Source organism: Hermetia illucens, chromosome 2 (genome assembly GCF_905115235.1).
Source record: "Hermetia illucens chromosome 2, iHerIll2.2.curated.20191125, whole genome shotgun sequence".
Lineage (NCBI taxonomy): Eukaryota > Metazoa > Arthropoda > Insecta > Diptera > Stratiomyidae > Hermetia > Hermetia illucens.
The window spans coordinates 66,054,387-66,110,890 of NC_051850.1; the positions used below are offsets into that span (position 1 = coordinate 66,054,387).

At 43.1% G+C, this 56,504-nt stretch overlaps 1 protein-coding gene across 1 annotated transcript; it reads left to right on the forward strand.

Annotated features, from left to right (window-relative positions):
* The first annotated feature begins 17,834 nt into the window (after positions 1-17,834).
* Positions 17,835-44,905, forward strand: LOC119650172 (putative mediator of RNA polymerase II transcription subunit 12). Its single transcript, XM_038052725.1, has 3 exons — positions 17,835-18,101; positions 35,151-35,392; positions 43,428-44,905. Exons 1-3 carry the CDS (start codon positions 18,068-18,070, stop codon positions 44,745-44,747), a joined length of 1,596 nt encoding a protein of 531 aa, XP_037908653.1. The 5' UTR covers positions 17,835-18,067; the 3' UTR covers positions 44,748-44,905.
* Positions 44,906-56,504: the final 11,599 nt, after the last annotated feature.

The window sequence follows — 56,504 nt, forward strand, 5'->3', positions numbered from 1 at the left end:
TGGCAGTGGTATAAAGCATAACTTTGGGAAGTTTGAAAGAAATCTAACTTTTATGAACAAAGTTACAGAAGATGGAAATTGCGCATATTATGTAAGTTCCATACCTTCTAAAACGTGTATGACGTTGCAGGGAAACAGTTCGTTTAATGAAACTTGGGGTTGCGCTTAATTTAGATAGATATATTTGTACATTGAACCAGCGATATTCAATATACCTACTGTATGTGTACATATGTATGCTTTTTTGCACTAAGTAAATCAGAAATATGTGTACAATCAATTTATATACGTGCATATATAAATATAGTATTCGATAATAGTCAATGTTTTTTTGTTTAGCGTGAGCATCATATGTATGTATGTTTTGTAGTTAGAAAAAAATATTAAGTGATATTTTGAGTTTTTAGCCATATACGAATGGAAAAATATGTGTAGAAAGCTTCTCATATAAGCTTTATACCTAGCACTGAAAGAACATTCAGGGCACCTGCGCTATGGGAAAACCGAAGGAGCAGCGGTCCTCGGACGATCTTAACTCTTCGACACAAAAGGCAGCATAGAGGGCTCGGCTGGCAACGGCTAGGCCTTCATTTGCAGCCAATGCTATCGAAACCGATGGATGGGTCCTATATGACGACTCTAATCCATCCGGCTACGATACTGAGCAGTACGAACAGCTTAGGAAGCTTTGCTTTGAGTCGGTAGGTGCATACCGTGAAATCTTATGGCTGAACTTTGCCGACGAAGACAGAAACGGGTGGCTCAGGCAGTACTGCTCCTCCCTTAACGATGTGTGGGAGCGTGCGCGACTAACCTTGAAAAGGGTCTCTGAGCTTCCATCGATCAAAAAGTGCTTCCTCTGGCTTCCAGAAGGAGCGCGGAATGGTGCTGGGATTCTGGAACAACTTGATGTGCAGAACAATCGCAACACGGTTGCTAGTCATCAAAACAGGGGAGAGAGCCGATAGGCAGGGAACTTTTCTCACTATCGCCGTTCTCGAACCCGATGTTAAGAAGCTTCGGGAAAAATCGGGCTGCCGGCTCTACTCACGTTACAAGTGTCGGCTCCTAAAACCATTGAAAGGGACGTGAAGCCCTCGGCATCTTCATCTGAAACGCGGATGAGGTGCCACATTTCCCAAATAAATTTGCAACATTGTAAAGCGGCGACTGCACTTATCAGTCGTCGGATCAATTATATGTAATACCTCATACAAGAACCGTGGGTTGTTGGTGGGGTAGTCAAGGGCCTAAACTTCCAACAAGCTGACCTGTTGTATGCCAATGGAAGTGATGCCTAGGGCCACAAGAGTCGCATTTTTGTTGTCCCTTAAGAAGTGGGACATGAAAGCCCTAGTAGGACTTTTAAGGGGATACTGCTCCTTAAACTACCAAATGAAAAAGATTGGGGTAGTAGTTTCGGCTATGTGCAGTCAATGTGAAGAGGAGGAGGGGACGACCCTGCACTTTTTATGCAACTGCTCGGCATCCTCAGATCTCAGATCGGTGATGACGTTGCACTCGTGGAGCATTTTTTTTGGCTGCATAACAATTGTGAGCATATACTCGATCATTTCGTCGGTTGAATTTTTCCTCGATGGTAAACATTTTTTCATCAGAAAATACAATTTTTCGATATCTTTTACCGGGAAATCGTTGCAGAAGAGCAGCACACCGAGTTCGCCGTATTTCCTTCAGTTTTGGCGTTAACATATGGCTAGCGCACAACCGGTACGCACCGACACCGAGATCTTCTCGTAAAAGACAACTCATGCTTCGGGTTAAAACACCCATTTCTGCCAACATTCATTTTTGTTTGCTGAGAGGATTGTGACGAACACGCTCACGCACAGCATGCATGACATTCGGGCGACGTGCGGGGCGCGGGCGCCCTTCTCGCGGGCTATCAACCACATCAGTTGTTTCGCGGTATGGAGCTAATGTCCTAAAAACGAATTGTTCGTTTAACGGCAGCTTTTTTAACAAACTATGAATCTTTTCGGCGTATTCCCACATATGTGCAACGCAATAATCGCAATTCTTTTTTCCTAGTTACCGAATTTCATCGTGTTGTCGTTCACGCGCTACTGACCTTCGGAACCTGAAAGTCTGACGAAAGTGGGGTATGGTTAGGTGCTCTCCGTGCGCAGTGTTATCAGTTTCGGCAGTCTAACATTTTTCGCTATACGCATCGACGCTATCCTATGTACATATTTATGCTTTCGTGCACGGAGTAAAGTGGAAATGCGTGAAAATGCCTTCGATCAATTTGTTGAACTAGGATTAGCACAATATTGATGTTTTTGATGAGTATTTAATGTAGTTATTTTTCCGATGCTTGTAGTTCTTCTAATTAAAAATAAAACTAGGTAGCTTTCTCCTTAAGTACAGAGGAAGAGAGTAAGTAGCTCTCGAAATACGTATTTACTAACTATTAAAATATATTGTAGTAGGAGAAAGCTACCTAGTTTTATTTTTATTGACTATTTAATGAATTTAGCAATTAATGAAGGAATATTTTGCATTTTTTTCTATGTACGAATGAAAACCGTCCATAGGGAGGTCCTCACATAAGATGAACACAAACTTTTATACCCGAACCGCCCAGGTTCCGGTATTCCGGCTTATTATTTATTGTTTCTTAATTTCAATCAACAGAGTTAAAGTCTATTTTTTAAACCATATACCATATTACATTCGAAGAATATTGTGCAAAATTTTCAAGAAGAAATATTGATAAATAAGGTAATGGCACCTACTCCGAAAAAGCAGAATTGAGATGCCCCTCATAACCCGGTGCTGAATTGTCTGAAATCAAAAAAAATCAAAGTTCTTTCATCATGATCCCCCAAGTAATGCTGAGAGGGTTTTTCGAAATTAGAATTTTTCATGCTTTGGGAACACTTTGAAGTAAAAACTGTGATTTTTGGGAAAAAATTGACTAAATTACTGTTAGTAATAATAAGAGTACCCGTCGCAGCCGACCCCAAGCCCGGTTCTGAAAAGAGAAGGAAGGGATAGCTTCAGGCTGAATGGGCACAACAGGGTCTAAGGGGGTAGCTGAGGAAAGTGCAGGAACTTTGCAGTCTTGCAGATTACTCATTAAGAAAGCTATCACCACACTTGACAATTAGGTATAAAATGCAAATCCATCTAATAAGAAGAAGGACAAACTTAAGGTCCGACAGGAGTAACCGGCGAGAGTCGTCTGACTTGGTGACTAGATCAGGCTCTCGTAATGGACAGCACGGGATCGAAACCGCTAATCGTGGGGCGCAATTCGCGCACGTAAGTACAGTTTGCGGTAATGAAAGCGAGAGAAAATCGGAGTTGGCTTTGCGGGCTACCCGCCTAGCATACTGAGCATGTTAAGTGGATCACCACCGAAGGCACCGGCATGCCGCTACGCCTGACATGAATTTTAAGGATGTTACCGAAGAAGAAGTTCGACGAGTCATAAACAGCTCGAAGAACTAGAGAGGCCCTGGCCTGGATCGGGTGCAAAAGTTGTGATATAAGAAATTCGCCGGTATATACAGTCGATTGGCACATATCATAAATTAGGTCATGAGTCGGTTGAAGAATTTTCGCCCTTGTGGGGGGGGGGGGGGGGGCGTTGCGTACCTCATCTCTAAAAAGGACACGGCGCAGGTTTCCGTAGACACAAGACCGATTATTTGCTTACCACCCCTCTACAAATTCATAATGTCCATTATTAGTGAAAGAGTTAAGGCGCACCTCGAGACATTCTATCCGAGGAGCAGAAGGGGTGAACTGGTTGCAAAGAACAACTCATTATCGACTCGGTAGTTGAAGGGCAAGCAACTAGAAGCCAAAGACTGACTCGAAGATGAGCTTCTTCGAGCAAATCAAAGCAGCAGCGGACAGCGCTGCAGCTAGAGTCGCGGCCTTGAGTCGGCTAATGGCGAATATTGGGGGCTCTATATTTACTCGAAGACGTCTCCTTATGGGACCAATGCAGTCGGTTCTGCTCTATGGCGTGGAGGTATGGGCTGATGCCCTTGAAAAAGAGGTGCATCGCAAGCGCCTTGCTCAAGTGCAGAGGCGGGAGTGCCGTCTCCGAACCGGCTGTGATGTTGATCGCGGGAGTGATCCCCGTTGCCCTCTTTGCCAAAGAACGCAAAAGGCATCTACCGCCGTAAGGGCGTGAACTTAAGAGAGGTGGTTGCCCATGAAGAGCGTCAACACAAAATGAGCCAATACCTGCGCGGCTCATCGACAATTTAGGCCCGTTGTTGAAGCGAACGTACGGTGAGATTGATTACTGCCTTACCAAACTTCTAAGTGGGCATGGTGGTTTTCTCCTGATTGTATGTTCTGCAATGGCGTGACGGGCGACGCTGAACACACCTTTTTCCCTTGCAGGAGATGGAACGGATTTCGTCAACAGCTTTATCCAGACAAAGGGGAGCTCTTCCAGACAACATTGTTATAGAAATGCTGAAGAGCGCTGGCAGCTGGAATCGTATTGCGCATTATGTTCGGGCTCTTCTTATTGCGGAGAAGATTGAGCTCGACCGGTGGTGGGATCAGACGGTAAGGGGTTCCCTGAACTGACAACTCCCTTCCTCCCCGCCCCTCCCGTTGGTGAGGGGAATTCCCTGACTTGAAGGTGCCCAAAGTCGGGAGAGCGGGAGGGCTAGCCCGAAGTAATGTATCAAACGGTTCCAGGCGAGTTCTCTGATGACAGCGATGTCTTTAGTTGGTAGTCCAACAGCGTACTGTTGCGGGAGTTCAACACTCTGTGCGTAAACGCATTCACCTAAGCTACTGTAAAAGAACTCCCTCCCTTTGCAACCAAAGCTAATTTGATACCCCACATGGCAATATCCAGTCAGAGAAATTCATCGTTCAGCAAGGTAATTCCTCGCATGCGTAGAAACTCACGGTTTCAGCCTTTCCATCGTATTTTGGGTCAATAGGTAGACCGATTTCAATAAGGTTTTGTTTCCAAAGGTACGTGTTACAATTATTATCAGCCCATATCATGCGTTTTAAGAGAGTGCTTCACTGTTATTTGAGCTTATTTTGCTATATACTGTTAATTTTAAGTTTATAGTTGTATATTAAAATATTTTTAAAATTTTCTGCGAACCCCCTTAAGTTCATCCTAGAGCCGTAAAATTTTCGTTAACATATGCTTTGATACAGAGTAGCCTAATGGAGAGTTTGGTGGAAATCGTACTATTATTAAAAAAATTACCTCTCTTGCGGTTAAAGTTTCCCCTTTTGCGTCAAATTGGTACTCCCTAAGAGATAAAATGTCAGTACCATATCGAATTGAATATCGGGTTCAACGTGGATATACATGAGCTATAAATGAAACCATCGTGTACGCGAATATTATTGCATGAAAGATCAACAAAACCTTTCATACTTGAAGCGCCGAGCTCCGGGCTTGTTTCTACTATGATGAACATACAACATCGATTAATTCTTTGTTCTGACATTCCGAATAAATCAAGTGAAAGAATTTGGGTGTTTTGAAGACGTTCATTACTTTATTTCCCTGGAGTCGGGATGGAAATGGGATGATCACATGCCCAAAGGAAAGCATGAAACAAGATGTTAGACATGCAATGGAGCTAACTTGTCAAAGGAAGGACAGCTGAAGACCAACATAAACGCGACCAAAACATATTCCGAGAACCGGTTTTTCCAAGTGAAAAATTGTCGCTACGCTAGACTTTTTCAATATATTAGATAAAATTTATAATAGACACAGATATTTTCTGAACACTTTGCACCTCTCACATCCCTCACAGCGATGAGTGGCTGGTATTCAACTTGGTAGTAAACCATTCATGGGTGCTTTGCCGGCACTACGCTTTGATACAGTTCCACGCACCGGTGAGTGTTTTTCACTGAACCTGTTAAACTAATCAGATCTGAAAAACTTTACAATATTTATAAAAACAACGATGACTCTAAAGCTTTTCGAGACGCCTCAAGAAGAATAAACGAAAGAAATTCTTCATTTCAGATATTTTGGAGGATATTAGTCCTTCATTTTTAAAGAATGTTTATTGCACGTTTTCTTCTACCTTGCTCCTGTCCCCGCCACTGGGTTTCATAGCGCTGTTCCTTTTGATCAGCCTTCATTTGGTCCAGAAGTTGCATACAAAAACTCCATTGTATATTTACATTTGTAGTTTTCACATCGACTGCTCTTGAAACCCAACAAAGACCAGCTATTGCTTCAGAACGACCTACAAAAACCGATTTAGATTCACTACCATATCTTGTTTTGCTTCTTCTACAGGTGAAAAAGATTCGGCGTTCTGCAGCTCCTGTAGAGTGCTATTTCACATATTCGGGTTTTATTAGTTCAATGTCCATTTTTGACCATAGGACTCATTGCCTTCCCATCAATTTTATTATGTCCCAGGGAATGTAACCATGATAAAGACTCAGCTCGTCCTTTTGATTAATAAACTATTCCTAGTTGTAGCTTTTCCGTCCATGATTGGTCCACAAAGATCAGCACTTTCTTCAGGATGGCATCTGGCATCAACTCCTTTCCTAAAATATCAGATATTTCCTCGTCTTGAATACTAGCTACCCCCGCGTTCCAGTCTCGATGAGAAACGATCGGCATTGGTCTTCTGCCTGTCTATCCACCAGTTTGGCTGTCATACGAAATTTATTTTAACTTCTTTTGAATAAATTGCCTTACCCAGGAATACCTACATCTGAGACATACTATAGCGCTCAATAGTGTGCTCGCTTTGCGTGACCCTAAGCTTCTCACGTTCTTGTAGTAAATGCGATGCTGGGCTCTAAAGCGGCCAATGTTTAAGATATTTCTCACCGACAGCTTGGCTCCATTGATGCTATGCACGACCAGTGGAAGCTGCGTTGGGGATAAGGTACCACGGCTTACTCAGCAGCGAGACGTAACCTCTTATCGTCTTACGGAAAGCATATAATAAGAAAAGACTTGAGGAGATCTTTGGAATTTCTTTTTACAACCGAATCCAAACCACCGTCGTTTAATGGGTGGACGGATTTTTTGTGAAAATGAAAGGTTTTGATCTGTAACTGTACCGTGCGTAACAAGCGCCATTAATACCGGTCGTTTGAAAAGAACTTAATTACTCAATGCGAGATTGTTTTTAAGAGAATGAAGCAAATTTCAGGTATCAGCATATGCTAGGTTTACGTAATTCATTCAGAAAATAAAACTTGGCAATCAAGTTTTAGCAGGTGATTAACTTCCGCTAATCCGGGGTCATTTTGTTTTAATGGATGGTTATTTTTTCGCCTGAGAAGTATCTCGTATGCATGAGGGTAGCAATGGTTGTTGAGATTCAATAGGAGTAAGTGATTCAAATGGTAATTGTGCTGAGCAGATAAGTTGAAGTCCGACCTTAGAAATTTCGTAGCAGATCGACTCAAGATCCAAATTGAGTATTCAATGCAGCAACGCATTGCTTTCTACTGCAAAATTCCAGTAGTTTCAGTGCTGGTTTTTCTTGGAGCGAAAAGGTTAAATAAATAAGCGCGGTAATACGTATGCTTATTATTCTCATTTACTTTTTAAATTGTAGCAGTCCAAGACGATTTCCTTAGAAATTTTAAGTTCGTTCGCGAAAATTGGACATGCTTTCCGCATATGTTACTTTTAATAGTCATTTCTTATTTTAATTTCTATTTTGATTATTTTGGGGGTGAATTGGAAAGCACGGGCAACAATAAATTAGTTATCCGTTCGCTGGCACTTTCACCTTCCAGTGAATTGGCTATTGGCATTTAACATGCCTGTGCTGAACAGGAAAAAGCAAGCCACAATTTTTGGCTTCAATGTTCCTTCGAAATTTCCCATGGTTATCATCTGAGCGACGATGTGATGTTCATGGTTCATAGTCAGTCGAAATTTAACTAATTTCATAATAACTTGCTGCACGAATCTACAAACCACTAAAGATAAACTTAGAGTGATAAGAAGGACTAAAGCTGATGAATATTTCATTGATATTGTTCCTGTTTCATTTAGACGTACACTTGAGCATTAATCCCCACCCCTTGACTAGATGACAGCTTGGAGCTTTCAAGTTACACTAACAGTCAATTTCTGTTTACTACTCCCATAACGTAACACAGAAACAATGTTGGCGTGGAACAACCTCAACTTGATGTTAGCGTTGAGAGAGCTGCATTTTCATATTTTAGTCAAAACAGTGAATGGGTATTCAGCCCTTTTAATGCATCCAGCGGCATCGGCAAAAACAACCGGTCTTCTTCTTCAGGCTTCTCTCCATTCAGAAATGGGGTCGGCTTGTCATCATCGATTGCTTGGTATGCCTGATTTGAATGGAGTCGCGAGGCATCCCCAATCACCATCTAGCGTATCAAGGCGGATAGCCTTTTGGTTATTCACCATCGACTTCGATGTTCAGACCTATCTTGGCAAGTAAGTTTCCATAAGCGCGAGTTAATGTACCTACCATCCAAGACCCCTCTCTCGCAATTTTTCCACAATCGGTGTGACCTTTTGATAGTCGGCCAATACTTAACACCATAGAGGGCGACAGAGTGAAGAACACGGTAAATTTTGAATTTGAGACGTTCGTTAACATGTCCATCACAAAGGATACCAGTTGCAGAATGCCAATTCATCTAAGTTACGCTGATTCGTGCAGCAATTATAGAACACAGTTCATCATTGGCAAATAACATTAATCCCAGATATTTAAATCACTCAGTTCTAGGCAGGTTGCTGTCACTGACACTGTCCGTTTCATATCGGTAGGTCATCAAAAATTATGTTTTGTTGAAATTCAGCCTGAGGCCGTGTTGTACGAGGCAATCACTAGCTTTTGGAGAAGTTGCTCAAAGATAACTTTGCTATCAGACACCAGGAAGGCATGGAATGGGTGGTGAATATAACAAAAAATCCATAATAAGAACAAAGAGGAGTGTCGAGACGGGGTTTCCCTGATGAGCAACGACAAAGACGCGGAGCAATTTTGATATACCTACCACTGCACGTCAATAATTCCGTAGTTCTTGACAAACCCAGCTTGACATATTGTTGTTAACCGTATTTGTTGTCGAGATTGCGTTCAAAAATTTTCATGGCATATGGTAGCAATCGACTTAGATTTGAATTTGAACATTCTGCTGAACTGTCTCTCTTTTTCCATATTGAGACGATAGTGCTTTCTCGCCAGTCAGATAGTGTTCTATTTCCTCGATAACCCGAATCAAGAACTCACTGCGCCGCAATGTTGGATCCCAGCTCTTCGCTTTCCAGAACCCAGCTGCGATGCCGTCAAACCATGTTGCTTTCCTCAAATTCATTCATTTGATTGCTTCCCCGACTTTAGTGGCGCTTACAGAGAACAGGTAAAATTATGATAAAAGTCGGTAATGCATGTGGAAGTGGAATATGAGCGAATTCATCTGGTGAAATGCTCCAAGTATTCCCGTCATCTGTCCTCCGCGGCTCATCGGTCGGTGAGCGAAATACCGTTCTTGTAAATAATGCAACAGAATTGTCCGATATGTTTGTGTTAGCTTTTGGCTAAGCGATTCGGCTCGGTTGGTCCCCCCGCCGTCCCAGATATCTAATATATTGTAGAGATCTCTGTAGTTGTTAGCTCAGGTAACACCAATCGCTTTCCTTGTTTCTCGCATTCTTACAAATTTCGAATCAGTCATTATTTTATTGATGAAGAACTTATGAAAGAATCATTTCTTTTGATGGATCTTCATTTCCACAGCGTAGTCCGGGTAGCTGAGTGGTTAGAACAGAAGCCATCTAATTGATGGCAGTGGGGTTTGTATCGTGATTGGACGTCGGATACCAGTCGACTCAGCTGTGAATGAGTACCTGAGTCAATCAGGGTAATAATCTCAGTCGAGCGCAATGCTGACCACATTGCCTCCTGTAGGATACTGTAATCCTGTAGTGTACCGTTGCGGTGGCGTTCGTTGATGTACATATACGTGTAATGTATATGCATGTATTTTGCCAGAATATTCGCTTTAGCGTAATACAACTGACAACTTTGACCTGCCATAACTTTGTTATTACTATAATAGCCTGATTTCCACCAAACTTGGTAGGATCATGCTTTATATTACAGCCTCTATTAATGTAATTTTATGAATCTATGATGAACTTAAGGGGTTTGACTAACAGTTCCTAGAAAATATTGTAATATATTATTATTAACTTTATTTGAACAGATATGGGTATGAAGGGTATATCGGAGTCGTGATTTTTTTTTAAATTTTACGTTTGGGCAGGTTCTGAGAATGGATCCGTGAAAGAAATGATTACTTTTTGGCCCCCATCCTCCCCCTTTTGCATTAAATGTCCGAACTGAGGCCAGCTTTGAAAAGTACTGAGCGAGACCTTGATATCCCACACTATATTCCTGACCATATTCCGTGGAAACCAATTTTAAACCCTCCTTTTGCATGTATGGGAACCCCTCCCCCTTAACTTCTATGTAGAATGATGTAACTCACTACATACGTGGACGTCCACAGTTTGTAAATTTTCACCAAATTTCGTGCGTGTGACGGACAGAGAGACGGACTGACAAACAGTAAGCCAATTTAATAAGGTTTTGTTTTTCTTGGCCAGAAATTGACCAGCAACTTGCGTTGTCTACTGATTCTTCCCAACTGTTTGGGCTTTGAGTTAGAGGGAAATGTAATAAGTAGAACTCACCACCCCCACTGGACCTAATTTCTTCCCGAGAACTCACCACCATCTCGATACACTATCGTAACACAAGGCTGGCCCAACCAGAGCTTTATATATACTTATGTATATTGTCAATATTTTTTCCAGTGTATATTTTATTCTTCTAAAATTAGCAATACGATGTAAAATTGTTTGTTTGCAAGCATGATGTGCTTGTTGGTTTGATTTGTGATCGTATAGTGTTGCGTTTTGCCTAACTGATGTTTTTCTTCTAGTATGTGAAGCTTCTTTTCTTGTATTCGTTGATTTTTAGGTCAACTTCCTTCGCGATTTCAAGCTTTACCAGGTTCTCCTTTGTACTCTCATTCAATCGTGCGAGGATATTTACTTCGTCAGTACAGGCGACTATTTACTATCATTTATATAGTAGCTTACCATTTAGGCCCATTAGTATCTTTCAAATTATATACTCGAGAGCGATGTCGACTAATGTTAGAACAAGCCCAGTTTTAATTCGGAGGCTGTGCCATTCTTTTATATGGTTTTGTATTTTTATTTAGGCGCTAGATCGACCTTTGCCAATGTGATGAATCTAATCTGTTCAACTGGAATTTCAAAATCGTATTGTGCCAGCACTTCTCCAATATCTACTTCACTGAGAATGTCAAATCAATCGTTGACTTTTCACGTTAAAATCCGCCCAGATATTCCCTAAAGATATTTTTTAAGAAAACTTTTCAAGAAATTCGATCATTTTTGACTGCCCTTTGTAACATGTACGCGATGATAACTCTCTATAGTTCGCACATTTCATGTCATTTATTTTATTTTATATTTTTAGATTTGTCAGACCGAACAACCTTTGGGAGCTCATGAAACTTAGTCATAATCTCCATACTCCTTACTTTGGGTAGTTTGCAACTTTCATCCAGACCGCGTACAATGTTGTTTCTGAACATTTCAAGTGTATCCTTGATTTTTAAAGTGTAAGTAGTGTGATCCTGTACAGCCTCTGCCCTTTCAATGTATGTTGTGCGCTTGATGAGCCCCTTTGAATATTGGACCCAGCAGTCTGCTCTGCTCTATGTTTCCAACAAGATTTTGAGCAGGGCCCCTAAAAAATATGCGTTCATTTTTCCGTAGAGATTGTCATTGGTACGTCTTATCTACTTACTTCGCTCGGGTCTTCTTGTTCGCTTCTGATATTCTTTATTGACGTATTTTTTCCTCGAAGTTCTGCTGGCACTCTTCATCAAACTATTCACTCAGTTTCAAGCGATAGTCATGTCCGGTGATTTTTTCTGCAACCGTTTTAATCGGTCTTTCGGCTGGCTTCATTGTCAATTCAATCATCTTCGTGATGTTGGTTCAAAGTTTGCACGGTTTTTCCTTGTAACTCTCAAATATGTTGATGCGATTTCTTCATTCTAAATTTTCAATAACGAACCCGAAAACAACGGTTGATGTGCTACTCCCATCATTTGCTATCCGACATCAATACTTTGCAGATATAATATTGGTTAGCCTGTGGTATGAGCATGCTAGATTAAGTTAATTTCTCAACGATGATCAGTGTGGTTGAACCGTCCCTTCTAGTGAGGGTCCCTGTTCTTGTGTATCCTGCGGTGACGAATCTAAATCGGCGAGATTGCTATCTTTCTGCTAGAAGCGAAATCTCGTTAGTTATATCGTAGAAGTTGTCCAGTACAATCTCAGATTGTTCGAGTGCAATGACACAAATACTGATTCAAAGCGGCAAAGGAATCCACTTTAAGGTTTTGAGTGAAGCAAAACTTACAATTGATTCGATGTCTGTCGGTCTATTTGTCACGCAAGATTAACTCGGAAACGGCTGAACCAATGATGACAAAATTTGGTGAGAACATGTCGTCTGTGAACCCTTTTACATGCAAGGAGGATATATTCATGAGGTATCAAATGAAAAGGCTTTTAATATTCGGCCAAACATCGGGAATTGAGGGCTCAAAATCTGTACTCCAGAAAGTGTCACAGGTCTCGCTCTCACAACCTATTCAGCTGAAAAATCTGAAAAAAATGTTTAACCGTGCGCATTCATGTTGGCCTCAAAATAAATCCCATTTCGATATCTGTACAAGTAGAATTAACAGCAGAATACTTCCATAGTTAAAAATTTGCCCCTTGAGTTCAGAAGTTCAAAATTTGGCAGCATTATTATTATTTAGGACGAAATTTTGGAAAGCTTGTAGGCAATCCAACTGTTACTAACAAAGTTAGAGAAGGTCGAATTTCTATATTCCACGTGAATTTATTACACCCCAAGACGTGTATGACGTTATCATCATATAAAGTGAACTCACATGAATGCGAGCGCATTTTAGTGTTCGTTTTTTGGATCTTTTTAGTTATTTTTACCTCAGAATGCGCCAATCGGAAATTTTGCAAGCGAAATGGAAGCGCTTCCCATCTATATCGAAAAGTGCTTGCATTCAATTCTTCTCTGAAGTGAAATTGATGTACTTCCCTTCCATATCCAAATATACTTCTCAGGAAGCAATTATTTAGTGGCGCATAAAGGGAACGCTTTCCGGCAATGACACGCAATAATAACAAGTATATGAAGTGGAAACGGAAAAGTAGCGCTCCGTGCTACTCTGGAAGTATTGTAGTTGCACTTCTGGAGCGTTTTTTTTCCTGTTGGGGAATTACTGAAAACAGACTTATGCATATGAATGTACTAACAAAGTTTTCCCTCTTTCTCTCGGCAAGATGAACATCGTGGTGCATATGGCTTCCTCATGCTGACTTCTTGGTAAAACTTCTGCGTCTGGTGCGGTTGCTCCTTGTGCCTTTTAAGTTCAGGACTTGTTGGTTCTCCCAGGTTTCCTTTTTCCGTCTGTGAAGTCGCTTCTCCGCTCGACGGAGTTCACGATAAGCCTCTGCGCGTACCCACATTCTTTGAGAGTACAACATTACTCGGTATGCGGTCTTATTCCGTTCCGTTGCTACCTTACATTCATCGTCGAACTAGCCGCTCCGACTTAACTTGCGCCAGAGGCCAAGTATGACTGTGGTCGTATCAATGATAAAGCTCTTCAGGTGGTTGTGAAGATCATTTGTTGATACTTCATCTCCAGGGCATTCGTTAGCTGCGGTTATTGCGGCATCTATTTCCTGTTATAGGTGTTACGGATGGCTGTGTTGTGAATGACTTCAGAACTCACTCTCACCTGATTGTCGGAGGGGATTGAAGGTGGTGTTGTAATTCGAGCTCGGAGCACAATGCCAACGAGATAGCGATCCGAGTCTATTTTGGCCCCTTATATGTTTTGAAATTTATCAAGGCTGAGAGGTGGCGGCGGATCAGCACATGGTCAATTTGGTTGAAAGTGGTCCCATCTGGAGATGCTTGTGAACCGCATTCCGTGCAAACCGGGTACATCCAGCAACCACTTCGTGCGATACTGCTAACTGAATAATCCACAGTCCGTTATCATTGGTATCCCTATGTAAGCCAGAATACGGTCTCCGTCCCTACTTGACTATTGAAATCTCCAAGTATGATTTTGATATCATACTTGGGACATACCGGGTCCGCTCAACTGCCTCGGAGAAGGTACCCTCCTCCGACCCTGCAGTCTTCTCTGTAAGGGGCGTGAACGTTAAGTTTACCTCGCAGAGTTCATAACCCTTCTTATATTTTCAAAGCCGATAAGAGCAGGTTTCATTTATTGGCTACTCCGAGCACATGGTTTACTGGATGGCCACTATAATATATGGTGTAGTGACTCTTTTCCAGGAAACCGGTCCTTATTCAGGGCATTTCTTGCAACGCTCTTACATCAGCCCTTTATTGGGACAGGGTATCGGCTAACTGCTTGGTAACTCCATCTCTACACAGGGAGCACACGTTCCATGAGAAAATGCGCGAATCTTTGTTCCATTGTCGTTGCCGGGTTCGTAGTTGTAAAGTCCATCTGCTCCGAGGCTCTATCTGTGGCTCCGTAACATCGAGTTTCCATGTAGGGTTATCAACTTTACCCAACTCCCAATCTGGAGGAGCAGTTGATACTATTTTCTCCGTTTTTAGGGGCGGTAGGCTCGCCTTCATCCTCCTCCGTCTGCAGTTTTCCATTAAGAAAGAACTCCCAGCGATCACCACGTGGAGATAGAAATAGGGTTTGGTAGTAGAACTGTTGGTGTTAGTTCGGGAGACATTTCACAGGTTTTATGCTCCATCGTGGGTACCAATCCACCTTTCGGCCTGGGACGTATTCTACCTTTTGACCGCTAGTCGTGAATGCTTATATGTTGATAAACTGCGGTGACAATGCGAGAGTTACACTTTGGGGCAGCTCTGAGCCCCGCCGTGACTGACACAGCGATATTGATTTGTACGGAGTGCAGGCTCAGTATTCATACCAGTGGATGCAAGGCTTTCTTAAATCTCTACCACAACTGAACAATATGGGCAGCTTGACTCCATAAGGAGCTTTGTTCGCGATATCGGCACAGCTATCATAAAAATCTCGCAAGTGGGCCAACTTAAAAAAACCGGTCCAAGACATGCTTTCAGAAGGTTATCTAGGTCCCGGTCGGACCTTCCATGCTCATGTCCTTCAACGGCCCATTAGCGGCGTCGACAGTATCCACTTTATAATTCCCATTTCTCAGTGCCTCTATACATACGCCATTTACACAGAGTAGAAAAGGTTGGCTTTTCATCTGAGGTTCCTCTTTCTTTATCACCACCCACTCTTCCATGGAGATTCTGAAATTTTGAAGACGGAATCTTGCCATGTAGCTTTATGCCCTCCCAGACGTCACTGATCTTAGCGATGCACGAACCTTAAAAATTGTTGGAGAATTGTTCTTTGCATGCTATGACATTGAATCCACGGACCACCTGGGAGGAATCAAAGCAGGGGATGCACACAACCTATTCTCTCTTGCCCTCCAGGATATGTTCGGTTACCAGTTGCTTCAGCCAGACCTCAACGCTGGTCTTCACTTTTGGGGCCAGTTTGTTGCTAGGAAAATTATCACCTGTGTCGGGATAGCTGATTGATTAGAGCACAAGACTGTCATACGAAAGGTCGCGGTTCAAATCTCACTGGTGGCAGTAGAATTTGTATCGTGATTTGACGTCGGATACCAGTCGACTCAGCTGTGAATGAGTACCTGAGTCAAATCACGGTAATAATCTCGGGCGAGCGCAGTGCTGACCATATTGCCTCCTACAGTGTACTGTAGTGTACCGTTACGGTCTTGAATGAAGTGCTCCAGCACACTTCAAGTCCCTTATCCAACATAGATTGTTGCGCCAACGATTATTATTATTATCATTATTAAAATTATCACTTGGCAGCGTCCCCAGTAAGTGACCCTGGATCACGTCGCTGCAGCCGTTGCTGCTTTGTGTCCGCGTCCTTAAGCATTCTGCTATTCTTTTTTTGTTGTTTCACTTCATTCTGAAATCGATATCGCCATCCCACTCGTTGATAGAAACGGCCCTCTTATTCCTTGCAATGTTGCTCAGAATTTCGATAGCCAACATTCTTGATGGCCTTGAGCCTGGGAGACCCTCACCGTCGATGGTTCGGTTTGCGAGTACTATAGCTGGTTATCGCTGCACCTAATTCGACGAAAGTGATTTCCAAACTTGAAACCCCTGGTTCGTCTGCCGCCCCGTTTCCGAAAGTGCCTGCTCGTTTCAAAATATCAATGCTATGGTTGGAACTGACTGCACTGCCCTCGATGACTACTATCTCCTAGCTGGAGGCCACTAGCTAGTCCTCCGATGATGCGCCTAGCATCCAGTTTGGTTTTGCAAAGTTCGAATCAATGGTGTCACATAAGTAATACGGGAAAAATATCCACCCTAGCTAGCCTGGTTATCAGGGTCAGAGCTTTACTTAAAATTGAAGGCGACCAAGGTATTCAGAGTCCACATACTAAAATTCAAACTCACCTTTGCCCAAAAACCCTGGCATATGCTGTTTCACCTTGGCTTGGAGTCCTGCTACCACCTTTTCTAGTGCAGGGAAGATGGTCTCCGGGTTGCTGCTTCGGTTCATCCCCGCCAGATCCGGATGCCCCCAAAATATTACCAGTAGACAAGTGGATCTTTGTCAATTAGATGAAAGTACTCCCAGCCCAGTTCTACACACTCTTTCCAGTGACCACTACAAGGAGGTCATGTGGACTTAACGTAGAACTCAATCAGACTAGGCCGCAAATTCTAGATATCTTTTCTCATCCGAACTCTAGCATCGAAGAAAATGACAATATGCATATTTGCAAGAAAATCAAAATTTGCATAATGCTAAACGAAAAATCCGAATTTTAATTTATCACTTTGCTAAAACGTTCGTTCGCTGCAGCTTGGAGATTATATCTTCTGTGTATTGCTCCTTTAAATAAATAAATAAATAAATAAGAGGCCTCCTTAAATAAACAATAATTTTAGAAATTGGAAAATGAAAACTGAATTTGAATATTGTGGTCTTATAATGGTCAAACATGACAACAAATATAAATCATGAAATTAACGCAAAGAAATTTAGTAATGTTGCGAGCCCAAATTTTATAGGAATAATTCATTATCTCAAGCAGAAGTTGAGAACAGCAAAGTTATTCACGCCCATTACACCATGTTAATTAGAAGCTAGCGAATTCCCATTCGGCACCAACCTTACAATAGCCCATAATCTAGAAAAGAATCACCTAAAATGATACGCTGGGACACTTGAGTGTTTGCCAAATCCATTTTGTTTATTCTACTGCATTGTTAAAAATTTCTCAATTGTTTTCTGCAGAACGTTTACCTCACCGTAAAAATAAAAGCAGCCCGCAACCGCAGGAGTTTTAAACTTAACATCGTTAATAACAATCGGTGCAAACACTCAATTTCTAAGCCACTTAAACTCTGCGGCAACTCACCGCCTCATCTTTCAAATCAACCTGCCCAGCGTAACCACAACCTCAACCTCCAGCATATCAGTCAGCAGCCGCGAAGGTAAATCTGGTTGGGGCTTTGTTGGTGGCGTCAAGTGGGAATCCGAATCACATCTAATCCGTAAGATGCACACAGTCCGCCACGATCCCGGGAAACCTTTCTCTTTCCGCAAAACCGCATCTGTGGCGAATTTTTATAAATGCCAGCGCGGATTCGATTTTAGCGGATTTGAGCTCGAAGCCTCTAGTATGGCGGTTTAACGGTTAACAGTGCAACGGTCATGAACACGCGAAATCGAAAGTGATAATCTCTGCCAAGTCGTTTAATCCTGATTCGGACGAGAGACCGAACAATCTAGTGAAGCCGCGTATCCGCTGAGTGACCTCAGAGCTAATTGCATTAAGTGCTGGACAATTTTCACCGCTAGCAGGAAGTCCTAAGAGTTAGCCATGCCTTCCGTTCTGTGGGTGCAACTCTTCATCGGTGAGTGACAAAGTGGATTTTAAGGTTTATGGATATTTTGGTGAGATTCGAACAACAATAGGAGCAACGTCACGGTTCCCATGGTGGCCCAATGCTAGCCGAGCAACAATGCATCCGAAAGTTTCGAAGGCCCATTAGACTCGTTAGGTCAGTGGGATGCCAATCAGTGAAGTGAACACCATTGACAATTGCGTAAAAGATTTGATAATGTACCAAAATACCGTGCATTACATAAATGAGATAGTTGCCTCATTACAACTTTAATGTGGCTGCGATTGTTATTGACCAATATGGAAGGAAGAATTATCTTCAATTAACTGCTGTTAACGAGCCGAAGATATTTCAGCTCGAATTCTGTTGCAAACAACTGCGGTGGTACGCGAACAGAAAAGTAGTGCAATTACTTAACTTGGACTCAATGCAGAGTACATATCTCGGATTGTGCATTTAACGCCAAAGATTCTTTGAATGAACTTTGGACGACACATTCGGAATTCGAGAAATTGTATGCCATTCTCATGTTACTGTCTGTCCAGTCTTAAGTGTGCACTAGTTCAGTACTGAGGCATTGCAGAGGGAGCAAATCTTCCGAACTAGAAAATGCGACGACAATTTCAGTATGACTTTCTGCAAAACTTGAATTGTTAAAGTGTCTGCATGGCAAAGGTGCGTGAGGAAAATATATATAGCAGCCAATCCAGCACAAAACATTTTAGCACCTGCAGCTAAAGGAGGAGAATGTCTTACAAATAAAGAAGACCTAATCCATTATTCATTAAAAGTATTTGTCAATAGGCCAAGTGGATGCTCGAAAAGAAGTTTTATCTAATAGTGCACTGGGCAAAATTCAACCAAAAATAAATGTACACATTTTGAATGCGGGTAAAATTCTTTTCTATCTATGAAGGGAAACTAGAAATGTTCACTGGAATGATTCAGGATGATGATGGTAGTTCATTATAGCAAACTGGTCTATCATGCAACTTTAAGGACTTCACTCACATTTGTTAAAAGTCTTAAAATTATCGTTAGAAGCTCTCAATCTCTTTTCCCGCCCAAACAAATCGAGAGGCAACCAAGTAAAGATGTACCGAAGGGAACATCCAAAAGTCCACATCACATCGGTGATGCCTTCTATTGCAACATGTATGCCGCCATTTAAAAATGTATTGCTGTATCTCCGATTGTCTCACATACTTTCGACAGTGCGCGGTGTTTGTAAACTACAAAGAGATAGGTGGCAAGCTCCAGACAGTACAAACTACAGATCGGAACTCGCTAAACGAAACTGTTGCCGGGCAGGACTCTTCAGCCTATACCACAAATTGCAAGAATGATACCTTTTTCCATCTCCATGCATAGTCCGGCCGTTAGATCCAGAATTTTCGGCGTTTTATGTAGGTCTCGCAAAACTAATTCCGTCGCTAAAATCACATTTGGGACTACTTAAACCTGTAATATCCAGGTCTGCGGATCGACGAAAAGCATGTAACTCCAGATTTTTTAGCTCCACTGCGATTGGTCACAATGGTGATTTCTCACAGTAGTTTGACTCAATCATTTTCCAAAATTTCTCTGTGGAATCATCATCATCAAACGAGCAACATCCGGTGTCCGATCTGGGCCTTAATAAGAAACTCCAGATATCCCAGTTTTGCACCGAGGTCCACCAATTCGATATCCCTCCAAGCTGTCTGGCGTTCTGGCCTACGCCATCACTCCATCTGAAGAAGAGTCTACAACGGCTTGTCTCTGTGAAATACCCTTAAATATAATAAGGATGGTAGTTTGACACTAACTCATAATGAAACTCAATTGGTTTTGAAGGGAAATTTTGCAAGCGGAGCCATGACAATGAGTGCTGCTGTTCAATATCCTGCAAACAGATGTTATGTGATGATTTCCTCTACACAATTGCATAACTTATAACTGAAGTTCGTAATTGAGAAATCACGAAGAATGTATTGTTTACAGTTATTTGTTCAGAGAGAATCATCTCGAATAAGAATAAGGAATGTTTCTATCTCGTAAAACAGTAACCATTAGTGAACCATTTGTCAATACCTGGCAATAACAAACTTTTGGATGTGTTCTCCGTAAATGAATTTCTCTCTCTATTTGTCGATCCTTGTTGTATTGAAGTTACATTCGACAGGGCATCCTTTTCTACTTTTCAAATTCAAAGGAGACAGTTTGTCATTTGCCATGACTGTGTACTAATGTATTTAACTAGAGGACTGCTTTTATAGACAAATTCACGAAGAGATGGCACTTAATTATAGTGCAATTTTTCTTCCCCAATGACGTGGGCTAGTAATACCCAACTTTTGAGCAGCCCTATTTGCATGCTATTTCTCTTTCCTGTCTATTGACAGACTCTAACATATTGTTACTCCGCCATATCAAACTGCGAATTTATAGTAGGACGGGAATAGCAAAGGTGATTGCCATTATTTTATTATATTTGTCTCGAATAGCTCAATATTCAGGAAAAGACGCAGATAACGCACTATTTTCCCTAACGACTTAGATTAATTGACAAAACAGATGTTTCATTCGAGACTGGAGGGAGTTCTAAGGCCGCATTCGGTTGATGACGGGCCGGACCAATTAGGAAGAAACTTTCTTCTACTTTTGTGGTCCATATACCACTTTTTTAGCTAAATACCCAAATCTTCAAAAGGATGACTGGCGGTTACGTCTAGAGCAGAGCCACTCACCAGACGCTGCCTTTGTCTAGTTTGGTACTGCATGTAAGGCGGTTTTTACTTGGATATAATTCGAAGTCATGACGTGTTTACGATTATATAGAAAGGAACGTTTACCACCTGCAGCCACTGCCACTGTCCTGGACGAAACCGTCAGACATCCTCTGGAAAACACGTGTCATTGCTTGCAAGATGTCAATGTATTTGTATATGTCCTCTGAATCCACACCTTCAATGTAGATGTCACCAGTTGCATCTCAATATCATTACTAAACTGGATGGTAATGTCCGGCAAGCAGCGAATTTGGTTCTCGTCTGGTATTCAATTTGGTGTCATCAATAAACACTAAATGGCTCAATGAAAATTTCATCAACGCGCCTTGTTTGATTCAACGCAAAATAAGACCACTGGGGATTAGAAAACCACCTTGATAGATTCTAGCCTTGATTGGTATCTCTTCTAATGTATATGAAGATATCGACAGTTTTGTGCTCCCATTCCTCGGCACGAATTGACTTTGTGCAATTATAACACTTGTAGTAGGCACAAATATGATATTTTATCAAATGCGGATTTATAATCCATGTAGGCTATAGATGTACCTCGTTTTTAATAGACAGGTTCCTTTACAAATACTGGAGCCTGCACCTTCTTTGCTCCTCAGCTCTCTATTTGTAAGCATTAAGACATTTTGAGATACTCGCGCGAAGAATTAAAGTTGGAAAGACAAGTAATTGGTAGGCATTTTGAAGAGCAAGAGGCAGCCTGTGTTCTTTGCAGATGAGATAACTTATCTTTGAAAAATGATCGACGCAAGCTGATCTGATTAATATAATTTGCTAATACTCTGTGAGTCATTTTAAAGAGCCTTAACTATAAATTATGTAATTCTTCAACTCCTGACGCCTTCGAGTTACCCGCCTTTACAAAGGCTATTTCAATGCCAGTTTCAGTGATGTCAAAAGTAGTCATTTTAGGTACGAAATAGCTAACTGGCGCATGCATGTTTGTAGTCTTCTTGATGTGGAGCAATGTTACTTCTAAATAGCAGGGACGGGATTGGCTCGGTTCACTTTTCCAGAAGTCAACTGCTTGAAAATTGATCTCCCAGCCCGAATTGGTGAAACTTTTATGAAATTCCCTTAAATTTGAAGAACAAAGTGTTATCTGTCCTCCGTTGAAAATTCTTTTGATACCTGTAGGAGCAATAAAAACATGCCAAAATTTCTCCGTTGAATACCTCGAGAATTTCAGTGACGGGCATATCTTTTCACAGATGGTAGTTTTCAATGTTGTTTCCTTTGGTGATGAATTTGCAAGACGTACTTGTGTGACACTGCACACTTTTCGACGATTCTAAACTTTTATCATGGTAATAGGCACGGATGTTCAATTGATTCATCCAAAATATACAACGTCTAGGCCTCCTTGGTGGTTGACGCCATCGTTAAGTTCTTCGTTTGTAATAGTACCAGGCGAGCGAACTCCTATAATACGACGAAAAGGCAGGTGCTCACAAGAACTTGGAGGCTTTGAGTGACAGTGGGGTCACTTTCCATGTACTACTCCTATATAGCAATCATCTTGGTGTTGAGATAATGGTATATCCAGATTTTAGACAAGGCACTGAGTATAAATCCACCGTTGTTAATGCATCGAGCAACATCCAGTTCGGTGCACCATCGGTAAAAACCACAGTCCCTAGATATGCAAATTATTCGATGCCTCCGATGCTCTGCCCATTAATGCAGATAGGGAGGGTAGGATGACCAGTAAGACTGAAAATCTTGGTTTTGTCGATCTTTATCTTCAGTCCAATTCTACCTGCTCTTTTTCCACATCTAAAGACATTTCACTAAGGTCCATGAACCGATGAGCGAGCAAACGTATGCCATCTGCGTAGTTGATGCGGTTGAGGAAAGATGTCATAATCTATTAAGTTCGTCCACGTTCTCCGAACAAGGAAGCTTGAAAACCTCACCGATAGCAAGAAGAAATAAAGTCGGTGACTCCCCTTTGGAGTTCAAATTCCTCTGAGATTTTGCTTCAGTGCAGTTGATGACATTTTGCGACATCATATGTCGCTCTGATAAAAGCTATTAATTTCTCCAGAATGCCTCTCCTACGTAGAACACGCCAGATACACTCCCTGTTCACGCTGTCGATGAAGAAGAAAATCCAGGAAACCAGTCAACTCTCTGCCGATCAAGCTTTCAATGTATCCTTTGATGCGTTCCAGGATTAATTCAGTCATTCTTTGCGACGGTAGGGAGCTCGCTGATACTCCTCCAATAGTCACATTCACAAGAGATGCCCTTGTTTGCAGTTTTTGAGTTTTTCTCAGAGCATTTCATTACTCACAGCTACCATTCAATTGTTCATCAATCGGTTATGAATTCAATTTCATCACCTGAATGATCATCACCTACTCTAAACTAGAATCTACTCGTCAGAAACAAGTTTGAGACCGATCCCTGATAACCTCATATAAAATAGTAGTCATTCTTTCTTTCTCCAAAAGTACCTCAAATTTTGTCGGTGCGAAACACGCGCCAACAAGTTTTTTTGTATAAACTTTCCCATTTTGAATTCAAATGAAATATTAATTCGTTAAAGGAAAATGTAAATTAAATATTTACATAATTGTATAATTTTTCAATGCCTTTGCGGTAGCACATAGTGGCAGTATTGAATCGAATCATCGAAGTTAGGCTGCTTTGCTATTCGATTGCCGACACCACTGCTAAGTAATCTGAACTTTTGTAAATTTCGATACATATGGTTGCCTCTTCTACAACTCCCCTCACATATGCTTGATTAGATTCAAATCAGATAAACGACTATTTCTAAATGCGCATCCCATTTGACTCCAACAAATACGATTGCATTTTTCAATTTGACTTCTAGCATACGGAAACATTGCTTAAGTAACAAATACTCTGAGGCAATTATGGCAATTCACAGTAGCCAGTGGACCAATTTCCTCGCTGGTTTTGAAATGAACTCCTTCGGCAGTGATATGTAAGTCCAAACGTGACTTGGCCTCATTTAAATCCGGATAATGGGGGCTTAAATCCTCAGACATGATGAAATTTGCAAACTTATCGTTGCACTTTTCTTGTCAGTTTTGCTTAAGCGGAGACTTATTGAAGCATCCGATCCATGTCACTGAACTAATGCCAGCCCCAGGGAAGTATCGTCGCAATGAGAATGGTGAGCTGGTATCTTAATCGATTTTGTCCCCTTGCTCAACAAAAAAGGGATCTCTTAAGGTTAACACCACTGGGAACGACACGGCAGATTTGTTAACAGGCATTCGAAACGACACGAAACTGACTAACCTCCACTGGGAACGAAATGACACAACACGACAGAATATTGCTTGGTATATTTATAAGATATAGGTATTGAAACACTATTATTAAGTTATGCCTGGCAAATGACTCTGTCTGCTCAGACATCAGCCAGACAAATATATGTATCTGCGATATCTGTCTGTCTGATATCTTAAACAGCCAAACGCATTTGTCTAACCAGAGCACAGATGTTTTTCCGATACAGAAGTTTGCCTGAAACCGGCATTTATCCGAGACAAATATCCGAGATATTTGTATGATAAGCCAAGCCTCTCCGTCTGTGATACATTTGTAAGGGCTCTCTCTCTACATTTGTAGAGGCAGCCAAGACCAAAGACATCTGCATACCGAATCTTTAGTCAGTACTGCCTGTATGGTTTACCTTGGATCATCGTTAAGCTACCTCTTAAACCAACGGTTGATCTTAAACGGTAGTTGACACTCAGTGGCATCCAATTCTTAATATTGTTTTCACTAAACTGCTAACTGCTACATGAGCAACGTTGGTTTGTCTAAATACCTCAAAGGCAGTTTTGTTTATCAGCTTGGCATTAATGTTTCTTGCGTTCTTGAGCCATCCGAACACTCACCATATATCATTCCTGCTTTCGAAATTACGACAAATCCCAAATAGCGCTAAGTAGCGGTCGGAATACCGTAAGGTGGACGCTGCGAGTATAAAGATGTTGCATTAATCTTCTGTGACGAACTTTCTATGTACGTTTTTCCATTCGTATCTACCTAGAAATTCAAAGTATTCCCGCTCCAATGACACTTTGGGCAGAACAGGGGAGGAGGAATGCGGGCGTCTCGGGAAGTCATAGGCGGAACTGAAGGGCGTTTCAGGTAACCGGAAGCGATGGCGCGTAGATGTGGTTGACGCGCTGCACTCCACTAAAGGGTGAAGGACAACCATATATATAAACAAACATATATTGTCTGTTACCGAATACTGATACATATAAATATATGTATATACGTAACATACGCATCCAACTTGATGTGAATATTGAATATTTCCGATTTACTCCGCACTAAAAACTTTACATACTTCTCCTTGTTTAGCCTTTGTCCAGTTCAGAAGCTGAACCAGCTTGTCTTAAGCGGTTGCGCCATTTTGTTCTGTTCGGCCCGATTTGAATGCAGCCGCGAGGCTTTCAGACCACCATCCAGCTGGCCTTTTGGTTTTTTCCTATCGTCTTCGATATTCAGACCAATCTTGGCAAGTCAATCCTCTTTGGCACGTATTTTGTGACCATACCATCGAAGAGGTCTCTCTCACAATTTTTCCACGATCGGTGCAGCCCCACATCGGTCGCGTCGATCTTTTTTCCGAACATAATTATCGGGTGTTATGCCACTTTCATCATCATTAACGCGTGACGTCGTTCACTGTCTTTTATAGTTGGGCAACACTCAGAACCATGGAGGGCGACTGGGCGAACAATACTGCGATAAATGTTTGCTTTAAGCCGTTCACTAACAAGTCAATCACAAAGAACCCTATTTATGGAATGTCGCTTCATCCAAGTTGCGCATATGCGTGAAGCAATTTGATACCGCAGTTTACCATTGGCGCTCAGTTCTGGGTAGCTCACTACTACTAACAATGAAATTGCCTGATTCATTAGCATCGGTTGTCGAAAACTCAGTTTTATTCAAAGTCAATTTGAGACCGTGTTGCATGATGTAATTATTTTTGTACATTTTGCCCGAGATCAGCTTTGCTATTAGACTCTAGAAAAGTTCCATCTTTGTAAAGCAGTGTGTAGAGCGTCCAGATATGTCCCGTATGACAGTGTCCAAAGAGGAAGAACTCCGGCAGACACACGAAGTGGTTTTGATATGCCCGACACACTTCGAATTTTACTTTTCAGGTCGTGGTAGAACAATTGAATCCAGGGCACGAGTTCTTCTGGTACTAGATGTTGCGCAGAGCGTACCAGATGAGTTCGTGTGCACATGATCAAACGCCTTCTATAGGTCGAGAAACGCAATGTAATGAAGACGATGCTTTTCACGGTGTTTCTTCGTGAATGAACGCGCAGCGTGTATTGCGTCAGTAGTTTCGCAGCTTTTGACAAATTTGGCTTAATTCACGGTTATTTGAACGATACGAATACAGAACTGTGATACTTTCTTGCCAGTCAGATGATGTTCTACCTTCCTGAATAATCTGATTTCCAGAGCTGAGATGCGATGTCATCAGGTCCTGTTACTTTCCCCAATTTCATTCGTTTTATTGCTTCCTCGACTTCAGTGACACTAGCAGGTGGAAGTGGAGGATGATTTTCACGGACCTTCATTTGAACATCGTCATTTCAAAGCGATATATCTCGGTTAATGAACCGCTTGCCTCGCTTAACGATCCCGAGGGTTAGATACGCCAATTTATGGATCATGTCTTTAACCTATGTAATTAGACGACTCGGCAACTTCATAATGGTTGGTAATTGTATAATTGAGATCATTTCTTTTTTTTCTCTCGAAATCTCCACCATTTAATGTGCCGAGGGCCAATGCATTCCTCACGCGGTTTTATCGGTGGGTGAATTCACAAGAAGGCAATCAATGTCCGATGTTGAAGTGCGATTGTCTCATATAGAACGGCTTCAATGACTAGTGATGGTAATAAATTGTTGGCATCTTATGAGGATATAGCCGATTTGCGTTTTACTGTTCCCATAAAAAACAAGTAGGAAGATGAGACAACCATGTGTTGAACCATGTATTCACTAATACAATGTGATGAGTGTCCGCAAAATCGACCATACGCTCGTCACCCTCATTGTCTGCTGCAAACCCATTTCGCCAAAGCACCTTCTACCGTCTGCATTTTCACCCATATGACCATTAAATTTGCCCGCAGTGACAATATAGTCGTCAGCAGGCACGTCACAGGTTTTTGTATCGGGAAGTTGCCAGAAGACATCTTTTTCAGTATCGGTTAGACCCATTTGGGGTATGTATGCAGTGAAGAAATGAATCATGCGATCATTGGGATTCTTTAATGGCTTCACGGAAACCATTATAAATGGCAATGCCCACACCATATTGAGTGTGTGGGCTGCCCAAATAGAGAAATTCGTGCCACTTATACCACGTCCGCATTCTCTTCACTTGTACTATTTATCTGAGGTGAACACTACCCGACGGAGATACATATATCCATCTGAATTGCACACTGCCCAAAAATTCCAGCAATAAATACTGATGTACAAAGAACTAAAAAAAGTTAAAAAAGGAAAACTAAGATGTGCCTATGAGACCCGCCGTTCATATGGGCCCACTTTATATAATGTCCTCAGGGATCGTCAACGATCCTTCATGGGTCGTTTACGATACGGGGAGTGGCGTCCCCGAGGTGCCCGAGCAAGTAGTTCTGACCCCCTAGCTGGCATAATACTTGCGTCCTAGGTAGTAGCCTCGAGAAAGTTTCTCGGTGAAGAGCGAACTGCTAATGACCGATACACGCTGGGACACACTGGGAGTCCCCGGAGCCGTCGACAACTCCCTGTCGACGTCGATGGGGTGATGTGAGCCTAGCTCTGCCAAGGTGGTAGTTGTGGCGTGTATCAGGAGCCAGCCCCTTCGGGACCCTGGTCGGGTAGTGTGCATTGAACCGGTGTTAGTAGACCGCGTTGCCCCGAGCGAGCGCTGATCCGTCCGTGAATTCCGGGATCAGCTAAGCGTAGGTCAGGCCTCAGGGAACTGGGGTAGGGGCTGTGTCCCCGAGGGTATACCCGTTCCTGACTATTGCGGCCCGCTCCCTTGCACACGATGCGCTGGTAAACAACTCAAATGGAGAAAAAAAAACGAACAGAACGAGGAGATAGTGGAAATGGAGAGTGAGCTGACTGCGTTTATTCGCAGCACGAAAATGCGCCGTTCGCCCCAGCGCCCAGCGAAGGACGCAACAAGGGCTGAAATACCCGACGAGACATCGGGACGCGCAGACGGAGAGAAAGGCTCGGAAAGTGATGCAGCACCTGCAACACAGATAGGAGGAACCCAGACCATACAGCACAGTGCTGTAATTGGGGAAAGAGGCACAGTGGAAACTGCCGAAACTAATAAAATGGTTTCGAATATAAGCCGAGTGGGAGGACTGTCGATTACTCTGGCACAAGCGGAAGAGGAAAGACTTATTAAAAAATGCACAGCAATTGTGAAGCACATGCGATCTTCGACGTTCCTTCAGAAAAACGTCGGTAAGGGAGTGAAAAACGGGCTAATGGAACTGGAAGAGCTCCTGGACAGGATTTCATATTATAGGCGAACATGGAAAGTAAGACAAAATCCGCAGGAAGCAGAAACAACCGCGCTTCCCGAGGAGAACACCACGAGTACCAAACGGATCGCTGACAGCCCATTGCAGAGTGAACTTGGTAAAAAACGAAAGGAGGAAGGGACATCTGAAGGAGACTTCACTCAGGTACTCTCCAGGGCTGGAAAGAAGAAGGCGAAGAGGATCAAAAGACAACAACACGTCGCGCCATCAGAAAAACCTCTGCCTAAAACTAAAGCGGACACGAAGGATGGAGTGTCAAAAGAAAAGGTGGGGAGACGAAGGAGGACTAGACCGCCAGCTTTGCTTATTAAGCCGACGGAAGGCAAGACTTTTGCGGAAGTCCTCAGCGAAATCCGTTACAAAATCAAACCCGAAGACAACGGAGCGGAGGTGTCTTCCATACGTAAAACGAAGGGTGGTGGAGTCTTAGTCGAACTAGGCCCGAAGACTATAAATAAAGTCACGTTCTGTGAAGCAGTCAAGGGGCTTCTAGGAGAAAAAGCTTTGGTTTCTAGCCTGGAACCCACGTGTGCTTTAGAAATACGAGACCTTGACTGTCTCACGGAAAAGAACGAGGTAGAAGAGGCCATCAAACGCGAATGCCCGGAGGTAACCAATGTCCGGATTGGTATCACCTCCGCAAACTCACGAGGCCAAAAACTCGCTGTGGTGGAAGTTGCCGAGCACTACGCGAGGAAGCTTCTAAACAGCGGGAAAATAAGAATTGGTTGGGTAGTGTGTAGGATACGAATTCGGGCCGCCCCAACCAAATGTTACAGATGTTTGGATTATGGGCACACATCTGCAAACTGTCGGGGACCTGACAGAAGGGCAACATGCCGTAAATGCGGTCAGGCAGGCCATAAAGCGAACAGCTGCAATGAAAAGGAAAGCTGCGTTCTATGCAAGGACCGTGGCGCGACTGATGAGAGCATTGCGCACACTGCGGGATCGGGGCGGTGTCCAGTTTTCAGAGCAGAACTGGAAAGAGCTAGGATACGGTCAACATGATTCGCATCCTACAAATCAATATGCACCGGAGTGCAACCGCTCACGAGTTGCTAGCGCAGTTCGCTGCGGAGACCAAAGCTGATTTAGTACTCATCAGTGAGCAGTACCGAAACAAGGGCCCAGTTTCATGGCACCCAGACATATCAGGTACCGCTGCCATCTGGGTTCGGGACGGCACCCTCCTGGGGGTTCTTGCCCAAGGCCGAGGGGACGGCTTTGTTTGGATTCGGTGTTCAGGGATAACGTTTTTTAGTGTCTATCTTACGCCGAATGAGACGATGCCGGACTTTCGTCGGAGGCTTGAGGCATTGGAGGACGCTATCTTAAGCACGGATGGGCGGATCCTGGTCGGAGGTGACTTCAATGCTAGGGCACTTGAATGGGGCATGCCTCACACAGATTCCAGAGGGAAACGAATTTTGGAAATGGCGGCGAGAACAGGACTGGTAGTTCTAAACACCGGATCCACCCCAACGTTCCGGCGCCCGGGCTGCGAAGGAAGCATTCCAGACGTAACCTTCGCATCGGAATCACTGGTGTCGCTGGTGGACGGGTGGCGAGTTCTGGAAGAGTTTTCGGCCAGTGACCACCAATACATTGCTTTTGAAGTGGTGGACACAAACTCTCGGTGTGCGCCACCCCAGCGATCTTTCTGTGTATGGAACGTCGCGAAGGTGAACACCGGGAAGTTTGTCGAAACTCTGGGAACGGGTGGGGCCACGCTGAAGGGTACTCCTGGGGGCGGTGGCGCCGCTGCTGACACTGTCGTAAATTCAGTTATGAACCTGATAACGACGGTCTGCGGAGCCTCCATGCCCAGGAAGACATCGAGGCGCGGCAAACCTTCCATGTATTGGTGGACAGTGGAAATCGCAGAGCTCCGGAAGGAATGTCACAGGCTCCGCCGCTTAACACAACGTCTAGGCGACCGGGAAGAGGCATGTACCATAATGATGGAGTACAAATCAGCCAAAAGGAGACTCCGCAGCGCAATAAACAAGAGCAAAGCTCGCTGCTGGCAAGATCTGATCGACGAGGTGAACGGGGATCCGTGGGGACTCGGTTACAAACTTGTAACCCGAAAAATCGGGGCTCTGCGGAAACCCTGTTCACTTAAGGCCGAGCAGATGGACCGCATTGTGAGGGCACTCTTCCCTGCACACCCCGTATGGGATGGTGACGTCGGCGCGGAGAGCGCAGAGGACTGTCCACTTTTCTCTGTAAAAGAGTTGGAACAGGCAGTCCTCTCTATGAAAAACAAGAAGGCGCCAGGACCCGATGGTATTCCAGCAGAGGTGTACAAACTGGTATTCCAACACCGGCCAGGCCTACTGCTCGGTGCATTCAACGCTTGCCTGAAAGAGGGCATTTTCCCTGCTCGTTGGAAAGTTGCGAGGCTTGCGCTGATCCCTAAAGGCAAAGGCGATCCCGAACTGCCGTCTTCATACCGCCCGCTATGTATGCTTGATACTGCTGGGAAAGTGCTCGAAAAGCTCATCAGAAGTAGACTCGCTGAAGCGATACGCGCTGCCGGAGATTTATCTCCCCGGCAGTTTGGTTTTAGGGCAGGGAGATCGACAATTGATGCTGTCATGCAGGTCGTGGACGCCGTTCAACGAGCAGAGGCACATAGCCGCCGAACTCGACGGGTGGTGCTCCTCGTAACGCTTGACGTCAGAAACGCCTTCAATTCCGTAAGATGGAAAGACATTCTAGGCACACTAGACAATACCTTCAACGTGCCGAACTATCTCTTACGGATTTTGAGGGACTATCTGAGGAATCGCTCCCTGCTCTATGAAACACTAGAGGGTCAAAGGTGGATGGAGGTCACGTCGGGGGTAGCACAGGGATCCATCCTAGGGCCGGACCTCTGGAACGCTACCTATGACAGTCTGCTTAAACTCGACATGCCAGAAGAATCGCGCCTGGTCGGCTACGCAGATGATGTCGCAGCGCTTGTTGCTGGACGCACTGTCGAACAGGCGCAAAGCAGACTCGGCATATTGATGCGACGGGTAAGCGGATGGATGACTACTCATGGTTTCAACCTTGCACTGGAAAAAACCGAAGTAGTCATCCTGACTAAGAAGAGAATTCCGACCCTGTGTCCCATATCGTTCGGCGAGTCGATAATCGAGTCAAAATCAGCGGTAAAGTACCTCGGGTTGACTCTTGACTCAAAGATGAGCTTTTCTGAGCAAATCCAAGCAGCAGCGAACAAGGCTGCGGTTGGAGTTTCGGCGTTAAGTAGGCTAATGGCAAACATTGGGGGTCCTACGTCTAGTAGGCGACGTCTCCTGATGAGCTCAACGCAGTCTGCCCTGCTCTACGGCGCAGAGGTATGGGCTGGCGCTCTTAACAAGGAGGTATATCGTAGACGCCTCGCGCAAGTACAGAGACGGGGAGCTTTACGAGTGGCGTCTGCGTACCGCACAGTCTCTGAACCGGCCGTGATGGTGATCGCGGGAGTTATCCCCGTTGCCCTTCTTGCTAGGGAGCGTCAGGCCATATACAAGCGCAAGGGAGATGAGCCAAGGGAGGTGGTTGCTCGCGAAGAACGGCAACACACTCTAGACGAGTGGCAGCTCTCTTGGCAAAATGAAACTAGAGGCAGATGGACTGCGCGGCTCATCGGCAACCTAGGTGCGTGGCTGAATCGGAAGCATGGTGAGACTGACTATTTCCTTACCCAATTTTTAAGTGGGCATGGAAGTTTTCAGTCTTACCTGCACAAGATTGGAAAGGCGCATTCTCCGGACTGTGTGTTTTGCAATGGAGTTGTGGACGATGCCCACCACACTTTTTTTTCTTGTGGAAGGTGGGATGGGGTTCGTCAGCAGCTCTATTTAAACACAGGGGATCTCTCTCCAGACAACATTGTGGAAGAGATGCTGAGGACTGCTGACAGCTGGAACCGTGTTGCCCATTACGTTCGGGCCCTTCTCGTTGCTAAGAAGATAGAACTCGACCGGTGGAGGAGCCGGATGGCAGGGAGTTCCTTGAACTGACAGTTCCCTTCCTCCTCTCCCCTCCCGTTGGTGAAAGGAATTCCCTGATTTGGAGGCTCCGCAAGGCGGGAGAGATCGGGGGCTGGCCCGAAGTAATGTGACAAACGGTTCCAGGCTAGCTCTCTGACGATGGGGAGGTGTTTAGTTGGTAGTCCGACGATGTACCGAATCGGGAGTCCAACACTGTGTGCGTAAATGCATTCACCTACCCTACCCAAAAAAAAAAAAAAAAAAAAAAAAAAAAAATATAATGATGGCGTCACAAATGTCTTTATGCAACAAACTCAAATGGTTGAATGCAATAAATTCAAATGAAATATAAAATTTTGACCTTCCATAACTTTGTTAGCAATAGTCGAAGTTCCTCCAAAGTTGGGTGCAATATTATCACTTATTCTAATGCAAAATTTTTGAGTCTTCGGGTAAATTTCTAAAACACGGTAATATGCCATTATTAACATAACTTGAGCAGATATTTTAATGGGATTAAGCCTAGATTTGATATAGATGCACCATTGTGTTTTTCCAAATTTTTTTCAGTTGGATGATACTGTTATTAACATTTTAATTTTAACAAATTTAATTAAAATACTTTATTGGAATTATAATTTAATTGATTTATGACAACTAATACAGACTAGACATCTTTTTTTGTCAGTCATTCTCTTTTTTTTTAAATATGACATTTTCCGTCACCTACATGGCACTCTGCTCTTCACTTCTGTCGCCAGGTCTAAACGAAATAAATTTCGAATGCCGCGAATCCTGCCGCGCCACAATACTGGAAACGAGATCTGCTATAATTTTTGAGGCACATATTTTGAGCCCTCACTCCCCTGTATCAGAAAAAGATCAGTTTCGGAGAGTACTAATCGAGCCCTTTCAGTTGATACCCCAATGACAGTGTTTTTGAAAAAAAAATTACACCCGCGTTCCGCATGTATGTTGCTCTCCATAAACGCAACGTAAAAGGATATCACTCGCTGCATGTGAAGGGTTGCGCAGACTACATGTTGTCTGAAATAATAAAAAACTTGTTGTTTCTTTTTCGTTGGTGTGGATATTCATTCTTGCTTCCCTTCATCAGTCCTGACAAGTTGTTAGTACTGATGAAGGGAACAAGTGGTTCCCGAAATATCGGCATTTGCAAGAATAAATATTCACAACAACGAAAAAGAAACAACAAGTTTTTTATTATTTCAGATAATTAATGGTCGAAAACACCGCATAATTACACTCAGATGTTGTCACCAAATTTTTAAAGACAATAGCTTCAGTTACTTGCGAATAAATGGCTATGATAAGGAGCATGATGCTTCCCCTTTGATGGCAGTCGCACTATTACTAACAGAGTTATAATAGGTCAAAATTGTTGCTTCAGTAGCATTTCAGTAGCACCCAAAAGTGGATATTCTGACTAAATTAATGCATATACATGACGTGCTAGTGGAGGGAGATGCTTTTTTAAAATAAATACACAAAACCTTTCATACTTGAAGCGCTTCCGGTTTCCCAACTTGCTTGTTATTTGAAAACGCGATTAAGGAGGCAACTAACATCCCCATACTATTGCCAATATAATGTTCCCATGAGGCCCCATGTAAACATCTAAGCCCCAGCCAGGCTATCCTAAACGACGCCATTAATGGGGAAGCCTAGTCAGGATTTTATTTTGGGAACTACGTTACTGAATAGGCTTTCACGTTAATATTCTAACCTGGTCACCGTGAACATTGTCGGCTTGCTGAATTTTCTATCATAGCGTCATCTGAAGAAAACTATTTCCACCCCATCTAGGGTATTTTGGCAAACGTCGTGAAAGAGGCAGCTCTAGTAAGGGCCCTGCAAATGCTAAAATAATTTTTTGCCTCTAAAAAGAGCTACCTACCTAAAAAGAGTAGCAGAACTAGTTAGGATTATGAAAGCCAATTAGACTTTTATAGCTTTCATAGAATAGCCGCGTATGCACTCTGATCCTGGTCCTTCGCTTCTCAACCTAGTGTGAATGTGGCTAAAAAAAGTAAATTAATCCGCAGCTTGCAATTCCCTACCTTTCCTTCCGTTTGTACGAGAATTTATATCAAGTTCGATTCCAATTTAGAATATAATAGCGCATCTTACGAAATGGATAGCATTATTTTTCTAGCCGTATAATTAGAACCAATTATGTATGCCTGTAATTACAATGCAAAAAATAAGATTTCTCAAAATAATTGCAGTTTGGAAGTAAATGAACTCGTTTTTATAAAAAAGCAGTTTTAATGAAAATGAAAATATTTGCAGAAACAATAAGTGAATACAGTAACCATACACACAACTTACAATATACCTGGGCGCAAACAAATCTACATGTCGTGTCTTTTATACATTTTAGCATTTAATTGTGTTTAGTTTTCAACTTTACATTGTTCGCTCACATGGCATTGTACTTACAAATGAACATTTGCATATGCTTTCCAAAAACTATTCATTTTTCACTAACACTTTGCTGTGCAGACCTCGGAGCCATACTGAGGTGCACAAGCAAATGCAAGGGATTTCTGGGAATTCATCAAAGATGAACCTCACACTTAGCTCCTAATATAACCAAATTTTGAAATGTGTAATTTTTTTGAAAGTTACAGCATTTTAATCCAGTTATATAAACTAAGCTCCTTTTTTCCACTTCCAGGCATTTTCGTCATCACTTCCGCTGAGAATGTGGCTCGGGAGGCGAAGGAAAAGCGACAAATCCATCAAACTGGGGTCGCATCGCAACACAATCAAGATGTCCATCGGCAATTGGATGCAATCTATGGATCAGCCAGTCCTTACTTAGTAAGAGCTGCCGCACCTAAAGTACAGCGCTCCCAACCCCAAGTTCACTACCAGCCCCAGCAACAATTGCAGGAGATTCAATTGGATCAGGCGCAGGTATGCCACCAAATATTTTATCTTGAACATACCGAAAACCTCATTTACTTAAGTAGAGTTTCTAACGAAATGTCAAAGTCATCAAATTATATCAGCAGCACGTATCTGCACCAAATAAAGAGCTGACATGCAACATGAGCACAATTTGCAGACCATGTTGGGCCTGTTCTGAGGCTCCTCTTGCGGAGTCTACCGCCGCCGGCAAGTAGGTCTTGCAACTGCATATCGTGACTTTGCTCTCACGATCCCACAAGACCGATATTACGTAAGATGCAAAGACGGTGGACTTTTTTGTATCTGCTTCCAACCAATTCTTCATCTTTGTGTGCTTCTTTGCCACAGTGACCCTTTCTAGTTGCTTCACAATGTCGAGACTAGCGACAGTAGAATTAATTCGTTACTCAACAGCGCATTTAAGTTATCAATTCCTGCATATATGCATATTTGCATTGTCACACCACGAGAACGTGAGTTGTAATTTTAGGATGTTTTCGTTGCAATAATACAATAATTAGTCGGAACAATGGTAGAGCTTGCCCAACAACGTACTTTTGCAGCACCGTGGTATGTGATCAGGAAGAAATACAGTAGCTGTTATGGATGCTGCTGCAGTGACCACAGCATCTCTTAATGTGTCTATTGCGTTGATCAACTTCCTGCAAATTTAACTGGCATGGAAGGTTCAGCAGAAACATATGTAATTTAACCACTTTCCTTGAGAAACAGAAATGCGAATGTAATTTGCACACATGAACACAGGCGTCTTCATAAATTGAGATAATTATCTCCAGTCATAATTCATTGTATAATCGAGCATCGTGCTATCATATATATGTATAAATCTTTTACCACGGACGAATTAGTGGTAACGAAGCAGGCACTTGTGTTAAGTAATATGCCCATGATTTACGAATATTGATAACATTAAGAAGCGAAAATGTGTTGAATATAAATTAAAAACCGAATAACCAAAATTATTACTTCATTATTAGAAAATAAATAACTAAACCTATATTTATCAAAATGGCAGCAATTGCTTGTTTTTATCCCGGCAATTGAACAGCATTTGTTAAACCATCTGGGGTTTTATTTCCTTCTAGTCACCGGATACCCAAAGTGGTTCCACCATTTCCATTCCATTCTTATATTCCTGAACGATTTTTGAGGTGATAAAAGGACTGTTCATCACGGCAGCTTGACTATCTCTGCAGATGGCGATGTACCTGCCCTTTAATTGCTCATCAGTCACCTAAGTCGCTATTTTTAGGATCGCATACGATTCAGCCTGACAGACGATTGTATATTGTCCCAAAAGAAGATGAGCTCCCTCTCCAGGACCCTGTTCTGTTTTTCATCACTGGTATAGTAGATGCATTTTTACAATTCGCCCCAAGTTTTCTCTACATTTCAGGATACCTTTATATCGTCTACCTAACTGATGTTCGAGTATCAGAAGAAATTTGCAGTTAGGCAGACTTACTGTGACAAATCTTCTGGTTCATCTTTGATCCACCTTGCATCTGTCATTTTCATATATATTCTGTATCCATGCCAAGTGATTTGCTCAATGGATGGCAGCTCTTGCTTTTTCACTGGCAACCACCTCTGTCACAGTGCTCTAGTTCTTTTGCAACATTTTGCGCGTTAAAAGGTTTACAAAAACCGCCAATTTTTTCCCTCCCACTTCTACTCCTCCGTCTTCCGGACTATGCACTTCCAAGAGAACCTACATTGATTTAACTCTTGAATTCGTGAACGCTTCATCCGGTTGGCTGAATTATCCCTTTTAAAGACTCTACATAGCCTTGAAGTATCTCTTTCCCCTTCCAATTCCTCACTGCATGTTCTAAAAGAGTCTCGTTTCGGACTTTTTACTAGCCTCGTTGGGAGTTTCTGAAGGTTAACCTGCCTTCATCCTTTAGAGGCAAGTCAGCAGGTTGATTCCCTGAGTTCTCGTTTGCTAAGTATGTACGATTTACAGTTTCCAATTGAGCTTTTATCGCCAAACGAATCCTTAATCCTCCATGAAGCACTTCACTGCAAAGGAGCTTATCGAACTTTGTCTGTTTTCCTAGGATTCCGTCTTTGTATTACAGTCTATTCGCCCCCATTGATCACACTAAATTCTAAATAAGAATGCTCTGTCAATGAAAGTTCGTTTAGCACCCGCCAATCTCTAATCAACTTTAACAATTTTGAAGTAAAAATTGTTACAACAATTGCTTCACCTCTCCTTGACCCGACAAACGTTGGAGTACTGCCTACGTTCGCATTCATGAGACCAATTGAAGCTAAGTAATAGCTTCTCTCCTCTGAGATTGCATTTGGTATTTGCTCATGATTGAATGATCCCATCATAACCTTTTAAGAGTTCAAGACTGTTTCTTACCATCCGCCTTGTATGGGCCTGGACACAGAATTGTCTAAGCGTGGTTGTTCTAACAAATGGTATCAAGACAAGGGCTCTTAGTTTTATATTTTTTTCATGGTAGAAGGTCCTAACTCTTTTACTGATCCAATACCACTGATTTTATTAAACCGAGTCCATCGCTCTTGCACCAGAAAGATATATATAAAGATATATTTTACTGCCAGTAGAAAAGAAAAGGTTTTGGTATGCTACAAGTTAATTTGATTAGCATTTATTTCTGTAGACACTCTTATGTGTACAGCAGAACCGCTGCTAACTGAGGAGTTCAATGCTGATCTCACCAAAGTTACTAGTTTGCCCCCATGTTTTGCCAAAGTTCCGCCTGCTACCGTCCGGTTTCTGTTGAAATTGACACTTGCTTATAACTAAGGAGCTTCGCCGTCTTTCTCAGTGCTCTATGCTTTTGTCAGCTGAAGGCTTCCACAGGTTCATGGTGTTCAGCATGCATAGATCTGTGTCGACAAACCGGTAATTAGACAATTGCCGACTAAAATTTCCTCCTGCCGTGCCTTCTTTTCCATTTCGTAGGAGGATACAACTGATATGTCGGCCATTTTGGGGTTCCAATTTTTCCTATTAGAAAGTTACTGTGTTCTCCTTCCTGACTGGTTACTTGCTTTGGACACTTTAGACATTTATCTCTCATTAAACGACATTTCACTTGTGATTTAATGTCCTCTACACCGCACCGGAACCCGAAAAACAAGGGAAATTTCCTGGGAATCTGACAATATATAAACCGAATCCACGGCAAAATAATGGATTCCTGACTGCGGGCGTGCAGAAAAACACCAGAAAATAGAACAATGTGGCGAAAAGGTGTAGGTTTGATTTTTTGCGATGCCAATGATTATATTATGGACCACTTTCATAGAAAAATAGCTTCATTTGCACATGGTAAATGTCCTATATCATCACAACAAAGCACCAGTATGAATTGTTTCTGTAACCCCCCATTCGCTAGATTTCGCCCTTTCGTACCTCTTTCTATTCCCTATCCTAAAAAGAAAGCTATAACAACCGCCGAGATAAATGCCTTCTGATTATTTTCTGGAAGGAGGAAAGATTATACAAAGTATTTTGATCTAGTCTGTATTCTACTTTAAATACGTGAAAATATGAACCTGACATGAATTAAGAAGTCCCTGCAGCTGTCGACAGCCATTATGCGTGTGACCCACTTCACCCTAGTTCACCTATCTCGGAATGAAAACCCACCTTTTCACAAGAATCACGAAGCCACAGATAACCAAATTTATTTGCATCCAAACATGCCTTTTTAAGCGTATCATCAATTTTGCCACCTTCCTCCCTCTTAATGTTGTCTACGTGCCAATCAGATAAACTGGGCTTATGTCGTAGATGCACGCCATCTCATAGTCCACAATTTCAATATGCTTCATTCCAATCGTGACGTGTGCCACATAGGTAGGGACGGTCCTCAAGAAACAAGGCGCTGTTAGGGCAGCCTTTCTATACATTGCCGTTGCTTCTCCGATGTTATGTGGTATGTGCATGTATCTGACAGTTGGTTCTGATGTGATTTTGGGACTCTCCGCCGCACGCGTAGGTGTTATTACACAGCTATTTTCTTATAACAGTAAATGTATCAAAAAACTACAAATTATAATACACGCGATGTTTTGCAATCCTAATCACTGGTACGTTGCCGATGTAACCCAAAGGGAACGTAAATGACGTTATTATACTTGACATTTCACAAACCTGCAAAACACCCACGAAGAAAAGATTCGATACCGGAACCAATTATATCATTTGCCCAGTCACTGATACGGAGTAGGTTGTCCATGTTTCTCACTGAGTAGCAGCAGGGGTAATGGGTGGTAAAAGCTGGCGGTGACGTTTCGAAGTGGACCACAGTGTTACAATAGTGGGTACTTGACTAATATGTGAGATTCAAGCGCAGCTACCGTTTTAGCCAGATACTAATGGGAGGAACTCGGCATTGTTGAAACCCCCCCTCCCTTTAAGGGCTATTCACCGAGCCACATGACCAGCTGAAAACCCCAGCATTTTTTTCTGATAGGTAAATCGATAATGCAGCGGGGTTCAATATACTGAAAAACAATATTTTTGATCTCTGCGAGTTCACCATGAATTAAAAACGTGTGCAACGAAACATAAGGAATACAAATTAATGGACCTAATACTCTAGCTCCCACGCCACGAAGAAGGGTGAACCCAAAAAGCAGGCCCTAGAAACCTGGGCCAAAATCATGGTAAGGAAAAAAGGGAAAGAAGAGAATTCTATAGGACCAGTCCGGAATTTATTTATTTATTTATTGGACAGCGAAAGAACAAACATTAGACGAATTGACAGAAGAGACTTCCTTCTGCTCAGCAAGCAAATGGAAAGACCAGTAAAAAAATACCAGACCTTTATTTTAGAGGACACTGAAAGCTACAAGAAAACAGGATGGAATACCAGAAGTTGGTACTTCGGGTATAAGGGTTTTGCGTTAATCCTACGTGAGAAACTTTCTACCCACGTTTTTCCCAAAATATTCTCTTTCTTTTCAAAATACAACAATAAACAATACAATAAACAAAGAAACATTGTCCATTACAGAATATTGTAGATTCGTTTAGATTCACCACTGTGATCTTTTTCAGATTTTTCAGTTGGATAGGTTCTGAGAACAAAACCTATTATACTTTTTGAGGGTCATATTTTGAGCCATCAACGCGACCATATTCTGTGAAAAAAATCTTTCGTCTTTAGCATGTATGGGGAGCCCCCCGGCCCCTTAAACTCAACATAAAATGGGGTCACTTGTTATATGTAAAGGGATTCACAGACCACACGTCCTCAGCAAATTTCGAAACAATCGGTTCAGCCGTTTCCGAAGTCAGGTGCGACAGACAGACAGACATATAGACAAACAGGTGGACAGACAGACATCGAATGGATTCTAAAAGGTTATGTTTCATACGAAACCTTAAAAAAGATTATGCAGCGATTGCGGAGCAGCACTATTTCTTTTGCCTTTATCCCTCTCGATTTTGCCTTTTCTTCCGTTTGTCAGCTTAGTTCAGAGAGATTCCAGAAATGTTAAGTTTTTATCTAGCGTATCAAGTCATCCCTGTTCCAATCGGCTTTTAGGTCATTTTCCATCAACTTGAATATACAGGCTAATCTTGCCTAAAAAGCTTTCATTAGCGCGAATTACATAACCATACCGGTGAAGACGCCTCTCTCGCAACTTCTGCTCGATTGGTGAAACGTCGCATCAACCAAGGATGTCCTCATTTCGGCCATAATTATAGCAAGCTAGGCCAGGTATAACATCTTCATCTATGTTCAGCGCAACTTCATCCAGTTCGCTCTAAAACGTACAGTAATCAAGGCGTAGTTTACCATGGACTTAGAATACCGATGCAGGGCACCTTAGTTACGCAACCAGGTCATTTTCACTGAGAGTAATGGTGTCGATATCGTTGAACTCGTCGCCTACTCTATAATTGCATGAACTACTTCCTCCCGATGCATTGGTCGATCAAATCAAACATATTGACTACATAGGTAAATTTCATATATTTATGTATGTGATTCTTAGGCATATCCGTTTAGCCAGCTTTTCTTGCTCATCCTCAGCCTTTGTCCCGTTCAGAAGTGGGGTCAGCTCGTCTTGATCGGTTAAGCCATTTTGCTCAGTCGAAGGTTTGAGACCTGAGCTATATGCAATCGCGAGGCTTTCAAATCACCATCCGGAATATCAAGCCACCAACGTTTCGACCAGCCACTTCGTGGTTTCCCATCAAAGATGCCTCTCTCGCAATTTTTCCTCAATCGGGGCAGCCCCGTGTTGATCACAGATATCCTCATTTTGGATGCGATCGTGACGTGTTGTCCAACACACCATCTTTCATAGTTGCGCAAACTCAAAACCATAGACGCGACAAAGCAAACAACACTGCAATAAATTTTAGATTTGAAAGAGAACGGCTTTTGTGGGATGGCAGTTCATCGCCACGCAATTCACTATTGGCTGATAGCATTGGTCATCATAATCATCAACGACGCAACAACTGGTATCTCGTTTAAGCATGCGTTAGTAAGGAGCTCCAGCCATCCTGATTTTGCGCCGAGGTCCACCAATTGCATAATGCCTCTTTCATTAGTTTTATTCAGATTGAATCTAAGAGCGTGTTGCTCTACGTCAACTTTGCTATGGGACGCTAGGAAAGCATCATCTACATAAAGCAGTGTATAGGGCGCTATATATTGAATGTCCTGTGTAACCATGTCCATAGCAAGAACAACGGGGAGTGGTGAAAGAACGTACCCTTAATGAGCGCCGACAAAGACACGATGTACTTTCATGTGTTTTTCGGCTCGTGGTGAAGCAATTTAACCCACCGCACTAGTTTTCTGGTAATAGGTATTACCGCAGAACATATCGGATGAGTTCTTGTGGCACACGATCAAACGCCATCTCCAGATCCAGAATGGTAATGTAGAGAGGCTGATGCTTCTCACGTTGTTTTTCCATGAGTAACTGCCCAGTGTGCATTGCTTCAGTAATTCCGCAGTTCTTGACAAACCCGGCTTGATTTACGGTTATTTCAACGATTTCACGACTACAGTAATGAGGAATGCGTTTAAAAATCTTCATGGTACACATGGGAGAGCAACCGGATCGGACGATGATTTCAACATTCTGCTAACTACCTTTCTTTTTCCATATTGGAACGATAGTGCCAATCAGTTACCAATCAGATGGTGTTACAACTTCCTCAATAACCCATTTGGGGAGTCACTGAGCCACAATGTTGGATCCCAGCTCTTCGTTCCGGAGTTCAGATGTGATGTTGTGGGTGGAGTTTCTCCAAACGTCGGCAATATTTATGAAAGTGGAGGATGAACAAATTCTTACGTCGAAATCTGCTCGAAATATTTCGTCCATCGGTAGGCAAAGTACCGCCCTTATCATTAACGGAACACCATGGTTCAATGTTCCGTGTGCGTTGGTGTCGGCTTTTGACAAGTCGATACAGATACCTTTCGTCGTCCTGTCCAATGTCTAGTAACAGCGATCGCTTTCTTTACTTCCCATTCTTTTAAATTTTCCAATTGGTCAGCATTTGATCGTGAAGAAATTTATGGTAGAGGCGTTTCTTTTCACGGACATTCATTTGAACGTTGTCATTCCAAAGTCAAGGGTTACATAGGCTCTTTTGCAGAACACGCTTTTGACTTGGTTCCACGACATTCGTAATTGGAATCATTTCTTCAACTTCATTACAAAACCCAGGCAATGCTATACCATAAGCATATCTGTCTATCCATCTTCCATATCAATGATATACATCAGAGATTAGAAGCGATAAATTAATGAAACAAAGTTTGATTTCAATATAAAGTCTGGTGAATCCAAACCCCTCAACAGTAATGACAGTAATGACTCTATCTTAATACATCTTTATTATATCCACTGAGCAGGAGGTAATACTTACAACAATAAGTCTACCTTAAATTTAAAATAGTAGCCTGTTAAGCTTACTTTTAAACCCAACAGCTACCACTTACTATTTACTATTAGTAAATATTTTGCTAAAATATACTTATCTATTTCGTTTTAGCTACAAGCAGCCCAATTCCCTTACTATGCGGACGTTACTCAATCAAGTGCTCAACCTCATGTACAAACACTCCAACAGTCGCAAGCAACACAATACTATCCACAAGCAGCACCAGGTCGGGAGCAGCAACCACAATTCCATACCATTAGAGAAGAACAACTTTTCAAACTTCTGCAAGACGAATTGGCAGCACGAAATGCGCAACCTGAACCTGCCGCTGCCCAGACTCAACAAAAGCCAAAAGGAGCGCCTACAACTCCTGGTCTTGGAAATTACCGAGAAGCACCTCAAACTGAAAACGGTCAACGGGTCCAATACATCCAGTACCCTCAAAATTATATTCAACCAAACCCACTTGACTACCATCGATCACTCCCCAATCATCCATTGGCCCAATCTTCACTCGAGAAAGAGATTGAGAAATTGGTAGCATCTAATAAACCAGACCGCGCACAAGGCAGGGAACAAGAAGTTTACAGGAGTCAAAAACTACCACCTAAACTATTTTCAACAACACCAGCTCCTGTTCAAGAGGACAAGCCCTACCCAGACGTCCCCGACCTTTTGCAATTCAATAACTTCAAACCTCAAAGTCCATTGTTCTACCAACAAAACTTAGCCGACCCAACTCCCCAGTACCCCATTGAAACACCTGAACAATATCAGAAACTTGCACAAATAAATCAAAATGCAGGTCAATACTTGATAGGTGCCAACGGTCGACCTAAATTCAAGCCCAATCATTCTCCCTTCCAACATCAGCAGTACTACCAACAAGAAGCCAAGGACAATATACAAAGCCAAACAATAAACGCACAAGGAAAAGGAAACGCTCTTCAAGTGATTCCATCTCCAAACTTGCAGTACGAAACGCCCGAAGCGAGTCCATCTCCGGATGCTGCTGCCTATTTCAAAGCACAAAATTTCGAAAAGCAACGACCTCAGATTTCGGGCCAGTCACACTCAGCAATCTACGTGGCTCAAGGGACAGGTGTCACTCCCATTCCACACCAACAACAACTCCAGCAACAGCCAGTGCAACAGAAACAAGTTCCTAAATTGCCGGAGCAGGGCAAGGTAATCACAGAAGCTGAATTCCAAGCTTTGGTCGATGCTGGATATCCTGTAGAAGCCGTGCCCGTACCTGTACCAGTCCCAGTTCCAGAACCATACGGTAAAGGTGCCCCGCCAGTCCACCTACTTAGACCTCAACCGCAAAAAGGTTTTCGGCGTCAGGTGAAACCTGGTCCAGCAAGGCCGGGTGTAACGTTCCTTCGTCCCTTACGATTAGTTAACCCAGACGCCCATGGAAGACAATGATCTGAATTTTCATCAATCTTAGATTATTCACGAATTACTCTTCCCTAGTTACATATGCCGTTGAAGTTAACCCACACATTCTACATTAGTTTAATTTAGTTACAATCTACTCTGTATGTGTTGTATTTATTGTAAATAAAGTTTTTAATTAGTTTAAATACTCGTAAATAATTGTGGAACTTTTTCCCAACAGATTGAATAAAGCCTGGGTGAGTATGGCTTACTTTCCTGGAGTTACATAACGGTCTTGCAATCGTTTATAATACCTGCAAATTAAACAAGCATCCTAAAGAATGCTTTCTGAGAAAGTAAGTAGAAATATTGCTATGAATTCGCTACGAAGTGAACCACATTTCCCTTCAAGTCAGTTTCATAATTTGCAGGGGCAAAGGATCTGTAGTGGAGTAGTTTTCTCCGGCGCCTCTTCCGTGTATAAAACTGCCATCCGCAAGCTTTTAATAGCTTCCATGAAAATGGTATATCTCCACGAAGCTGACGTCGTTGTTCAATCTTGCTTTCATCCGGGGGTTTTCATCAAACCTTACCACTAAAACGAACTATACCATTTCCGCGCTCATTGGTTGAGAACTTTTCTGCAAAAATATGAAAAATCTAGAAACCAAGTTTTGTGTTATGCTCGCTCACCTGACCTAACATCCACAGGGACCTTCAAATTGCGATAGTGAGAGAGAGCATCTTATTCCAAGTGACGAAGTACAAAGGATGGTTAAATTCCCATCCTAACGCCTCAGCCAGGAGACTGCTACAACAGCCAAGCGTCAGTCGATTGACAGAAATGAACATTCTAGAATGTGAATAAAGACAAACAAAACAACAGCAAATAATTTTACTTTGTGAATAATGTATCCTGTAGCACTGGCTAAGAATACAGCTGAATTTTCGCTGTAAGATTTGAAAACTTATTGATAGCTTCTATTTAGAAAGATTCTATTAAATAATTATGTCGTTAAAAAAATGAGAAAAAGTGAAATATTATAGTTCACCTAGAGCAGATATAAATGAGTCGGGATACCGGAAGCTGATCGCTTTGGTTATAAAGGTTTTGTCTTCATCTTATGTGAGGAACTCTCTATGCACGATTTTTCATTCGTACGTAGCTAAGAATGCAAAATATCCCTTCCCATTTTGCTAAACTCCAAAATACACATACTCTATATACATATAAAAAATATAATTAATACATATAAACGGATCCGGAGAAACTGGCATGGCATTAATTTAAGATTTGGCAAACCAATCGGAATAGGTTGCACATGAACTGACAGCTGTGACAGCTTAGTACACGAGAGTGATATCTCGTGAAAACGGCTTCCAGGCGCAAGTAGCGCCAAGTGACAACGGTCACCTACTGAAAAAGTAGAAGGGCTCACTCTCCCAATAGTGAAGGCGACTCCCAAGGGAGTGACACCGTAGAGGCTATGAGTCCTGCTAACAACAAAGGACAGACGCCATCGAGTTCGAGTCCGGAAAAGTGGCCACGAGAAACGTGGCAAATTCCGTCATGTCAGCGAAGATCTGCCGATGAGGATGCAACACAAAGAATTCCACAAGGTAGTAACCAAGCGGACCAAGCAGCGCCGAAAACAGAAAAAAATTCAGCAACAAAAACTTAAGTTGAATAGCGACAGCAGTGGATCCACTGTAGCAAAGTCGAAATCGACTACGACATCAGCGTCAAAACAAGTGGGAATACCGGAAGCTGGCGTTTCGGGTATAAAGATTTTGTGTTCATCCTATGTGAGAAACTTTCTAGGCACATTTTTCCATTCGTATATGGCGAAAAACGCAAAATATTCCTTCATATTTTTTTCAAACTACAAGAAATACGTACATACTACAGACGTAGATATTATGCTCACGCTAAACAATGAAACATTGTCTATTAACGAACAATGTATTCTATATAAATGTATATGAATTGATGATGCACCTATTTGCGATTTACTCCGCCCATAAAAGTATACATATGTATATATAAAGCTTATTTAATGTACAAATATATCTATCTGAATTAGGCATTACCACAAAGCATACATATGGCTGTCTGGAGTAATTGATGTTAATATATAAATGATTAAAAAATTAAAAAGAAATTTATCCCTGCGACCCACCATTCATATGAGCTCATTTTGTTGTGGCAAGATATTCTCCGCTATCTTACTAGGCCGGATAGCCCCACACGGCCAGAACATCGTTGGTCCAAAGAGGCTTCACTCCAGGCAAATCAGCAACAAATTAGATTTTCTCTCTGCGTCAAACGATGGAAAAACTATTAGAATATAGATATCAGTTGCACCATCTCTTCATCGACTTTAAAGCCGCCTATGACAGCATAGCCAGAGTAAAACTGTACACGGCCATGAGAGAATTCGGTATCCCGACGAAACTGATAAGACTGACTAGGCCGACCCTGGCCAATGTGCGAGGCCAAATAAAAGCAGCAGGATCACTCTCAAGACCATTCGACATCAACAAAGGTCTACGACAAGGAGATCATGCGTCCTCTTCAAACTGGCCCTGGAGAAAGTGATTCTAAATGCTGATGTAAATGCGAGAGGCACCATCCTCTTCAAGTCCACTCAACTATTGACCTGCGCTCACGATATTGACATCATGAGAAGAACAACCCGAGATGTACAGTCTACCTTCATCCAGATTGAGCAGGCGGCGCGAGGTCTTGGGCGGCACATTAATGAAGGCAAGACGAAGTATTTGGTGGCAACGTCAGCGCCAAAACCAAAAGAACGAACAACATCGAATCGCACTGGTCAAACGAAAACAATGAAGATAGGAGACTACAACTTTGAGATCGTTGAAAATTAGTGTCGAATATCCCAACCAATAACGCACATGGTTGTTGTCAGCCAACAGAGCCTATTTCAGCTTACAAAAACTGTTCCGCTCGAAACGTCTCACCATAGGGTCAAAGCTCTTACGGTACAAGTCAATGATCTTGCCAGTCCTCATGTATTCCTCGGAGACTTGGGTTCTTAGCAAGAAGAATTGCGAACTCTTGGTCGCGTTCGAGAGAAGAATCCTCCGGAGAATTTTTGGCCCCCTACATGAGGATGGACGATTCCGTAGCCTATATAACGACGAAATCTAGGAGCGATACCATGACCGTCAGGTTGTGAATAAAATCCGGCTCAATAGGTTAGCGTGGGCGGGTCAATTAATCCGTATGGATGAGGATCATCCAGCCCGGAAAGTGTGTAAGGGCAATATCTATGATAGAAAAAGAAGACGAGTCAGACCCTGCCTGAGATGGAGCGATGGCGTAGGCCAGAGAGCTTTTAGGGATGTCGATTTGGTGCACCTCGACGCAAAACCGGGATGACTGGAGTTCCTTATTAAGGCAGGCCTAGACCGGATACCGGCTTTTGCGGCATTGATGATGATGATAATATAACTATAACTTTGTTAATAATAGTTGGATTTCCTTCAAACTTCCCAAAGTTATGCCTTATGTTGTCACTTATGCGGGTGTACTTCTGGGATGAACTTAAGGGGGGGTTTCTGGCTAAATTTCTAATATATGGTAATATACTCTTGTTAATTTTATTTATGCAGATATCGGAACGGGATATATTTTGACGCCTAGATTTCGTACAGATACACCACTGTGATTTTTTTTTAAATTTTTCGGTTGGATAGCTTCTAAGAATGTCCGGATAGCTGAGTAGTTAGAGCACAAAGCTATCGTACAGAAGATCGCGGTTCAAATCTCACTGGTGGCAGTGGGATTTGTACCGTGATTTGACGTCGGATACCAGTCAACTCAGCTGTGAATGAGTACCTAAGTCAAATCAGGGTAATAATCTCGCTCGAGCGCAATGCTGACCACATTGCCTCCTATAGGGTACTATAATCCTATAGTGCACCGTTACGGTTTTCAATAAAGTGCTCTAACACACTTCAAGGCCCTGATCCAATTGGATTGTTGCGCCAACGATTATTATTATTATTATAGGTTCTTAGAACGAGACCTGTTACATTTTCGAGGGTCATATGTTGAGCCGTGACTCCCTGATATCAAATATGAGACCAGTTTCGAAAAGTACTAATTGAGCCCTTTCGTTTGTTACCACATGGCCACACTGTGTGAAAGAGACTCGATTCTAATAAGGTTTTCTTTCACACAAAACTTTAAAAGAGAAGGGGCAAACTACGGTCAAAGGCCATTTTCATTAGCCGGACGAAGAATTTTTCGCGGAAGTTCTTCGAGAAGTTTATAACAACACCAAACCAGACAACGCTGGGGTAGATGTTAAACCTATCCGGCGGACTCAAACTTGCGATATACATGTAGAGCTTGAGTCAAAGACCGAAAAGGAGAGTACGTTCTGCGAGACAGTCCAGTGCATTCTAGGCACGAAGGTAGTGGTTTCCAGCCTAGAACCCATGTGCGCCCTTGAAAGGGATCTGTATTGTCTCACAAAAACAGAAGACATGGAGCAGGTGATAAAAAGGGTAATCCCCATATGTGGGCAATCTTTAGGTGGGAGTAGCATCTGTTAACTCTAGGGGGCAGAAATTGGCCATTGTCACGGTCGCTGAGAAGAGAACGAGCCAGCTTCGTTGCGAGGAAATAAAGATCGGGTAGATTATTTGCAGAATAAGACACACGGGAGTTCCAGCCCGTTGCTTTAAGTGCTGGGTATACAGACGTATAACAGGCTTGCAAAGGGTTGAGAAGCAATTTATCTTACAAGTGCGGCACACCCGGGCATAAAGCGAACACTTGTGAGTCGGCAAAGTGATGTGTCCTTTCCAAGGATCGTAGTCTGCAAAAAGAAGATATGGCTCATGTCCTCGGCTCTGGGCGTTACAGGCCTTCAAGGAAGTGTTACAGAACGCGAAAATCAAGCACCATGATTTATATACTGCAAGCAAATATGCATAGGAGTGCAACTCCTCATGACCTGATGGGGTAAATAGTGCAAGAAAGGACAGTTGACTTGTTGCTTCTCAGCGAACAGTAGCGAGATAGAGCTCACCATCGTGGTGTGCCGATATATCTGTTACTGCTGCCATCTGAGTGAAAGACACGGTTAACTTGCGAATGCGGGATTCGTTTGGGTTCGTTGTGCGGTAGTGATGTTTTTCAGCGTTTACTTCACATCGAACGAATTTAGAAGCTTTACGGGAGGAAAAATTCCAGTCGGAGGAGACTTTAACGCCCATGAATGGGGCATGCCTCAACCAGATTCTCGAGGCACACCGATTTCGGAGGTGGCCGCCTGGACAGGACTTACTGTCCTAAATACTTGTAATATTCCCACATTCCAACGCTCTGGATGTGAGAGCATTATCCGTAACGTTACTTTTGCTGCAGAGTTCTTAGTGTCACCGTTAAAACACTGGAAGGTACTGGGAGATTTCACAGCCAGTGATTATTAAAATCGGCGTGGCAAAATTTATCGAAGCTCTCTCGAAAATAGTAAATCAACGACAAGACCCAGGTGCAGACAAAAGAACTGCAACTGGATCGTTAGTTCGTTCAACAATGAGCCTTATTACCACTGTTTGGGGAGTCGGAACTTTTAAACTACTGAAATCTCCCGGAGTAGATGGCATTTTCCCAGCTCTAATCTAGAGAGCCCAAGGAATTTTCTTAGAGTCTCTTCTGATGGTGGTAAGGGGGAGCATAGTACTGGGATACATACCAAGGGCATGGAGACGGGCAAAAGTGGTCTTTATTCTGAAAGCGGGTCGAAAGGATCCTTTTCACCCTAAATCTTTCAGACTAATTTTCCTAACATCCTTCGTAATCAAAACGGTGGAGAAGTTCATAGACATATAGTTGTCTAACGTTCTAAAGCGTAATCCCCTACATCACTGTCAACACGCTTACCGGTCTGGACGGTCAACAGAAACTGCTCTGTATCAGCTGACAGAGGTAGTACGTGATGCCATAGAAACAAAAGAAACAGCACTGTGTGCGTTTAAGGATATCGAAGGAGCATTCGACAACACAAAGCAGACAAATAGAAGTACCGAGAGGTACAAATTCTATTGTCATGAACACTACTCAAGGCTGTCCACAGGGCAGGGTACTATCGCCGCTGATGTGGAATATGGTAGTGAGCGAACTCCTGGACGTGCTAACAAATACTGGAATACAAGTCCAGAGTTACGCGGACGACATTATTTTAATCTGTAGGGTAGGTAGGTAGGGTAGGCATGAAGATACCCTATGTGATAGAATCCAAACTGGACTAAGGGCTACTAGTGTCTGGTGCAGGAAGGTGCAGCCAAAACCCCCATAGTACCATTCACTAGGAGGCGTACGCTTGATCACCTGAGAGCCATAAGATTACATGATATGGAGGTGAAACGAAAGACAGAGGTAAAATATTTAGGAATTACGCTAGACCCAAAATTACTCTGGAAGACACATGTCACAAACACTTGTCGGAAAGCCACGAGGGCTCTGATGACTCGTAGGTCCATAGCAGGGAAAAATTGAGTTGCAGCCCGAAGATACTACTTTGGATATATACTGCAATACTAAGGCCAATGATTACCTATGGAGCGGTAATCTTGGCAGAAAGAACCGAACTCAGCATGCAAGCCAGGGAATTACATAAGCTCCAACGACTAGCTTGCGTGTGTATCACTAGGGCAACGAGGACATGTCCAATGGCATGCCTGGTGGTCTTTCTGGGATTAGCCCCTCTCCATCTGCACATACAGATGCAAGCAAGGAGGGCAATATTCTGCTTTCTAAACCGAAGGAAAATTGATATTCTTTCTAGGCGGTATCCCGAATTACTGATACCAAGGAATAACATGACAACGAGGTTTCATTTCGATAAGAAGTTTGAAACACGTTGGAGTAACGAGGCAAACTGGGAAAGCGTGACTGCAACATACGGCTTAAACCAGCAACTGATTACTTGGTACACTGACGTATCCCTCACAGCAGAGGGAGCGGGTGCCGGTGTCATTGGTCTAAGGTAAATGTACTTTGAGCCAATGGGCAGGTACACTTGCATGTTCCAAGCGGAAATATACGCCATAGACAGATGTGTCTTCTTTAATCTCCAAAGGAACTACAGGGGGAGAACATAGCTATTCTCACCGATAACCAAGCAGGTCCCACCAGGTGAACTCTAAACTGGTGTGGAATGCCTTGAGATACTGAATACACTCGGCTCGTCCAACAAGGTCTGGATACTTTGGGTTCCAGCTCATGCTGGATTGGAACTAGCCAAGAAGAGAGCAGGGACGCCTTTACACGAGCCAGAACCTTTCTGTGGAATCGGAAATGGTTTCATGGCTATGACTCTGAGAAATGAGGAGGAACGGTTGAGGGAACTATATTTGGCGGGCCTACCAGAGATGGAGCAGTCCAGGGTACTATTGGGGGATACAAACCCATGCGCACAAAGGATTGCTTAAAGCGTACCAAAAAGAACCTCCGAATCATAGCGGGAGTTCTCACTGGTCAAGTCAAAGTAGGTCGAGGCATCTGGGAGAACACTTGTGTGTGTGTGTGTGTATGGTGGGGAGAAGCTACAGCTTCTGAGCACTCAGGCCGTGTTGGCCCATTGTACTCGCGTTCCCCGTCTAACGGAATATTCCGAATTCGTTAACGTATCGCAGGATTTCCGTTAGTGGATGTGATGCTACCCGTCGCAATTGGAGAACATCGGCACCAAAGATCTGATGCCTGATGCGTCCATAGGCGGGGCATTCACATAGGAAATGCTCCATGGATTCCGCTTCCTCATTACAGGAAGGACACGTATCATCTTCGGTAATTCCTATTCTGAACATATGCCCAGCTAGTGAATTATGGCCTGTCAGAATGCCCACAATACACCTGCAAGTCCTCCTGCTTTTCGACAGGATAAACTTTGCGGTACGTATGTTGGGTTCTGGCAGGAAAAGTTTGGTGTGTCGAGCAGCATTTAGGCTCTGTCACCTGTCATTATGGGAAACTTGTTGCCAGTTTTTGAAAACAGATTTAGCCAATGCTACTGATACCCCAATTGCTGGCTCCAGTCCCGGCATAGGGGAGATTGACCCCTCTTTCGCTAAAGCGTCCGAGATTTCATTTCGCTCTATGCCACAGTGACCAGGTACCCAGAGTAGTTCCACCGTATTGGATCTAGACATAGAGTTCAAACGGTTTCTGCAATCCTGAACGATTTTCGAGGTGATCAAAGGACTGCTCAATGCCGTCAGTGCAGTTTGACTGTCACTGCAGATTGCGATGCGCCTGCCCTTGAACCGCTCGTCAATCACCCAGTTTGCCACCCTTAGGATCGCATAAACTTCGGCTTGAAAAACCGTTGCATATTTTCCCAAAGGAAAAGCCCACTTCTCGTTTTTATTCGGGAAGTAGACTCCGGCTCCAGAACCCTCTTCTGTTTTTGAGCCATCGGTGTAGAAGACTTCCGTATATCCCTCCACGCATTCCTCTGGGTCTTCCCAGTCCTCTCTACGCTTCAGGGTAACTACATATCTTCTACCAAACAGATGTATGGGGACACGAGAATCGGAAGGCATTGTAAGAACTGGATTCAGTCCTTCCAGTAACTCTTCCAATGCTCTGTGCCCCCCACATCCGTTGTTTTCCCATAGATCTAATCGAATTAGCCTATGAGCTGCTCTCATTGCAGTGCTTTGAATAAATATATCCAAGGGCTGCAAATTGAGTAGTGCATTCAGAGCTGCGCCGGATGTCGTGCTCATGGCACCAGTGATACCCAGACAAACAGTTCTTTGCAGTGCAGCTAGTTTACGGTGAAAACCTTTTTGTCTCACCTTAACCCACCACACTACGGATGCATATACGAACATCGGCCTAATGATGGCAACTTATATCCACATTACCACATGAGGCTTGAGTCCCCATGTCGAGGCAAAGGTCCGTCTGCGCAGCCCATAAGCTGTGAGAGCTCGTTTCATCTTTACCTCTACATGTTTGTTCCAAAGAAGTTTTTTATCTAGAGTAACCCCCAGGTATTTCACTTCTTCGGAGAGTTGAAGGGTAGTACCCCTCATCTCAGGGAGGGAAAGTCCATCCAGTTTTCTCCTTTTTGTGAATAAAACCATTGCGGTTTTATTTGGATTAACTGACAAACCATGTCTAAGGCACCAGCTGTCTATCAAATCAACGGCACGCTGTATATTCCTACACACCGTTCCAAGATCCCGATCAACAGCAAGCACAGCCACGTCATCAGCATAAGCTTGAGCGTGTATTGGCAAATTTTGCAGTTCGCATAGCAGTGAGTCGATCAGCATACTCCACAGAAGCGGCGAAAGCACACCTCCTTGGGGGCAGCCCTTCGTTGCCTCCGTAGTCAGGTAGCGATCGACCCCTACTTCAGCGCGCAGCAATCTTTGCGTTAGCATAGCATGGATCCACTTAATTAAAGCATCATCAACACCATGCGCTCTGGTGGCATCACAAAGTTTTTGAAAAGTCGCCCAGTCAAAAGCCCCTTCAATGTTCACGAACACCCCCATCGCGTACTCACCATTCAAAGTTGCACCCTCTATCTTTGTGACCAAAGAATGAAGAGTAGACTCACAGAACTTTACACGTTGGTAAGCATGTTGGTTTTCACTAAGTAGGTGTGACCTAAGTGCCCTTCCACGAATGTGACGCTCCACCAGTCTCTCCAAACCTTTCAGCAAGAATGAAGTCAAGCTGATCTGTCTGAAGTTCTTTGGATTAGAATAGTCATCTTTCCCAGGTTTCGGTATGAAAGCTACCTTAACCTGTTGCTAAGAAGAAGGCATGTAGCCCAGAGCAAGACATCCTCGAAAAATATTTCTTAGAGGTCCCTCTAAGTGCTCCATACCCTCCTTTAGCATTGCTGCATAGATGCGATCCATGCCAGGTGCTTTGAAATGTTCAAAGGACAGTATGGCAGCTCTCACCTTTTCATGGGTAACAACCGTTTTCGCAGTGCTCCAATTCCCCTTGCAGCACTTGCGTGTTGAAGGGGTTGCAAGAACCGTTAATTCTCCCCCTACCACTTCTCTCACCCGTTCCTCCGGGTGGTGTACTTCCAGGAGGGTCTGTACTGAGTCCAGTCTGGAGCTCGTGAAAGTACCGTCGGGTTTTCTAAGAGAATCCAACTTGGCCGACTCATCCCTTTTGAGGACTCTGCACAGCCTTGAAGTCTCCCTTTCGCCTTCCAGTTCCTCACAGTACGCTCTAAAGGAGTCTCGTTTCGAGCACCTCACGAGCCTCTTATATTCACGTTGTGAGTTCCTGAAATTTAACCAGTCTTCGTTCTTGTTACTTTTGCAAGCACGATTTAGAAGTCGCCTGGTTGATTTCCTCAGTTTTTGCAATTCTCGGTTCCACCAAGGAACTGTTTTGCCGCTTTGGCCTCGGGAAATAGGACAAGCCTTTTCATAACACTCTAAGCGGAGGCAACTATGATGTTTTTCCTCTCGCCATTTATCTGGTATTGTATGATGACCGTAGCTAAGTCCTGGGAACAATATTGTCTCAGCATAGTTGCCTCTAACCGTCTTGACATCAGGACGCAAGCTCTCGGTCTTATGGATCTTTCGTCGTAGAAGATCCTAGCCCCCTTTACTGATCCAATACCACAGGTTCTGTTAAATCGAACCCACGGTTCTTGCACCAGAAAGATATAGGGGCTATCCTGTAGCTTTGTCATTCTCGCTGCCAACAGGTAGGAGGGAGCTTTGGCATGCTGCAGGTTGATTTGACCAATCTTTATGTTTTTCGACATAAACTTAGTCTATTGTCTTATGGAAAACAGTTAGAAGCGTATGCGGCAGTCCGCGTATGACGGGGTTTCCCCCACACCGTACCGCCAGAGACTCGATCCCCTCGTGATTGATTTCTCTGAGAAAAGCCGTACTTGGGAGTAGCGCAATTCCCATGTTCTCATCCACGAAAGATCTCATCTGATCCCGCAGAGCATTCGTCTGTTTTCTACTTAGCACCTTACTTGGTTTGCAGTATCCGGGTTGCATAGATTCGATCACTCGAACTGGTATCAAGTCAGTTTCGTTCACGTCTCTGGCTTCCCTTCCTTCCGCCTGTTCCTTGGAATGTGTAGGAGAAGTTACTAGCAGGTGGGATTCACTCTGTAGTCCCTTCCCCAGTGCGAGCTCCCATGCGGAGGTTCCGCCTCTGTATGCACTATCCTCCGCGCACATCTCCATTGTGGGAGAGCGCACCGAAGGTGATCAATTTGCTCTATGTTGTGTGAGTCGAAAACCATCACTGTTCTTCGCTCTCAAAATGGAGATGCTGCCCTACAGTCTCCTGATATGACTGAATTTCAGTCTATATAGGAAAAAGTGGAGCACCATATGGTGACTTCCCTTGAGCACATACAGACTCTGTTGGTCCAGTTCGAATACCAAGTTGAAGCCCTCCACGTTTGTAGATTAGTCCTTCCTGGCATTCATGAACTTTACCCTCTAGTGCCCAAAGTCCATGCCCGGGTTCTGTTCACCCAGCAAGCGGATGTTGTCCTCTGCCTTCCTTCGAGGGCCCGGTAGCCAACATCCGACATGTTCTGTCCTGCGTAGCTCAGTGTTCACAATAGTGAACTTGGGCCAACCGCCGGAACTCAAAGTTGGAATAACCTGCTGGAGCCACTTTAAGGCAGCCTCGTCAGCGCACTCCAAATGGAGAAACCCATCACGAAAACCTTGATCGTTAAATCGTGACTTCGTTCCAGGCTCCATCATTTTCTTCCACAGGCATTCCTGGAGGATGGTAAA

What these genes read in the sequence shown, in the direction of transcription:
- LOC119650172 (XM_038052725.1), top strand. Translation starts at nt 18,068, where the DNA reads ATGCCTTCCGTTCTGTGGGTGCAACTCTTCATCG. An exon ending in GTGGGTGCAACTCTTCATCG is followed by an intron (nt 18,102 to 35,150) that starts GTGAGTGACAAA and finishes TTCCACTTCCAG; the next exon opens with GCATTTTCGTCATCACTTCC. An exon ending in TTCAATTGGATCAGGCGCAG is followed by an intron (nt 35,393 to 43,427) that starts GTATGCCACCAA and finishes ATTTCGTTTTAG; the next exon opens with CTACAAGCAGCCCAATTCCC.